At 40.8% G+C, this 60,709-nt stretch overlaps 5 long non-coding RNA genes across 5 annotated transcripts; 3 read left to right on the top strand and 2 right to left on the bottom strand.

Moving 5' to 3' along the window:
* Positions 1-30,715: 30,715 nt before the first annotated feature.
* LOC102077562 (uncharacterized) lies at positions 30,716-31,556 on the bottom strand. Its single transcript, XR_002062587.2, has 4 exons — positions 31,434-31,556; positions 31,249-31,322; positions 31,046-31,093; positions 30,716-30,909 (listed from the first exon to the last, which is right to left on the bottom strand). It is a non-coding gene; the product is annotated as an uncharacterized LOC102077562 (long non-coding RNA).
* A 4,160-nt stretch (positions 31,557-35,716) lies between these two features.
* On the top strand, positions 35,717-36,444 carry LOC109202653 (uncharacterized). The gene is made up of 3 exons (XR_002062602.2): positions 35,717-36,182; positions 36,268-36,318; positions 36,404-36,444. It is a non-coding gene; the product is annotated as an uncharacterized LOC109202653 (long non-coding RNA).
* Positions 36,445-37,354: 910 nt separating this feature from the next.
* On the top strand, positions 37,355-38,130 carry LOC102079877 (uncharacterized). The gene is made up of 4 exons (XR_267003.4): positions 37,355-37,440; positions 37,552-37,625; positions 37,753-37,800; positions 37,937-38,130. It is a non-coding gene; the product is annotated as an uncharacterized LOC102079877 (long non-coding RNA).
* Positions 38,131-45,057: 6,927 nt separating this feature from the next.
* Positions 45,058-45,885, top strand: LOC109202604 (uncharacterized). Its single transcript, XR_002062546.2, has 2 exons — positions 45,058-45,345; positions 45,531-45,885. It is a non-coding gene; the product is annotated as an uncharacterized LOC109202604 (long non-coding RNA).
* Positions 45,886-59,658: 13,773 nt separating this feature from the next.
* Positions 59,659-60,451, bottom strand: LOC102079099 (uncharacterized). The gene is made up of 4 exons (XR_001225225.3): positions 60,371-60,451; positions 60,186-60,259; positions 59,983-60,030; positions 59,659-59,846 (listed from the first exon to the last, which is right to left on the bottom strand). It is a non-coding gene; the product is annotated as an uncharacterized LOC102079099 (long non-coding RNA).
* Between the last annotated feature and the right edge of the window lie 258 nt (positions 60,452-60,709).

Here is a 60,709-nt window from a genome sequence, read left to right as displayed (position 1 = left end):
AAATATGTGTGTCTGAGTCTCTATCAGAAGTTACAGCTATATTTATGACGTTGTAGCAAAACGCTTTATTTCGCCAAGACAGTGCATTTCTCGCTGTTACATGCATTAGAATGGAGTTCTCAAACACATTATGGGTTTTCATTTTGTGAATAACTTGAAAATCTTAGCTCAAACAGCTGCAAAACCTATTTCCCCAGCATGGAAATGCTGAATTCTATAAGCCAAGCCTGAAATATGTGTGTCCGAGTCTTCCTATCAAAAGTTACAGCTGTCTTTATGGACTTGGTGAAAATCGCTTTATTTCGCGAGACAGTGCGTTTCTCGCTATTACAACATTATGGGTTTTCTAGGTTTTCATTTTGTGAATAACTTGAAAATCTTAGCTCAAACAGCTGCAAAACCTATTTCCCCAGCATGGAAATGCTGAATTCTATAAGGCCAAGCCTGAAATATGTGTGTCCGAGTCTCTATCAAAAGTTACAGCTGTCTTTATGGACTTGGTGAAAATCGCCTTATTTCGGCGAGACAGTGCGTTTCTCGCCTGAATTATCGCCTGAAACACATTATGGGTTTTCATTTTGTGAATAACTTGAAAATCTTAGCTCAAACAGCTGCAAAACCTATTTCCCCAGCATGGAAATGCTGAATTCTATAAGGCCAAGCCTGAAATATGTGTGTCCGAGTCTCTATCAAAAGTTACAGCTGTCTTTATGGACTTGGTGAAATCGCCTTATTTCGGCGAGACAGTGCGTTTCTCGCCTGAAACACATTATGGGTTTTCATTTTGTAATAACTTGAAAATCTTAGCTCAAACAGCTGCAAAACCTATTTCCCCAGCATGGAAATGCTGAATTCTATAAGGCCAAGCCTGAAATATGTGTGTCCGAGTCTCCTATCAAAAGTTACAGCTGTCTTTATGGACTTGGTGAAAATCGCCTTATTTCGGCGAGACAGTGCGTTTCTCGCCTAAACACATTATGGGTTTTCATTTTGTGAATAACTTGAAAATCTTAGCTCAAACAGCTGCAAAACCTATTTCCCCAGCATGGAAATGCTGAATTCTATAAGGCCAAGCCTGAAATATGTGTGTCCGAGTCTCCTATCAAAAGTTACAGCTGTCTTTATGGACTTGGTGAAAATCGCCTTATTTCGGCGAGACAGTGCGTTCTCGACATGCTGAATGGAGTTCTCGCCTGAAACACATTATGGGTTTTCATTTTGTGAATAACTTGAAAATCTTAGCTCAAACAGCTGCAAAACCTATTTCCCCAGCATGGAAATGCTGAATTCTATAAGGCCAAGCCTGAAATATGTGTGTCCGAGTCTCCTATCAAAGTTACAGCTGTCTTTATGGACTTGGTGAAAATCGCCTTATTTCGGCGAGACAGTGCGTTTCTCGCCTGAAACACATTATGGGTTTTCATTTTGTGAATAACTTGAAAATCTTAGCTCAAACAGCTGCAAAACCTATTTCCCAGCATGGAAATGCTGAATTCTATAAGGCCAAGCCTGAAATATGTGTGTCCGAGTCTCCTATCAAAAGTTACAGCTGTCTTTATGGACTTGGTGAAAATCGCCTTATTTCGGCGAGACATGCGTGGAGTTCTCGCCTGAAACACATTATGGGTTTTCATTTTGTGAATAACTTGAAAATCTTAGCTCAAACAGCTGCAAAACCTATTTCCCAGCATGGAAATGCTGAATTCTATAAGGCCAAGCCTGAAATATGTGTGTCCGAGTCTCCTATCAAAAGTTACAGCTGTCTTTATGGACTTGGTGAAAATCGCCTTATTTCGGCGAGACAGTGCGTTTCTCGCCTGAAACACATTATGGGTTTTCATTTTGTGAATAACTTGAAAATCTTAGCTCAAACAGCTGCAAAACCTATTTCCCCAGCATGGAAATGCTGAATTCTATAAGGCCAAGCCTGAAATATGTGTGTCCGAGTCTCCTATCAAAAGTTACAGCTGTCTTTATGGACTTGGTGAAAATCGCCTTATTTCGGCGAGACAGTGCGTTTCTCGCCTGAAACACATTATGGGTTTTCATTTTGTGAATAACTTGAAAATCTTAGCTCAAACAGCTGCAAAACCTATTTCCCCAGCATGGAAATGCTGAATTCTATAAGGCCAAGCCTGAAATATGTGTGTCCGAGTCTCCTATCAAAAGTTACAGCTGTCTTTATGGACTTGGTGAAAATCGCCTTATTTCGGCGAGACAGTGCGTTTCTCGCCTGAAACACATTATGGGTTTTCATTTTGTGAATAACTTGAAAATCTTAGCTCAAACAGCTGCAAAACCTATTTCCCCAGCATGGAAATGCTGAATTCTATAAGGCCAAGCCTGAAATATGTGTGTCCGAGTCTCCTATCAAAAGTTACAGCTGTCTTTATGGACTTGGTGAAAATCGCCTTATTTCGGCGAGACAGTGCGTTTCTCGCATCACTGAACACATTATGGGTTTTCATTTTGTGAATAACTTGAAAATCTTAGCTCAAACAGCTGCAAAACCTATTTCCCCAGCATGGAAATGCTGATTCTATAAGGCCAAGCCTGAAATATGTGTGTCCGAGTCTCCTATCAAAGTTACAGCTGTCTTATGGACTTGGTGAAAATCGCTTATGTTCCGGCAGGACCAATGCGTTTCTCGCCTGAAACACATTATGGGTTTTCATTTTGTGAATAACTTGAAAACTTAGCTCAAACAGCTCAAAAACCTATTTCCCAGCATGGAAATGCTGAATTCTATAAGGCCAAGCCTGAAATATGTGTGTCCGAGTCTCCTATCAAAAGTTACAGCTGTCTTTATGGACTTGGTGAAAATCGCCTTATTTCGGCGAGACAGTGCGTTTCTCGCCTGAAACACATTATGGGTTTTCATTTTGTGAATAACTTGAAAATCTTAGCTCAAACAGCTGCAAACCTATTTCCCCAGCATGGAAATGCTGAATTCTATAAGGCCAAGCCTGAAATATGTGTGTCCGAGTTCCTATCAAAAGTTACAGCTGTCTTTATGGACTTGGTGAAAATCGCCTTATTTCGGCGAGACAGTGCGTTTCTCGCCTGAAACACATTTGGGTTTCATTTTGTGAATAACTTGAATATCTTAGCTCAAAACAGCTGCAAAACCTATTTCCCCAGCATGGAAATGCTGAATTCTATAAGGGCCAAGCCTGAAATATGTGTGTCCGAGTCTCCTATCAAAAGTTACAGCTGTCTTTATGGACTTGGTGAAAATCGCCTTATTTCGGCGAGACAGTGCGTTTCTCGCCTGAAACACATTATGGGTTTCATTTTGTGAATAACTTGAAAATCTTAGCTCAAACAGCTGCAAAACCTATTTCCCCAGCATGGAAATGCTGAATTCTATAAGGCCAAGCCTGAAATATGTGTGTCCGAGTCTCCTATTTTATGGACTTGGTGAAAATCGCCTTATTTCGGCGAGACAGTGCGTTTCTCGCCTGAAACACATTATGGGTTTCATATTGTGAATACTTGAATATGTTAGCTCAAACAGCTGCAAAACCTATTTCCCCAGCATGGAAATGCTGAATTCTACAAGGCCAAGCCTGAAATATGTGTGTCCGAGTCTCCTATCAAAAGTTACAGCTGTCTTTATGGACTTGGTGAAAATCGCCTTATTCGGCGAGACAGTGCGTTTCTCGCTATTACATGCATTTGAATGGAGTTCTCGCCTGAAACACATTATGGGTTTCATTTTGTGAATAACTGAAAATCTTAGCTCAAACAGCTGCAAAACCTATTTCCCCAGCATGGAAATGCTGAATTCTATAAGGCCAAGCCTGAAATATGTGTGCCGAGTCTCCTATCAAAGTTACAGCTGTCTTTATGGACTTGGTGAAAATCGCCTTATTTCGGCGAGACAGTGCGTTTTTCGCCTGAAACACATTATGGGTTTTCATTTTGTGAATAACTTGAATATCTTAGCTCAAACAGCTGCAAAACCTATTTCCCCAGCATGGAAATGCTGATTCTACAAGGCCAAGCCTGAAATATGTGTGTCCGAGTCTCCTATCAAAAGTTACAGCTGTCTTTATGGACTTGGTGAAAATCGCCTTATTCGGCGAACAGTGCGTTTCTCGCTATTACATGCATTTGAATGGAGTTCTCGCCTGAAACACATTATGGGTTTTCATTTTGTGAATAACTTGAAAATCTTAGCTCAAACAGCTGCAAAACCTATTTCCCAGCATGGAAATGCTGAATTCTATAAGGCCAAGCCTGAAATATGTGTGTCCGAGTCTCCTATCAAAAGTTACAGCTGTCTTTATGGACTTGGTGAAAATCGCTTTATGTCAGCGAGACAGTGAGTTTCTCGCTATTACATGCATTTGAATGGAGTTCTCGCCTGAAACACATTATGGGTTTTCATTTTGTGAATAACTTGAAAATCCTAGCTCAAACAGCTACAAAACCTATTTCCCCAGCATGGAAATGCTGAATTCTATAAGGCCAAGCCTGAAATATGTGTGTCCGAGTCTCCTATCAAAAGTTACAGCTGTCTTTATGGACTTGGTGAAAATCGCCTTATTTCGGCGAGACAGTGCGTTTCTCGCCTGAAACACATTATGGTTTTCATTTTGTGAATAACTTGAAAATCTTAGCTCAAACAGCTGCAAAACCTATTTCCCCAGCATGGAAATGCTGAATTCTATAAGGCCAGCCTGAAATATGTGTGTCCGAGTCTCCTATCAAAAGTTACAGCTGTCTTTATGGACTTGGTGAAAATCGCCTTATTTCGCGAGACAGTGCGTTTCTCGCCTGAAACACATTATGGGTTTCATTTGTGAATAACTTGAAAATCTTAGCTCAAACAGCTGCAAAACCTATTTCCCCAGTATGGAAATGCTGAATTCTATAAGGCCAAGCCTGAAATATGTGTGTCCGAGTCTCCTATCAAAAGTTACAGCTGTCTTTATGGACTTGGTGAAAATCGCCTTATTCGGCGAGACAGTGCGTTTCTCGCTACATGCATTTGAATGAGTTTCGCCTGAAACACATTATGGGTTTCATTTGTGAATAACTTGAAAATCTTAGCTCAAACAGCTGCAAAACCTATTTCCCCAGCATGGAAATGGTGAATTCTATAAGGCCAAGCCTGAAATATGTGTGTCCGAGTCTCCTATCAAAGTTACAGCTGTTTTATGGACTTGGTGAAAATCGCCTATTTCGGCGAGACAGTGGCGTTTCTCGCCTGAAACACATTATGGGTTTTCATTTTGTGAATAACTTGAAAATCTTAGCTCAAACAGCTACAAAAACCTATTTCCCCAGCATGGAAATGCTGAATTCTATAAGGCCAAGCCTGAAATATGTGTGTCCGAGTCTCCTATCAAAAGTTACAGCTGTCTTTATGGACTTGGTGAAAATCGCCTTATTTCGGCGAGACAGTGCGTTTCTCGCCTGAAACACATTATGGGTTTTCATTTTGTGAATAACTTGAAAATCTTAGCTCAAACAGCTGCAAAACCTATTTCCCCAGCATGGAAATGCTGAATTCTATAAGGCCAAGCCTGAAATATGTGTGTCCGAGTCTCCTATCAAAAGTTACAGCTGTCTTTATGGACTTGGTGAAAATCGCCTTATTTCGGCGAGACAGTGCGTTTCTCGCCTGAAACACATTATGGGTTTTCATTTTGTGAATAACTTGAATATCTTAGCTCAAACAGCTGCAAAACCTATTTCCCCAGCATGGAAATGCTGAATTCTATAAGGCCAAGCCTGAAATATGTGTCCGAGTTTCCTATCAAAAGTTACAGCTGTCTTTATGGACTTGGTGAAAATCGCCTTATTTCGGCGAGACAGTGCGTTTCTCGCCTGAAACACATTATGGGTTTTCATTTTGTGAATAACTTGAAAATCTTAGCTCAAACAGCTGCAAAACCTATTTCCCCAGCATGGAAATGCTGAATTCTATAAGGCCAAGCCTGAAATATGTGTGTCCGAGTCTCCTATCAACAGTTACAGCTGTGTTTATGGACTTGGTGAAAATCGCCTTATTTCGGCGAGACAGTGCGTTTCTCGCCTGAAACACATTATGGGTTTTCATTTTGTGAATAACTTGAAAATCTTAGCTCAAACAGCTGCAAAACCTATTTCCCCAGCATGGAAATGCTGAATTCTACAAGGCCAAGCCTGAAATATGTGTGTCCGAGTCTCCTATCAAAAGTTACAGCTGTCTTTATGGACTTGGTGAAAATCGCCTTATTTCGGCGAGACAGTGCGTTTCTCGTATTTCTGCATTTGAATGAGTTCTCGCCTGAAACACATTATGGGTTTTCATTTTGTGAATAACTTGAAATCTTAGCTCAAACAGCTGCAAAACCTATTTCCCCAGCATGGAAATGCTGAATTCTATAAGGCCAAGCCTGAAATATGTGTGCCCGAGTCTCCTATCAAAAGTTACAGCTGTCTTTATGGACTTGGTGAAAATCGCCTTATTTCGGCGAGACAGTGCGTTTTTCGCCTGAAACACATTATGGGTTTTCATTTTGTGAATAACTTGAATATCTTAGCTCAAACAGCTGCAAAACCTATTTCCCCAGCATGGAAATGCTGAATTCTACAAGGCCAAGCCTGAAATATGTGTGTCCGAGTCTCCTATCAAAAGTTACAGCTGTCTTTATGGACTTGGTGAAAATCGCCTTATTTCGGCGAAACAGTGCGTTTCTCGCTATTACATGCATTTGAATGGAGTTCTCGCCTGAAACACATTATGGGTTTTCATTTTGTGAATAACTTGAAAATCTTAGCTCAAACAGCTGCAAAACCTATTTCCCCAGCATGGAAATGCTGAATTCTATAAGGCCAAGCCTGAAATATGTGTGTCCGAGTCTCCTATCAAAAGTTACAGCTGTCTTTATGGACTTGGTGAAAATCGCCTTATTTCGGCGAGACAGTGCGTTTCTCGCCTGAAACACATTATGGGTTTTCATTTTGTGAATAACTTGAAATCTTAGCTCAAACAGCTGCAAAACCTATTTCCCCAGCATGGAAATGCTGAATTCTATAAGGCCAAGCCTGAAATATGTGTGTCCGAGTCTCCTATCAAAAGTTACAGCTGTCTTTATGGACTTGGTGAAAATCGCCTTATTTCGGCGAGACAGTGCATTTCTCGCCTGAAACACATTATGAGTTTTCATTTTGTGAACAACTTGAATATCTTAGCTCAAACAGCTGCAAAACCTATTTCCCCAGCATGGAAATGCTGAATTCTATAAGGCCAAGCCTGAAATATGTGTGTCCGAGTCTCCTATCAAAAGTTACAGCTGTCTTTATGGACTTGGTGAAAATCGCCTTATTTCGGCGAGACAGTGCGTTTCTCGCTATTACATGCATTGATGAGTTCTCGCCTGAAACACATTATGGGTTTCATTTGTGAATAACTTGAATATCTTAGCTCAAACAGCTGCAAAACCTATTTCCCCAGCATGGAAATGCTGAATTCTATAAGGCCAAGCCTGAAATATGTGTGTCCGAGTCTACTATCAAAAGTTACAGCTGTCTTTATGGACTTGGTGAAAATCGCCTTATTTCGGCGAGACCATGCGTTTCTCGCCTGAAACACATTATGGGTTTTCATTTTGTGAATAACTTGAAAATCTTAGCTCAAACAGCTGCAAAACCTATTTCCCCAGCATGGAAATGCTGAATTCTCTAAGGCCAAACCTGAAATATGTGTGTCCGAGTCTCCTATCAAAAGTTACAGCTGTCTTTATGGACTTGGTGAAAATCGCCTTATTTCGGCGAGACAGTGCGTTTCTCGCCTGAAACACATTATGGGTTTTCATTTTGTGAATAACTTGAAATTCTTAGCTCAAACAGCTGCAAAACCTATTTCCCCAGCATGGAAATGCTGAATTCTATAAGGCCAAGCCTGAAATATGTGTGTCGAGTCTCCTATCAAAAGTTACAGCTGTCTTTATGGACTTGGTGAAAATCGCCTTATTTCGGCGAGACCATGCGTTTCTCGCCTGAAACACATTATGGGTTTTCATTTTGTGAATAACTTGAAATCTTAGCTCAAACAGCTGCAAAACCTATTTCCCCAGCATGGAAATGCTGAATTCTCTAAGGCCAAGCCTGAAATATGTGTGTCCGAGTCTCTATCAAAAGTTACAGCTGTCTTTATGGACTTGGTGAAAATCGCCTTATTTCGGCGAGACAGTGCGTTTCTCGCCTGAAACACATTATGGGTTTTCATTTGTGAATAACTTGAAATTCTTAGCTCAAACAGCTGCAAAACCTATTTCCCCAGCATGGAAATGCTGAATTCTATAAGGCCAAGCCTGAAATATGTGTGTCCGAGTCTCCTATCAAAAGTTACAGCTGTCTTTATGGACTTGGTGAAAATCGCCTTATTTCGGGAGACAGTGCGTTTCTGGCCTGAAACACATTATGGGTTTTCATTTGTGAATAACTTGAAAATCTTAGCTCAAACAGCTGCAAAACCTATTTCCCCAGCATGGAAATGCTGAATTCTATAAGGCCAAGCCTGAAATATGTGTGTCCGAGTCTCCTATCAAAAGTTACAGCTGTCTTTATGGACTTGGTGAAAATCGCCTTATTTCGGCGAGACAGTGCGTTTCTGGCCTGAAACACATTATGGGTTTTCATTTTGTGAATAACTTGAAAATCTTAGCTCAAACAGCTGCAAAACCTATTTCCCCAGCATGGAAATGCTGAATTCTATAAGGCCAAGCCTGAAATATGTGTGTCCGAGTCTCCTATCAAAAGTTACAGCTGTCTTTATGGACTTGGTGAAAATCGCCTTATTTCCGCGAGACAGTGCGTTTCTCGCTATTACATGCATTTGAATGGAGTTCTCGCCTGAAACACATTATGGGTTTTCATTTTGTGAACAACTTGAATATCTTAGCTCAAACAGCTGCAAAACCTATTTCCCCAGCATGGAAATGCTGAATTCTATAAGGCCAAGCCTGAAATATGTGTGTCCGAGTCTCCTATCAAAGTTACAGCTGTCTTTATGGACTTGGTGAAAATCGCCTTATTTCGGCGAGACAGTGCGTTTCTCGCCTGAAACACATTATGGGTTTTCATTTTGTGAATAACTTGAAAATCTTAGCTCAAACAGCTGCAAAACCGATTTCCCCAGCATGGAAATGCTGAATTCTATAAGGCCAAGCCTGAAATATGTGTGTCCGAGTCTCCTATCAAAAGTTACAGCTGTCTTTATGGACTTGGTGAAAATCGCCTTATTTCGGCGAGACAGTGCGTTTCTCGCCTGAAACACATTATGGGTTTTCATTTTGTGAATAACTTGAAAATCTTAGCTCAAACAGCTGCAAAACCTATTTCCCCAGCATGGAAATGCTGAATTCTATAAGGCCAAGCCTGAAATATGTGTGTCCGAGTCTCCTATCAACAGTTACAGCTGTGTTTATGGACTTGGTGAAAATCGCCTTATTTCGGCGAGACAGTGCGTTTCTCGCCTGAAACACATTATGGGTTTTCATTTTGTGAATAACTGAATATCTTAGCTCAAACAGCTGCAAAACCTATTTCCCCAGCATGGAAATGCTGAATTCTACAAGCCAAGCCTGAAATATGTGTGTCCGAGTCTCCTATCAAAAGTTACAGCTGTCTTTATGGACTTGGTGAAAATCGCCTTATTTCGGCGAGACAGTGCGTTTTTCGGCGAAACATTATGGTTTTCATTTTGTGAATAACTGAATATCTTAGCTCAAACAGCTGCAAAACCTATTTCCCCAGCATGAAATGCTGAATTCTACAAGGCCAAGCCTGAAATATGTGTGTCCGAGTCTCCTATCAAAAGTTACAGCTGTCTTTATGGACTTGGTGAAAATCGCCTTATTTCGGCGAAACAGTGCGTTTCTCGCTATTACATGCATTTGAATGGAGTTCTCGCCTGAAACACATTATGGGTTTTCATTTTGTGAATAACTTGAAAATCTTAGCTCAAACAGCTGCAAAACTATTTCCCCAGCATGGAAATGCTGAATTCTATAAGGCCAAGCCTGAAATATGTGTGTCCGAGTCTCCTATCAAAAGTTACAGCTGTCTTTATGGACTTGGTGAAAATCGCTTTATGTCAGCGAGACAGTGAGTTTCTCGCTATTACATGCATTTGAATGGAGTTCTCGCCTGAAACACATTATGGGTTTTCATTTTGTGAATAACTTGAAAATCTTAGCTCAAACAGCTACAAAACCTATTTCCCCAGCATGGAAATGCTGAATTCTATAAGGCCAAGCCTGAAATATGTGTGTCCGAGTCTCCTATCAAAAGTTACAGCTGTCTTTATGGACTTGGTGAAAATCGCCTTATTTCGGCGAGACAGTGCGTTTCTCGCCTGAAACACATTATGGGTTTTCATTTTGTGAATAACTTTAAAATCTTAGCTCAAACAGCTGCAAAACCTATTTCCCCAGCATGGAAATGCTGAATTCTATAAGGCCAAGCCTGAAATATGTGTGTCCGAGTCTCCTATCAAAAGTTACAGCTGTCTTTATGGACTTGGTGAAAATCGCCTTATTTCGGCGAGACAGTGCGTTTCTCGCCTGAAACACATTATGGGTTTTCATTTTGTGAATAACTTGAATATCTTAGCTCAAACAGCTGCAAAACCTATTTCCCCAGCATGGAAATGCTGAATTCTATAAGGCCAAGCCTGAAATATGTGTGTCCGAGTCTCCTATCAAAAGTTACAGCTGTCTTTATGGACTTGGTGAAAATCGCCTTATTTCGGCGAGACAGTGCGTTTCTCGCCTGAAACACATTATGGGTTTTCATTTTGTGAATAACTTGAATATCTTAGCTCAAACAGCTGCAAAACCTATTTCCCCAGCATGGAAATGCTGAATTCTATAAGGCCAAGCCTGAAATATGTGTGTCTGAGTCTCCTATCAAAAGTTACAGCTGTCTTTATGGACTTGGTGAAAATCGCCTTATTTCGGCGAGACAGTGCGTTTCTCGCCTGAAACACATTATGGGTTTTCATTTTGTGAATAACTTGAAAATCTTAGCTCAAACAGCTGCAAAACCTATTTCCCCAGCATGGAAATGCTGAATTCTATAAGGCCAAGCCTGAAATATGTGTGTCCGAGTCTCCTATCAAAAGTTACAGCTGTCTTTATGGACTTGGTGAAAATCGCCTTATTTCGGCGAGACAGTGCGTTTCTCGCCTGAAACACATTATGGGTTTTCATTTTGTGAATAACTTGAAAATCTTAGCTCAAACAGCTGCAAAACCTATTTCCCCAGCATGGAAATGCTGAATTCTATAAGGCCAAGCCTGAAATATGTGTGTCCGAGTCTCCTATCAAAAGTTACAGCTGTCTTTATGGACTTGGTGAAAATCGCCTTATTTCGGCGAGACAGTGCATTTCTCGCCTGAAACACATTATGAGTTTTCATTTTGTGAACAACTTGAATATCTTAGCTCAAACAGCTGCAAAACCTATTTCCCCAGCATGGAAATGCTGAATTCTATAAGGCCAAGCCTGAAATATGTGTGTCCGAGTCTCCTATCAAAAGTTACAGCTGTCTTTATGGACTTGGTGAAAATCGCCTTATTTCGGCGAGACAGTGCGTTTCTCGCCTGAAACACATTATGGGTTTTCATTTTGTGAATAACTTGAAAATCTTAGCTCAAACAGCTGCAAAACCTATTTCCCCAGCATGGAAATGCTGAATTCTATCAGGCCAAGCCTGAAATATGTGTGTCCGAGTCTCCTATCAAAATTGTTAAGAGATTTCCCACTTCTATTCATATGTTATTGAAAGTTTATCTTTAATTTTAGTGTTAATAGTTGTTTACCCATTTATTCTTTCCATTTAATCGTATTTTACTGCTTCATTAGAAGTGAAGCTGAAGTAAAGACAAAAGCATAGTGTTCTCAGATATGATTTACCCAGTATATTTCCTCTGCACCTGGTTCTCTACGAGCCGTTTCACTCCCAGGAAGGGGAGAGCAGGACGTTCTTATCTATACACTCCCAAATACCAAGAGGGGCCCATTCTTCAGAATCACACTCACACACTCTGAGATCATACAGCCACACACACACACACTCTGAGATCATACACACACACACACACATACTCTGAAACGCTATAAATAAAGAACTGCCGCATACGCTGGTGGTGAGCCTGAGACAGCAGCGCTCACCCAGCGTGCGCACGTTGTTACCATCTAAACTGTCTTGAGTGTCTTTATTTCGCCTGAAGAATATCTTGTTTAAGTATTTACTCTTTACATTTATTTGGTCCTCCGAGCCGGATTCTGGACATTGAATTTTAACTAATCTTGTGCTCCAACGGAGTGACCTCGTCGTTTCCTGGATTCGTGAACCCACGCTGCAAAGTCTGTCGCGACAGCCTGTTTCTAGTGAAACAGTAAAGACCAACTATGTGAATTCGGGGTTGGCCAGCGTTCTTAGCAAGAGGTCCACGATCCCAGGGAGCGAGGAGGATTCTCTCTGACCGGCATTTTCGTCCGAACCAGGTGAATATAAACACTCAAGAACACATTGCGGCTACAATCGGTTTTTAGGTTGACACGGTTCTTAAAAGACTCGTCCTTTAGGGACTGGAAGTCGGGAAAAGACTCGTCCTTTAAGGACTGGAAGTCGGGAAGAGACTCGTCCTTTAAGGACTGGAAGTCGGGAAAAGACTCGTCCTTTAAGGACTGGAAGTCGGGTATTAAGACTCGTCCTTTAAGGACTGGAAGTCGGGTATTAAGACTCGCCTGTAAGACGGAACTGGCAGTCCCCTGGGAGACTCGTTCCGCAATTAAAAGGCTGGAAGTCAGCGATCTCACTCTAAGAGTGAATGGTAAATAAAGAACGTGTCAATTAAAATAGGATTATAGTACCGCGTGTGAAGTTTATGTGTTGTTGAAGAGTGAGTGACCTTTTGAATAGAAACAACAGGTTTCTGCACCACTCTTACTGTTTCCTGTGTTGACCGATGTACTGGTGAGAAGGGGTCAAAGGTTGCGCATCAACGCATAAAATTAAGGCCGCCCTGGGTCTAGACCGGGGTAGAAGGCTGCCTTAATAACCTCCCCCGACTCTAATATCAGCGAAGGTCACACAGAGTGTATGTTGGCAGTATTAATAAATAAAAGCAAAACAAGGTGTTTCCAAATACAATAAATCAAAATAAAATATAGGAAAAATAAAATTATAAGCAATTTACAATAAAATATTATTGATAACTCTAAGCCCAAAAATAGGCAAATATTTTAACTAATGACGTGCATAGAGGCACTTGACCTGTTTGAAAACTGTCATCTTATTATGAGCCATTGTTGAGATATAGAGTACGCCTATGAAAACAACTATTATGCTGAACCCTGTGTGAAACAGCTGAAAACTACATGATGGAGAAGCTGAGTTTAATATGAAAATGTAAGTCTTTGCCACTGTGGGCAAAGCACGCAACCACTGTGTGAGGTTGTGTTGCGGTCTCTTCTGAGCTGATGAGCAAGCTACACATTATCAGATCAGGAGCTGGCTGAGAACTCATCAAAGAAAGGGGAAGAGAACTATGATAACTCGAGTATGTAGCGTATCCGTGAGTTCAGCTTCTTCTTTCAGATGCGCAGCAGTTTTCCTGGATCTTGATTCATGTGTGTAGAGTGTTCATAGCATCAGCATCATGTTTTTGTTTATTTGCTTTGTTGGGTTGAAAAATAATTAAATAAAACTTGTGATCATACTTATGGGTCACCATGGCACATATCATCAGCCATATGTTTTATTTATGCAGATGAAAAAAGTGAGTGTGAATGTGTCTGACGTCGCAGTGTGTGTGTGTGTTGTGTAAATGTAATTGCCTCCAATTGTGAGAGCGGTGATTCTGCAGGTCACCAGCTAGTGTAAAGAGAAAAAAGAGTAGAAAAGAGACAAAATCTACATTGTAGATGAAAAATCATAGGAAAAAGGTTTTGTGTTTATTAGCCAAGAACAGCTACAATCTCATTTTCTGCTTTCAAGAAAGGAGAGCACAAAAAACAGAGAGAGAGTTCTGTGTGTCGGTTAAGTAATGGGAATAATAATGGAAATGTCTTAGTTTTGTCACTTTCAGATGAAACGCAGACCTGGATCAATTTCCCATATGCAGCAGTCGGAAGAAAGTTATAGTTTAACACTATTGGAAACATTCAGGCCAATTTCTGCAATTTTTGGCTAACTTATTTACAGCTCCATGTGTCCCTCATCCTCACAAGTGAGCTCTCACTCCTCCCTGAAGACAAGGAATGCAGTTCCAAAGAGCAATAACATGGCAGATAAAGAGACAGCAGCGAAGTCCTGAGCAAAGAGACCCAGCAAGCAGCAGCAGTGTGGACAAACAGCATCGGAGAAGAAGAGCAAACCATCATCCTGACTGATTGGATGAATGACACTGTGTTTCCAACAAGCTGCAAAGTCACTGTGCTTGTGAAAAGAACGTTTGAGGAAAACTGAGGAGACTGTTGGAGGTTGATATTTGCCACTTTCGGAGTAAAATGGCAAGAAGAGACAGTGGAACACAGGACAAAGCTGAAGAAGAACTGCCGGCTGTTGGACTGTTGAAGTGGGAGAGGACAACAGAGTGGGAGCAGTAGGTGAGAACACAGAGGAGATTGCTGTTGTTTAATGTGGGAAATCAAAATTTGGGTTAGCAAACCTGGGGAAAGGAAAACTGACTGCTTAAGTGGAAAATTGTGAAGGAATCTGAAACACTGCAAAAAGAAACATATACAAAATCACACACACAAGCAGAACATGCATTAACCCTACTAACACAAACAAAAGAGAGCTCATGAAGATTAGACAGGATCTTAAGCATGTGAGTCTGTTTATCATTTTGTCCAAGTCACTTAGTGTGATGCAAAGATCAGTGGACTCATAGCACATTAGTTGAAAATGATGATCAAATAATAGCAGAAAAGTGTGTAGGAAAGGCAGCTTTAAGAACATGCCCTGCTGGAGATGCAGCTCCAGACACATTGATTAAACCTGCCTAATAACACAAACACACATGCAATGAAAATCAGCTTGTTATCTCTCATCAGTGTTAAAATAGTGTAAATTTAACAGACACTTGTTATCAAATGCTGAATTTATCCAATGCTGACAGTTAACTAACTATGTTGCAGGACAACAGTTTAACTTTTGTGAGAAAAAACAAAGATTCTGGTTTGACCAACCAGTGATCGGACAATAAATTTAGTTGTTAATATAGTAAATTGGGAGATGCTTTCTGCCTGACTGATGCAGCACAAGTAATTTACTGTATGAGGGAAATGCTATTTTTGTGATAATATTTTGAACATGCATTTCTGTTGTCCTGTCAGCTTAGTGGGTTAATAGCTGATATGCAAATTGGTTGATGGTTCTTAGATTAATGAAAGGTGACTGAATTCTAGTACGAGTGAATGGGATGTGTTGGAGTTTGTTAGAGTGGAGACTCTAAAACACTGAGGTTCCTGTTGTGATGTGCGAGTGAATCCTGCACCCAGATACCAAACTCTGAATACATAACAAACGTCTTTTGTGAAATGCATGACAACATGTCACATGTTTTATGATGACGGGGAAAAAGGAAAAACTAAATAAAATCTGTGGCCTAAATGAGTAAAAAGTACAGTCCTGGGGATTAAAATTCATAGCTAATGAGACATGAGACTTATGTTGTGTGTTGTGCGGCTGATGGTTGGTTTTGAATTAATCTAGCTGATGATTTTTCTTTTGTTGTGAAGTCGAGCTTGCCAATTAGTATAGTGGCTAATGGTATGATTTACCCTCCTGAGATGAGGAGCCTGTGTCATGACTGAACAAGGCCTTTTTATTTTGATACTTTCACAGTGCACTGAAAGTTTTATTGATAATCTCTGTTTGAGCAGATCTGCACGATTAGAATGGAAGCGCTATACGACGCGTCGTTGAGAAAATTGTTGCAAGTGAGTTTCTCCAAAAGATTACAATGGGCTCGGGGAAAGCCACTTATATGGACAATTAGAAAATAGGTCCTACCCAAAAGGATTCAACGAGAAATCCAGTCTAAATTCTTTTCCTTTTGAAATGACGTCATTTTGCTGAGAAGTGGAAATGAAAATGCGACAATAATTCCCACTGTCAGCAAAGAACGAATGAATGCATGAATGAATGAGGGAGAGAAAATAAAACTGACTGACTGGTAAAAGCGGACAGAAGCTGACAGACTGACTGACATCACTGTGTGAAGTTAACCCCCACCTGACAAAGGTGCAGATGAATCTATGTGTTTCTTTTTATTGGAGCAGAAAGATGACAGCAACATTCGAGGTTGCGTGACGATTTAGCCTTTTAAATGCCACTCTCTGTGTCTGTGCATCTACCAGGGGTGTTATTCACTACCTTGTGTTGTTCACAGAGGTAACTGTGAGAAAGTGTGTGTACACCTGCGCAGCGCTAACATTTCTACAGCATTACAGTTCTTCATGTGATTTGATCATGTGATTTATACCAGGATAGCTGGTTGATGTTTTCTACTACAGGATTTCTGGGTTTTGTGTGAAGAAAACTGCGTTTGCAGGTTATGAGTTAGTGATGCTGTTACACTGTGTTGTTGGAGAAATGTGAAGGTTACTTTGATGATGTGAATAACATGTAAAACATTCCCTGTGTTGAAACTAGTGCCACTTCTGTCCACAGCTATGGTCTTTATGGTCGTTTTATAGCACCTCTGGACCCTGTCAATTTGTGCCTGACCTCCAGGATTGTCCATGTGTGTTGCTAATGTTTGTTTGTCTAAGAGTGCATGTAGAGGATTCAGCAGAGACGGACAAGTAACATGAGAAAGCAACTAAGAGATGCAGTGTTTGTGGAATAGTTTGATATGGGGCTCATTAGCTGGCCACTATTGAGCTCCTAGTGTTAAATACATGGAGTGTCTTTGCTTCAGGGAAGTCACCAATTACATTATGTTAACTGAGTACATGGATGATCCATGTCTGAGGCAAATTATGGCAATAATTGTAGTTTACTGATTTGAGAAAACCTGCACATGATTCTTGTCCTGTTGATGCTGAGTGCTTTATTACTCTAATGATACAATTGTTTATAAGTGTGAAGTTTGATTTTACTTCCAGATCTTGTTTTCCAGGCCATGATGGTGTGTATGCAGGCTCCAGGCGGAGCCAGATGTGAAGCAAACTTATTATGCAAAACACACTAACATCTTTTATTGCAGGGTTATAGGTCCGGGGTGGTGCTGCTCCAGAGGGGGAGATGCCCTGATGTTGCCTGGGACATGATCTAGCTAACCTTTTTCTTTTAGACAGAAATCTAGGTTTGATGAGTTGACTCATGGGAGTGTCCATGCGTCAAGAGGAGGGGTCCAGAATTACAGAGTTACATGAAACTATGTTTTCTATGTTTTCTGAACTATGTTTTTATGATTTTTGTGGATCTTTGTGATTAACAGTTCAGACGGGTATTAAACCTATGCAAGTGGTGCATCCATGTTCAGATGAGGCTTTGATGGTCCATAAATGAAGCTCACTGAACTAAAGAATGTGGTTTGATGATGGTTTACATGCTTTCCAAGTAGAGGTTTTTCCTCCTAGCAAGGAAATACAGGTGCAGCAGTCAGAGTATTGCTGAAAGGAATCTCCTGAGAAATCTTCTGAGGCCCAGTGAGAAGCAACCCATTCCAGGCATAATCGCGTCCAGGCAGTGGTTGAGGTCAAAGGTCGAGCTGTTTGGGGCCCATCATGAGATCAGACGTCGGAGCCACAGCAAGGACCACGAAGCTGCGAAGGATGAGAGCTGTGCCAAGGGGGCTTTCCAGAGGCCAACAGAGGAGATTGTGGACAACAGACGGGCACCTGAAGGATGAGGGGAGCGTGCCAAGCTCCACCGACAGCGCAGGGGGAGTCCAAGGATGGCATCATGATTCTGTGAAAAGCACAGGAGCCAGAAGCTATGGTGGTGATGACAGCAGTTTCCTATGAACATCACCTAATGCTGTGTCACTGTACTGTGCATACGATGACACTCTGAAGACTGCTGGGATCATAACAGCAGTAAGATAACTGGATCCAGCACCCTTTCCACAGAGGGTTTTCCTGCAGAGGATGGACAATGGAGGAGTCATATGTATCCCCCACAGTACAGAGGCCTGAAGTGAGGTGATGGGGTTTGGCAGAGGCCATAAAACTAGAGTGCTGAAGAGGTCTGCAGCTCTCACAATAGCTGAGACCCATGTTGACAAACGGCAAACTCAACTGGTATGTCTGAATGTCTATTCTACATACATTTGGACTCTGGTTCTATGAACAGTGATGGAAACAACTGGAAGAGACCTTTATGACGCCCTGCAGAACTTAAACCACTCTGCAGAGAGACGTGTGATTTACATGTCTTGCAGAGGAGCACCACCAAGCTGGAGTGTTCTTGAAAATGTTAATTTCTCTTATGACCATTAACAATTCATTTGTTTGCTTGTAGGATGCAGTTTACCATTGAATGAGATCAATGAGAACTTGGATAACTGCTAATATATTTGTCAAACTGTGTACGTTTACATATGCTGAGTATAAAACTGTTTGCATTGACACTGTCAGACATGACGGGATCATAACTGGGTACTTTTCTAGCATAATTGCCAAAAGGGGGGAAATGTTAGATTTGTATTGTGATTGTCATTTATGCTTAGAAATATTTACTTATATATGCTTAGAAGTATATAATCATTTGTAGATTGAAAGAATGTCTCATCCTAGGAGGTCTGTAACAACTCTGTGTAGCATGAAGAGGGGAGTGCGTTCACTCCTCTTCAGAGTGTTCTGGCATAGATCACACACCTCCTAGGAGAGGTCATATCTTCTCCTGCTGATATATGGTATAGCAAACACACGTATATCTGTTTGAGTCTAAGAGCCTTTTGTTCAGATGTACCGCTAGACTCCTGGCACCAGCTATGGGGAGTCTTCCTGGGGTTACATCTTGACCCCATACACACATAGATACACACACTCAGGATATTCTTTGTTCACATGCATACCTATATAAGATGTCATATGTTAATGAACCAATCCGAGAACCACAAACTCCCGAGCAGAAAAGTGAGCAATAAAGTCTAGACTGCAGACCGCTCTAACCTCTGGTGTTCACTCGGTGGGGAGAAGGGCTATCAGTGGCAACACTGAGACACTCGCTCCTCTTGCTGGGTGTCTACTCATTGGAGGCCAAGGGTGTGTCCACGGTCGAGAAGAGGAGAAACGCTCACAGAGGGAGACCTGATGGAGATGGAAATACTAAATGCAAACCAGGATGCCCCTGAGGGTGAGAAACCGCACAGACGACGTCGATGCTGGACAAGAGGATGCCAACTGACCACTGTCACAACGATGTGTTCCATGCTCGTGTTCACAGTATTCTTATCACTGGCCCTGGTAGGCATGAACACGGCCTGCACCAGCAACCCATGTGACCCACACTGCCCGAGGATTTACCGGCAGGCTCCAAATGTGACGTGTCCTGAAAGGGGAACCATTTTTAAGCTGCAGCCTATGCCCAGAAGAACGCGCAGCGCAACGAGAAACAAAGAAGTGGAGAACAATGCTGCACCTTCATACCTAACAACACTGCAGCTGACGGCAGTCTGACCAGAGCCCTGGAAAGACTGAAGACCCTGAATGAGAGAATGAAAGAACATTCTGGAGTGGACACTTCCATGTGGGACAGCTGGATGGATATGTTTGGAAAGTACCGCAGCCTAGTGTCATCAATCCTAGTGTCAATAGCTGTTTTTGCAGCCATATTGACCCTATGTGGCTGTTGTTGTATTCCCTGCATAAGATCCATGATCAACAGACTGATAGCCACAGCTATTACACCGGACCCTGTCGGCCAAAAAGAAATTATGACACTGCTGGAGCACGCCGACACTGACTCAAACACCGACGACGAAGATGAAGAAACAACCTGTAACTAAAAGAAAAAAGACACTCCTGTTAATAATGAAGCAACAGTTAAAAATGCACTGTCAAGAGACTGTATGCTGATAAAAGTTAAAATGTGTAAAACAAATTAACAACAGGAGGGATATGTTAAGAGATTTCTCACTTCTATTCATATGTTATTGAAAGTTTATCTTTAATTCAGTGTTAATAGTTGTTTACCCATTTATTCTTTCCATTTAATCGTATTTTATGATTTTACTGTTTCACTAGAAGTGAAGCTGAAGTAAAGACAAAAGCATAGTGTTCTCAGATATGATGTACCCAGTACATCTCCTCTGTACCTGGCTCTCTACGAGCCGTTTCACTCCCAGGAAGGGGAGAGCAGGACGTTCTTATCTATACACTCCCAAATAACAAGAGGGGCCCATTCTTCAGAATCACACACACACACTCTGAGATCATACACACACACACACACATACTCTGAAACGCTATAAATAAAGAACTGCCACATACGCTGGGTGTGAGCCTGAGACAGCAGCGCTCACCCAGCGTGCGCACGTTGTTACCATCTAAACTGTCTTGAGTGTCTTTATTTCGCCTGAAGAATGTCTTGTTCAAATATTTACTCCTTACACTTGGGTTAATTAATACTTACATAGTCTGAAATCAGACTTAAAATCACTCCCTCTGTTCATTTTCCCCACATCATATCTCAGTGGTTGGCCTCAGATTCCACAGCGTCCTGAGAGTCCGAGGTCAACTGACATAATTTCACCTGCTAAATACACAGAAAATCTTGTTAAAAGCCACACAGTTTGCACACAGTAATGTTCCCCTTTAAACACTTTAACATACTTAGACTTAGCATAACATATAAACCCGTTATAACAATGTGTCATCACTAAATTATAAATTTCTTGTCCAAATCTGCACTTCTGAACAGACCTGACCACCTTATTTAATTATCCTGTATTTTACCTTTATATATTTCACCAAGTAATTCTTCTCAGAGACTGCTATGTTTCCTCCATTGAAAGCCTCTGACACACAGTCACACTGGAAGCTTCTTTGTCACCACTCATTTCAGCTAATTTGCATACTGAGTCATATCTCAAGAAGTCACCGTGACAAGAGAAAGGCATATTTAAATCTTACCACATTATTAAATTATTTTATTTTCTTCCTAGAGTAATCACTTGTTTTGCTCAATCGACACAAGAGCACTTCCAATTCACTACTACTTTAAGCTTTTAATCACTTTTCATTTTCACCAACGTCACTCTATTGTCATGGAACTTCCCTGAGTTATTCCTCAACTTCAGGGTTTAAGTGTGTTAAATTCACACTATTTTAACACTAATTAACAGCCTCACGTGCTCAAGATGCTGTCTAATCCTCATCAGCTCTCTCGTATTTGTAAGGTTAATGCATTTTCTGTTTGTGTGTGTGATTTTGTATATGTTTCTTTTTGCAGTGTTTCAGACTCCTTCACAATTTTCCCACTTAAGCAGTCAGTTTTCTCTTTCCCAAGTTTGCTAACCCAAATTTTGATTTCCCACCTTAAATAACAGCATTCCTTGTCTTCAGCCAGGAGTTAGAGCTCGCTTGTCAGGTTTAGTGACGCATGGCGCTGTAAACAATTCAACCAGAAACTTGGCCTGAACGTTTCCAGTTATGTTAACCTATAACTTTCTTCCGACTGCTGCATGTGGAAAATTGATCCAGGTCTGCTTTGCACCTAAAAATGACAAACTTAAACGACAAAAGTGTAAGCGTGTCTTTGTTGCGTTTATGTTATGTGTTCATATTAATTGAGTGTAAGCTGCTTCTTCATTGCATATGTATTTTATAATCAGGTTTAACTCATGCCTCTTTGCACTGAGCTGTGGATTCAAACTGTCTCACTTCTGCTTCTCTCCAAAATTAATTTCACATGTATCAATTTGTGTATGTGTGTTTTCTATTCATTCATGTAATTGTTAGTTAATTTCTCTCTTTATCTCTTTTTCTTTTCATCTTTATTTTTAACCTTTTTTTTAACCTCTTTGATGTGATGTGGTGAACATTTCTAAACCTTCATGAGTTCAGTCTCAACCTTCAATCCAATTTTCCCATATACTCTCATTATATCAGGTCCAGGTTCACCTCTCACTGTTCTCACAGCTTCCTGTGGGGCCTCGCAGATCAACACAGGCCCAAATCAGCTGTTTCTCTCCATTGCTTCTCTCTTGATCTTTTCAGTCTTTTCTCCCAGCATGGCAAATATGAAACTCAGTGTCCGGTGCTGTCCAGTACTTTCACATCATCATCTCACTGTTCAACTGCCCAGCTTGTAATTCACAGTGCATGTTGCATCAAGTGCTTTCTTACATGCTGCTGCTGGAGTCGTCAGTGTTATAGTTCAGTTGCACTGTCTTTTTGCCTGCTGTTAATTCTTCAAGTACACGGTGTTCTGTCTGTCTTCTGTCTTCATCAGGAGACCGACTGTCCTTTAAGCTTCTTCTCAGGATAAGAAGAGAATGAGAGGTGAAGCTGTCAAATTTTAAGCCAAAGCCTGGCCTGTTTTCATCCCAATTCTGTTAATCTATGCTTTTGCCGCTGTACTCATGTTTTCAGCTTGAGAAGAGTCCACCTGTATTAACACACTAAAACATTTAATTAATATAATTTTTTATCACTTTTTCTTAAGACATTCCTTCCTAAGTCTCTCTCTCTCTCTGGTCCCACACTACACACATCAGCCAGTGTCCTTTTATGGGCATGCAAAGTTGTCTACTTCCTGCCACACACACACAGCCACACAGACTCATATTTTTCTGTTTCTCTCTTTCCCGTTTCTACAGGCTAATTCGAACTCTTTTTTTTCTATATATATATTTACAGTCTATAAACCCTCTGTAATTAAGCTAAGTCTTGATCTAAAAAGAATGCACCCTTATTACACGCACACACACTTAAATATACTAAGCTCTTTGCATTTGCCAGCATTCACATCAAAATCTTCAGCGTGCTTAGCAGAACTCTTTTGGCACAATTAACAGTTTTCCACACATCACCATTCTTTCAGCTCCGTTTTGTAGCATCATTCACGCAATACTTTCATCATCGTCTCACACACACCGCCTTTTCTCTCAAAACAATGTGCATCTTTAATCTTTCATCCAAATAACAATTTTACACTTCATTTATACATTCACACATTTATATATATAACAAAAGACTGCCACTAACTGCCAAGATAAATTTTTCCATTACCATATCACAACTTCCCTTCATCTTCCTCTAGTACTAGTCATCCTACCATTTCGACTAATTTAAAAGCATCTAAGCCCAGGTTCGCCCACCTTGCTGGTCAATTGTAGCCGTTATCTGTCCGGGACAGCGGCCCGATTAATAAGTCCTATCTTAATCTATAAGTGCTTCCCACAGCTTGACAAGAAGCTCCACCTCATAAACGCCCAGCATCCGGCTGGCGCCTGAAGCTTTACGTAAAGCTTACATGTGAGCCACGTTTGGAATGGTCACGCCCGGGGCCCCGCCCCTGTCGGTCAATTGGTGCAAGTAAAGTGGTACTTGACCACTAGCTATTAACGACTGTCCCCAGTTGTCACAGCAGCCAGCTGAATTAACCCTCTCGCCCGAGGACAATGTTCCGCGTCCGGAACAGAGTGGAGGCATAACCCTCAGAACATTTTGCACCCCTAGAGAAATGCCGTCTCCGTCCTACAATTTAAATAATTCTAGAAGCATCACTGTGGATTCTAACCGCCAGTTTGTTATCTGATGCTCGGGTCCCACCCTATAATCAATGTGGGAATAAAATTCCCTGACCAAATGTCCTAATCTAATCTCTTTTCTTGGCTGATGTAAAACACACACATAACACACCAACTTCAAACATACGTCACAACAACTTTTAACTTCACCCTAAAATTAACCACAATAAATTTTGTCAAATATCCCCAAACTTTACTTTTATTTATTTCTAATTACTCAAAATTATCATGGACATGTCACCTGAAATCTACTTAAGAGATTTTATAATCTAGTTTAATTTCCACTGCTGAGCCAATTTAACGGTAACAATCATCAATTCGGCGGACAACTAATTTAGAATTCATCCAATGTGCACAATTTTTAACAGGCTTGTGCTTACCTTTAAATCTTTTAGACCGGTCTGTTGTCCGCCTCATATCAGATCGTACCTTAAGGTCCAAATTAGTCCCCTCAGCCACAAAAGAATCCGGGTCACTGGCACCAAGTATTAAATCCCAGTTCTTTTGGATTCTTTACGGCCAAAAAAGACATGGCTCATAGTGGTCTTTCACTTTAAAAATGGTCTTTAATTTTACATATCCCGGGACATGGAGACCTGAACACACGAACACATAAGCTCAGGTCTGCAGCACAAAAAGGAAGCCTAGTTATTTATATACTTCCTCTCGACGTCACACCACACTTTAAGTTTCGATCAAACACTCTGCTTAGTTTCACTTTCTGCCTCTGCAAAAGCCTGCAGTTTCCTGTCAGCCTGCAACCTAGTTTTACAATGAAGTCTGGGCCTCTCATAAAACACACTAATCAGCATTTAGATTATATATTTATTTCTTAACACACCCAAAGAGATTGTTTCTGCTGAGCATAGTAATTCAAACTCAGTGACTGTTTACTCAGATTCTGTAATCTCAGGAATTGTTAACCCTGAGCCTGCCTTTCCAGTGTTTGAAAACTCTGCGTTTGCTATCTCAGGCTATGTAAATTTAGACATAGTAGAAACAGAGACTGTTTTCCCAGAGGCCACTTTTTCCGGCCCTATGAATTTAAATGATTCATTTCATTCTCCCTCTGAGCCTGGGGATATCACAACAAATTCAATGAGTGCTAGCTCTGAGACTGGACATTCAGAAACAGCGTACATGGCATCTACAGTAACTGAAACTCTCTCTAGTGCTTCCCCAGAGACTAAGCTTCTGTTTTCAGCTACCTCTGGATCCCTGGAAGCTATGGAGATTTCCCAACCCACACAGCCTGCGTCAGCTGGGCGCTCCTTCAACTTCCTCCAATTTTTGACCAAACCCTTAGTATCCTGTTTATCACACATAATAAAAAGTGTTTATGGCCTGTGTGCAGCAGACTTTTGTCTCTGAGTAAGAGGATGTCCATGGCGTCATGTAAAACTAACTTGAAATTCTAACCATTTTGATGATAAATTATGCAAACTTATAACTGGAGCATATTTGTCTTGTCTCTCTCATAAAAAACCCTGCAAGAACTGTACATGCATCACAGTTTGCATATCACCTTTAACTTTATCTGTTCAAAGTAGTGTAGTAGAAGGAAATACTACAAATCCTAATGTGTATCCCACAACCTACTGAGTATGCAAACAAATAATGAATATTGACTGATCATATATATATATATATATATATATATATATGTATATATATATATATATATTGTGAGTACAAGAAAATAATTATTAGAATGTAATGTGTTAAATTTGTTTAGATCACAGTAATAAGGAAGGATTGGTCTGTGTTTTAGTTTGGCTTAGCTGTAGGCCTGAGTGTGTGTAATTGTTTAGAGGGAAAGGAATTTATTGACACTGAGGGTCTGCTGTCATAAAAGGAGACAGGAAGCTACAGTTGGGGGTTGCTGATGCTGATGCTTGTACCTTTAATAAAAACTCATAATTGCCATAACTTAGAAGTAGGCTTGCAGGAGACTCTCCACCTTATCTGTAAATGTAAGACAACAAGAGGCCAATGGCCCAGTGGATGCAGAGTGGGGGTCTCAGTGTTTGTAATATGTTAACTCTGTTTTCTATGTTGTGTAGAGGAATTTGGTTTAACCTGGGTGAGGAGATTACTTTTATGACCCCCAGGAAGTCACGTATACAGAGACACACACAAACAGTGCTTTGACTGTTATGACGCACCCACACTGACATGCACATTCACTCACACTGACATGCACATTCACTCACGTGCACAGACATATACACAGGTACGCGTACACAGTCATTCACGTGCACTCACATAGACATACGGGTATGCGCACACACAGGCACTCACGTGCTCGTGCACATAGACACAGACACAGAGTTTGCAGCACATTGTGGGGGGTTTTATGATGGGGTCGCTCCTACAAAGCTGCCTGGAACTAACAAAGGGGGGAAGATCTTTACAGAGGGACACCGGCCTCGTCTTCCCTTCTGGAAGTGCATGCTTAAATGAGGATGAATAAAGATGAATAAAGTTTTTGTAACAATGACTACTGGGTCCGGTGCCATCTCTGGGAGCCCGAGGAATAAAAAAAGAACCGGGGTAAAACTGATTTCCCAACAATATACACAGTGGCTTGCAAAAGTATTTGGCCCCCTTGAACTTTTCCAGATTTTGTCACATTACAGCCACAAACACAAATCAATTTGATTGGAATTCCACGTGAAAGACCAATACAAAGTGGTGTACACGTGAGAAGTGGAACGAAAATCATACATGATTGCAAACATTTTTTACAAATAAATAACTGAAAAGTGGGGTGTGCGTAATTATTCAGCCCCTTTTGGTCTGAGTGCAGTCAGTTGCCCATAGACATTGCCTGATGAGTGCTAATGACTAAATAGAGTGCACCTGTGTGTAATCTAATGTCAGTACAAATACAGCTGCTCTGTGACAGCCTCAGAGGTTGTCTAAGAGAATATTGGGAGCAACAACACCATGAAGTCCAAAGAACACACCAGACAGGTCAGGGATAAAGTTATTGAGAAATTTAAAGCAGGCTTAGGCTACAAAAAGATTTCCCAAGCCTTGAACATCCCACGGAGCACTGTTCAAGCGATCATTCAGAAATGGAAGGAGTATGGCACAACTGTAAACCTACCAAGACAAGGCCGTCCACCTAAACTCACAGGCCGAACAAGGAGAGCGCTGATCAGAAATGCAGCCAAGAGGCCCATGGTGACTCTGGACGAGCTGCAGAGATCTACAGCTCAGGTGGGGGAATCTGTCCATAAGACAACTATTAGTCGTGCACTGCACAAAGTTGGCCTTTATGGAAGAGTAGCAAGAAGAAAGCCATTGTGAACAGAAAACCATAAGAAGTCCCGTTTGCAGTTTGCCACAAGCCATGTGGGGGACACAGCAAACACGTGGAAGAAGGTGCTCTGGTCAGATGAGACCAAAATGGAACTTTTTGGCCAAAATGCAAAATGCTATGTGTGGCGGAAAACTAACACTGCACATCACTCTGAACACACCATCCCCACTGTCAAATATGGTGGTGGCAGCATCATGCTCTGGGGGTGCTTCTCTTCAGCAGGGACATGGAAGCTGGTCAGAATTGATGGAAGATGGATGGAGCCAAATACAGGGCAATCTTGGAAGAAAACCTCTTGGAGTCTGCAAAAGACTTGAGACTGGGGCGGAGGTTCACCTTCCAGCAGGACAACGACCCTAAACATAAAGCCAGGGCAACAATGGAATGGTTTAAAACAAAACATATCCATGTGTTAGAATGGCCCAGTCAAAGTCCAGATCTAAATCCAATCAAGAATCTGTGGCAAGATCTGAAAACTGCTGTTCACAAACGCTGTCCATCTGATCTGACTGAGCTGGAGCTGTTTTGGAAAGAAGAATGGGCAAGGATTTCAGTCTCTAGATATGCAAAGCTGGTAGAGACATACCCTAAAAGACTGGCAGCTGTAATTGCAGCAAAAGGTGGTTCTACAAAGTATTGACTCAGTGGGCTGAATAATTACGCACACCCCACTTTTCAGTTATTTATTTGTAAAAAATGTTTGGAATCATGTATGATTTTGGTTCCACTTCTCACGTGTACACCACTTTGTATTGGTCTTTCACGTGGAATTCCAATAAAATTGATTCATGTTTGAGGCTGTAATGTGACAAAATGTGGAAAAGTTCAAGGGAGCCGAATACTTTTGCAAGCCACCGTATATATATATATATATATATATATATATATATATATATATATACATATATATATATATATATATATATATATATATATGCATGGAAGGACAGGCCCCTGCACGGTATGTACCACCGGCAGATAGAGGAGGTGGCTGATATCCAGAAATCCAACCAGTGGCTGGACAAAGCTGGACTGAAAGACAGCACAGAGGCACTAATCATGGCAGCACAAGAACAAGCTCTGAGTACAAGATCCATAGAGGCTGGGGTCTATCACACCAGGCAAGACCCCAGGTGCAGGTTGTGTAAAGATGCCCCAGAGACAATCCAGCACATAACAGCAGGATGCAAGATGCTAGCAGGCAAGGCATACATGGAACGCCATAACCAAGTGGCCGGCATAGTGTACAGGAACATCTGTGCCGAGTATAACCTGGAAGTCCCAAGGTCAAAATGGGAGATGCCCCCAAGGGTGGTGGAGAATGACCGAGCTAAGATCCTGTGGGACTTCCAGATACAGACGGACAAAATGGTGGTGGCTAACCAACTGGACATAGTGGTGGTAGACAAACAGAAGAAGACGGCCGTAGTGATTGATGTAGCGGTTCCGAATGACAGCAATATCAGGAAGTTGGAACACGAGAAGCTGGAGAAATACCAAGGGCTCAGAGAAGAGCTCGAGAGGATGTGGAGGGTGAAGGTAACAGTGGTCCCCGTGGTAATCGGAGCACTAGGTGCGGTGACTCCCAAGCTAGGCGAGTGGCTCGAGCAGATCCCGGGAACAACATCGGACATCTCTGTCCAGAAGAGCGCAGTCCTGGGAACAGCTAAGATACTGCGCAGGACCCTCAAGCTCCCAGGCCTCTGGTAGAGGACCCGAGCTTGAAGGATAAACCGCCCGTAGGGGCGTGCTGGGTGTTTGTTTTTTGTTTTTTTATATATATATGTTGGGGAAGGTACTGGAGGATCAGCTACCAGTCAAGAATCTGTATGAGTAGAGCCGCGAAAGGAATTGGAAGACTAACAACAGGAGCCTTTGACTCGATGCCTTACATAGGTCCTGGAATGCCTAGAACTGTGTACGAGCCTAAGAGGCTTTCCAACACCTTGTTCTCCCCTGAAAGGAAGGAGTATGTAATCGCCTGTGTTTGTTTGTCTGTCTGTAATTTAGCAGTTTAGCGTCCACAGTTTTAAAGATATCATTTTCAAATTTTGTGTGATGGGAGATACAAATAACATATAAACCTGATTCAATTTGGCTAAAAAATCATGTCAAGGTAACACCAGATGTGAAAATCACTATAATATCGGATAGGATAGGACTCAACTTTGTTGTCATTGCAAATGTATAAATACAGGGTAATGAAATACAGTTTGCATGGACGAATGTACAGATGTACAGATGTATACACATAAGGGTAGTATAAAAGGTGGGAATAGTTAAAAACTGATTATGTACAAATATGTATACAAATGTTCATAGTACATCTGTATATCTGCCCGTCTGTATAGCAATTTAGAACAAATATGCAGATGTGCTACATATATACAGATGTATTTATGTGTGGTAACCACTGATTTATATGTGCGTATATATGCAATAGACTTATGGCTTCCATCTACCATCCCACCAATTAATATATTTATTGCTTTTCCTTTTTATTTCTATCTATATATTCTGTATTTATATAAGTGTATACATGTACATATGCCATATTTATGCATATGTTCATTATGTCTCATTCCCCTTAATTTTATATTAACTCTGTAATATGCAACTTCTGTCAGTGTTTTGCTACTGCAAACTGAATTTCCCAGAGGAACGCACCCAAGGGATTAATAAAGTTCTATCTAATCTAAGCTAAAACAAATCTACAGTGTGCTATGAATATATCTACAGTTGTGGAAGCATAGTGTTCTGAACAGACTATATTGGGGAACAGTGTAAGTAGTATAACTGAGACTACGCTATGTCTGTGTCCTAATATATAGTATATATAATATAGGGAAGCAGTATAGTATTAGCATACTACCTTAATGCATTCCTGTTGGGAAAATATAACTAGTAGCAAATCTACTACTGAGTGCAAGGTAATCAGTGGTATACCGGACAACTGTAGTTTTAGTAAAAGTCTTTATTTTCAATATTTCACAATTAATGTTTTTTTTTTTTTTTAAGAAAATAGCATAGCCTTGAAATCCAAAGCAAGCTGTTTGTGTTGCCTCTTTCGTCAGGACTGGAGGAACGATGAATGATCCTGCAAAACATCTATGTCCTGTCCAGGCAAGCCTTAATCTAATCTCTACAGTATGATTTTTAACAAACATGGGTATCTATAAATATGCTACTGTGAAGAACAGACCCAACACGCAGTCTTTCTGTGCTCAAGTGAGGCTTTATTTAACACTCAGCAGCTGATTCTGTTGTTTTGGTACTGGGTACTCAGGAAACAGGCACCCATTAGCTGCTGCAACAACAGCCTCTCACTCCTCTGACTCTGGCGTCACTAAATACACAGACAGGGGAAATGATCATTAGCCTGAGCACATGCACCTGCCTTCCAGCATACCTCGCCACCACCCTGACAGCTCACTTTGCTCCCCCTCCCCTTCAGCAGGCCAGAGACAACACCCCTGCCACAGCTACATATTCTATGATAATGCATACTCGGGTGAATGATCTGGTTGATTTGGGAGAAACTGCAATGAACGAGGAGATTTCGTTTATATTGTCTAGAGTAATCTTTTTGCTAACTCTTTGTAAGACTGAGTCACTCAAAATTAAGCGGGGATTTTCAATAATCCTGTAAATAAATAAAAAAATCCCAGTGCAATTTAACAAAAGTTTTTATTCATTGTTTGTTCGTTTTCAATTCATCCTTTGTGGCAGTTGTAGCTGTTGGTTAAGGAGCAGCTTATCGTAGAGCGGCAAGAAGCAAAGCAAGGAGCGTTGAATTCTGCAGAAGTGTTGGATTCTGTAGAAGAGGTAGTAGCAGGGTAAGACGATTTAGGGTCCCAAAACTCTGCAAGAAAATCAGTAATATATATTATTACATGTGGTAATGCATTCTCTGGTGAATAACTTCTTAGAGATATGTAAATATTAGAGAGTCAAGTGTGTCTAATGTTCAAACCTAGAAAGACAAACATGAGACTCACCCCCTCCCCAGATGAAGAACGTGCATCGCGCTCGTGTGCTGAGTCATTCTGTTTAAAAGCAAACATGCAAATGTGTTGTTTGGATATGACAGGATAGGAGCACTGATACAGTCTCTGGTTACACAGTTACACACACAGTGCAAGATATATTCATATATTACAGATGACATCACTAGTACAGTCTACAGTCATATTACACTTACAGGATTTGCCAGAGCAAGGCTCAGCAGGCATCCAAGCAGAAACACAACCTTGATCATGGTTTCAGTAATTTCACCTGTTAACAATATTTCAGATGAGATGTGGTCCAAACCATCTGCAAAATCACCATTTTGCCAACATTATACAGAAAACAGAGAAGCAATAAGAGATTGATAAGAAATGTTACCGTCAGGTCTTCACAACTTCAGCAGACTGTCTCAGAGATGTGGATAATTGTGGTAATGCAGTACTGACAGCAGAGCTTTTTATACACAGTTGCAAGTGATGATTTAATCTCATTTGCGTAACTGTTGGGCAATTGTAGTTCTCAGAAAACATTCTCATCTTGACAAGGGTAAACACAATTAGGCAATAATCAGGGACGCACCTGATTAATCTTTTTGCTGCAACACAGTGATGTGAGATTGACCAGGTATGAGTCATTAAAAACAAATGCTTTTTGTGTATGTTCCTTTAAGTATAATTGTCTACCCTTTAAAATGTAGCGGTAATGGTCACCAGGTTGTATCTATCTATATATCTATCTTCTGGCTTTTTAAAAAATGTAAAGAAAGTAGAAAATAATCAGGTGTTGTATATTACCACCGTTCAGGGGTGGGTCTGTGACCCAGCATTTTGTGTTATTATGTATTGTTGATTTCTTTTATTAATAATATGTTAAATTCATGTGCTATTCTTTAGTAATGGTATAGTTTTTTTGAATTCTGTTAAGTTGTATTATTATTAGATTATTATTATCATTTAAAATGGTTAAAATCACACACAGGTGTATCACGCCAGGTGCACAGGATCAGTACATCGTTACCCAGCATTATAAAGGAGACTTGTCCTATTGAAACCTCAGATTTAGTTTGGTATGCTCCTCACTTTTGAAGTGTTGAGGTGAGCGCCATAGTGAGATCTAATAGCTGTCTGATGCCCTAAGAAAGAAGACTGTGGCCACTTATGAGTGTGGTAAGGGATTTAAAAAGATCTCAAAAGAATTTGACATCAGCCATTCCACCATCTGGAAAAGTATTTACAAGTGGAGCACATTCAAAACAATTGCCACCATGCCCAGGTCTGGCCCTCCAAGCAAATTCACCCCCAGAGCAGACCGCAAGGTCCTCAAAGAAGTCATCAAAAAGCCTAGAATGTCATCACTGGAACTACAGGAGGCTCTGGCTGCTGTCGATGTGAAAGCGCATGACTCTACTATCAGAAAGAGACTACACAAGTTTGACTTTCATGGGAGGTGTGCAAGGAGGAAACCTTTGCTCTCTAAGAGAAACATTGAGACCAGACTGAAGTTTGTCAGGACGAACGTAGACGAACACCATGACTTCTGGAATAATGTTCTTTGGAAAGATGAATCTAAAATGAAATTATTTGGACACCAGAACAGTAGACATGTTTGGCATAAACCAAATACAGCCTTGGAAGAAAAGAATCTCATACCAACTGTGAAGCATGGAGGTGTTAGGATGCCTGGGTCGTTGACCCAGGGTTTTGAGTTTATTATATTAATTATCATTTCTAGTCTTTGGTTTCTTAGAGTTCTGTCTTATGGTTTACGTCTCTGTTCCCTCTGTGGCAGTGCCTGCCTGTAAGTCTGTGTCTTTAAGTTCAGTCTGTGTAAAGTTTACCTTGGAGTCTCAGTTTTGTTACTTTTTTGGAGTTCAGCATTAAAGCTGTATTTGAGTTCACGTTTCGTTTCTGTGAGTCTGCATTTTGGGTCCTTCATATCACCACTCCTGTCTGCACACAGCCTTGACATAACAGAAGATCGCGACCAGAGTATGGACCCAGCAGACTCCGTGTGGTATCGGCGACCCGCAGTATCTGCCTTCCTCAAGGAGAGGGTGAGGCAGGAGGCTAAGCATGCCCGGGAGCTCGAGTCACCCTTCTATGGGTCACGTTTGGCTTGGGGAGGGCCCCGCAGCCTCCAAACTGCCATGGCTACGGCTGAGCCGGCACCTATGCCTCGGTCTATCAGATTGAGCACATGCTCATTATCTCAGTCACTACACCTTCGTTTCCACCCCCGGTTTTCCAGTCCGACAAGAGGGTTAAGCGGCGGAGGAAGAAGGATTACGTGACGCCAGACGTTAGACTCACTCCGCTGCAGTCCTTCGCTCTGTTTTTGGGTCTGCCACGTTCTGAACTTCACAAACTCTCTGCTTCCTCATCGCAGCCCAGTCCTTTGGAGGATTCGCAGCCCAGCTTGCCACCTCCCACTTCCCAGAGAAAGTGACACTCAAACCGTCGCCACTCTGTCTCTGCTGAGCCTGCTCTTCTGCCTTCCCGTGCTCCTGCTCCCAGGGCAGCTGCTGTCCAGCCATCCCCTGCACCTGTATCAGTTCCTCGGGTGAGGGGGGCTAGGGCCCAGTTGATCCCTGCTCCAATTTCCAGGCCAGCTGAGGCTCTGCTAGTCCCTGCACCCGTACCTGTTGCTCGGGTGGGGACAGCAGCTGCCCAGCCGTCGTCTGTGCCTGTTCCGGTTCCCAGGATGAGGCTTGCCAGGACACAGCCTACCTCTGCACCCATACCTACTCCTTGGGTGGGAGCGGCTAGTGCCCAGCAGGCTCGTGCACCCATTCCTGAACTTGCTGGAGGCTCTGGTGAGCCCGTCCAGCCGTTTTTCTCATGTTCTCGAGGCTCAGGAGAATTAGCTCAGCTACCTGCTAATCCACCACCTAACCCACCATTACTACCATCTTTACAACAGTCAATACATCTGAAACTTCTGTCCATAGCTCACACATTAGCTCACTTATCAGTTCAGCCACCTGTTCCTGCTGGAGGGTCCGAGGGGCCCGTCCAGCCTTCGTCTGTTCTCGCTGGGGGTTCTGGAGAACCGCACCAGCCTTTGTGTGTCTCTGCTGGAGGGACCCAGGGGCCTGTCCAACCGTCTGTTCCCGCTGGGGGTTCTGGAGAACCGCTCCAGCTGTCTTCCGTCTCCGCTGCAGGGTCTGAGGGGCCCGTTCAGCCACTGCCTCTGCTGGAGGGTCCAAGGGGCCCGTCCAGCCTTCGTCTGCCTCCGCTGGAGGGTCCGAGGGGCCCGTCCAGCAACCTGCCTCCGCTGGAGGGTCCGAGGGGCCCCTCCAATCTTCATCGCCTGCAGCACCACCATCTGCGGCTGCCACGCCGTTGCCTGCAGCGCCACTTCCTGCAGTTTACACACTGCCGCCTGCAGTGCCACCACCTGTTCCGTCGCCTGCGGTTGCCATGCTGCCATCTGGTCCTGCTTCGTGTCTGCCTGAGGCCTTCGCACGGGCTGGTTCCGCTTTGTCTACGCCGGAGGTCTCTGCACCGTCTGGCCCTGCCTCACCTCGTCCTGTCCGGCCTGCTCATCCTCGTCCTGTCCGGCCACTTTCCAGGCCGATGGCTGGACGTCATCGCCGTCATGGACGGCCCCCTGAACTACGTCTCCGCCGGTGCCTCCCGCACTGCTGGCCTCCCGAACTGTTTCCTGGGCTCTTGGGCTGTCAACCTCCGGGCCGGCCCCCTGAACTGCCCGGGTTTGGACTGTTGTGCCGTCAGCCTCTGGGCCGGACCCCTGAGCTTTTTTTGGGGGTGTTTTCCTGGCCACCTGCGCCTTTTTTTTTGTGCCTTTTTTTGTCTGGTTATTTTCTGGGCTCCTGTGTTTCATGTTTTGGTCTCCGGCTCCTTGTGTTTAGTTTGTTTGTTATTTTTCCTGTTTTACTTTGGAGGTGCATGTCTTATGTTAATGTATCTGGTTTTGCTTCCCCTGTTTCGTTAGCCCTGATTTGCCCGAGCTGTGTTTCCCTCCTGTTACCCATTCCCTGATTGCTCCCTCTGTGTATTTAAGCCCTGTGTTTTTCTGTGTCCGTGTCATGATCTACCCTTATCCACCCTCTTCTTGCTGTGTGTTCTGTCTGCGTAAGTTTATTTGCAAGTTTGTTACCTTTTGAGTTTAGCAATAAATCTGAGTTTCAGTTACTTTCCACCTCCGAGTGTCTGCACCTTGGGTCCTTTTCCTGCCTGCACACAGCCGTTACATAACAGGAGGCGGCAGTATCATAATTTGGGGATGCTTATCTGAGGCACCACCTGGCCAGCTCACCATCATAGAATCCATCATGAAGTCTACTATGTGTCAGAGGGTGGGTGAAGAACATATGAGGAGTGTGGCAAACTTCTGATCTTCTGATCGATGTCAGAAACTGGTAAAAGGCTACAAAAGGTGTCTTACTGAAGTTATATCAGCCAAAGGTGGCAACACTAGTTATTAGGGGGGGTAGAGTGGCCTAACTTTTTCCTCCATTAAAATACACATTTTTGTTCTTTTTTTTGAGTGTGTGTGTAAATTTTTTTTTAAAAAAATTTTTTTGTTTAATTGCAATTAAGTCACTTACTTTTCCAGTAATACATGAAAACATGATTGGACAGTGATATATGGACATTTCTTAATAAAGAGCTGATTATTTAATTATTTTTTAATTTTCTCACATGACTGTTGTAAAAGTACCAGACACACACGATCATTGTGCTCACTATTATTGCGTTTTCTTGACAGTTGTGAACTCAAGGAAAACAGTCTGTTCCAGTCCAGCTCTCTCTCTCCCCGCTTGACTCTGGCTTCACTATATAGAGAAATAGAAAGAGACTCCATCATCAGTCAATCACCACCACCTGTGCTCACCTGCTTCCCGGTACTGATCCCTTGAGCTCACTGCACCACTCCTCCCCTGCAGCTGCACCAGGGACCACACCTCAGCCACAACTGTATTTCTTGTGTAACAATTGTAAAAGATCATTTTTTTTATTTGCTTGGATGAATCTGTCATTTCAGTACATCTTTATTGTCTTCATTATCTTTTTTTTTTCATCACTTATTGGTTCCACAATAAGTGGAACCATGCTGAAGGTATTTCTGCTTGGATGCTTCCTATGCCTCACTCCAGTTCAACCAGTAAGTATTATTATATAAGTGATTATATATGCTACTACTTGAAAATGCAAATACAAGTAATACAATACTTGGGAATTTTCTACAGATTGTCAATGTGTATGAAAAGTATGGTGGCTCTCACCACGGCTGATATGAGGTGAGTGCTTTCTTTATCCTCCACATTTAAATCACACATGAACATCACTTTCTGTAAAACATTTGGATTTTTTTTCTCTCTACAGATCACCACGAACAACAATATTTCCCTGCAGCAACTTCTCTCTGTCCTCCTACAAGCACCTGCTAAAACCACTACAACAGCTGCACCCACTACAACTCCCTGAAATCTGAAAGAAAACCAAAAATCGAGCCAGCATTGCGTTTTTAGCGACAGCACAATAAATGCAATGCTGGCTCGATTTTGGTTACCTTTCAGATTTCAAGGAGTTGTAGTGGGTGCAGCTGTTGTAGCTGTTGATTCTGCGAAGAAGATTGGGCCATCCCGCAGCGATGTTAAAGACTCATTGCCTGCTATCACAAATGCTTGATTGAATTTCTTGGAGTCAAAAGTGACACAACCAGTTATTAGGTTTAGGGTGTAATTACCTTTTCACACAGGACCAGGTAGATTTGAATACATTTCTTCATTCTACTGTTTCTATGTCACCAAATACACCTTTTAAGATCTTGGTTTTTTTTTTCTTTTTTTAGCTCAGAACGTAGTAGCATAATTTTCAAACAATAAGTCAACTATACCATTACTTAAGTATAGCACATGACTTTAACAAAATAATAACATAAGAAATCAACAATATAAAGTAACACAAAATGCTGGGTCACAGACCCACCCCTGAACGGTGGTAATATACAACACCTGATTATTTTCTAGTTTCTTTACATTTTCTAAAAAGCCAGAAGATAGATATATAGATAGATAGGACCTGGTGATCATTACCCCTACATTTTAAAGGGTAGACAATTATACTCAAAGGAACATACACAAACAACATTTCTTTTGTATGTGACTCATACCTGGGCAATCTCACATCACTGTGTTGCAGCAAAAAGGATTAATCAGGTGTGTCCCTGATTATTGCCTAATTGTGTTTACCCTTGTTAAGATGAGAAGTTTTTCTAAGAATTACAATTTCCCAACAATTACGCAAATGAGGTTAAATCATCTCTTGCAACTGTGTATAAAAAGCTCTGCTGTCAGTACAACATTACCACAATCATCTACATCTCTGAGACAGTCTGCTGAAGTTGTGAAGACCTGACGGTAACATTTCTTATCAATTTTTTATCGCTTCTCTGTTTTCTGTATAATGTTGGTGGAATGGTGATTTTGCAGATGGTTTGGACCACATCTCATCAGAATTATTGTTAACAGGTGAAATCACTGAAACCATGATCAAGATTGTGTTTCTGCTTGGATGCCTGCTGAGCCTTGCTCTGGCAAATCCTGTAAGTGTAATATGACTGTAGAATGATATATCTTGCACTGTGTGTGTAACTGTGTAACCAGAGACTGTATCAGTGCTCCTATCCTGTCATATCCAAACAACACATTTGCATGTTTGTTTTTAAACAGAATGACTCAGCACACGAGCGCGATGCACGTTCTTCATCTGGGGAGGGGGTGAGTCTCATGTTTGTCTTTCTAGGTTTGAACATTAGACACACTGGACTCTCTGATATTTACATATCTCAAAGATGTTATTCACCAGAGAATGCATTACCACATGTAATAATATATATTACTGATTTTCTTGCAGAGTTTTGGGACCCTAAATCGTCTTACCCTGCTACTACCTCTTCTACAGAATCCAACACTTCTGCAGAATTCAACGCTCCTTGCTTTGCTTCTTGCCGCTCTACGATAAGCTGCTCCTTAACCAACAGCTACAACTGCCACAAAGGATGAATTGAAAACGAACAAACAATGAATAAAAACTTTTGTTAAATTGCACTGGGATTTTTTTATTTATTTACAGGATTATTGAAAATCCCCGCTTATTTCTGAGTGACTGGGTGTTACAAAGAGTTTAAAAAACCCAGATTATTCTAGTCAATATAAACAACATCTCCTTGTTCATGCAGTTTCTCCCAAATCAACCAAATAATTCAGTATGCATTATCACAGAATATGTAGCATATTTATAGATACCTATGTTTGTCAAAAACCATATAAGTGGAGATTATATTAAGGCTTGCCTGGAGAGGTCACAGATGTTTTGCAGGATCATTCATCATCCCTCCAGTCCAGAAAAAAGAGAATACAGAAACAGCTTGTTTTGGATGGCAGGGCTAAGATATTTTCTTTAAAAAAAAAAAAACATTAATTGTGAGGAAATATTTAAAATATAGAGTTTTACTAAAACTACAGTTGTCCGGTATGTCACTGATTACCTTGCGCGAAATAGTAGATTTGCTACTAATTGTGTTTTCGCAACAGAAATGCATTATGTTAACTGGTTTACAGTTTAAGAAAAGCTCAGCACAACACCACAATATTATTATTATAATTATTTTTTTTATGTTTTTTTATTAGTTTTTTCTGTTTTCACAAATAGTACATAATTGCATAACATAATAAAGTATACAATTCCGAACCAAAAATAAATAAATAAAAAACATAAACAAACAAATAAACAAAACAGAACAAAAACAAACAAATAAACAGACTGATAACTAAGCACAAAACACCAGCTCAGGTCCAGATTGTATTTTATTTTATTCTCTATAGTATTTACAACATAGTTTTTAAGTATTTATTTTTGTGAATGTTGCACTGATCAGAGACATCTCTCAATTTCATTGTACTTGTGACAATGACAATAAAGAATATTCTATTCTATTCTATTCTATTCTATTCTATTCTATTCTATCCAAAAATAAATAAATAAATAAAAAGAGACTACAATACAGTGCAATACCTGTAGTCCCAGTAGTACGTTGAAATTTGAACACTCAAGAGAATCCTTGTAACATAATATTAGAAACATCAGGTTCCACATAATTCAAGTATGGTTCCCACACCTTAAAGAATTGATCTGTTTTTGAATGCAGTACACATGTAAGATATTCCAATGGCACTAGATCCAACACTACTCTTTGCCAACCTTTAATAGTTGGTGCTTTTTCATTAATCCATTGGAGTAGTATATTCTTCCTCGCCGCATAGGTGAGAACACAGTACAATCTCCTATTATTCTTGGATATTAACCGCCGGCTGGGGAGGCCCAGTATGAGAGACATAGGGTCCATATCCAATTCATAACAGAAAATCTTCTCCATTTCAGATAACACATTAGACCAATATTCTTGCAATTTCAAACATGACCAGAAGCTGTGAGTTAAGATACCAATTTCTGTCTTGCATTTAAGGCACATGGGTGAAAAGGTAGGATTATACTGATGTCTGCGAAATATGGATATATGCATTCTATGTATAATTTTTAACTGTATTGCTTTGGTAAGATTACAAACTGAGATTGATTTGGCATAACTCCAGACATCTTTCCACTCTTCATCATCAATTGCTATACCTAACTCCTTTTCCCATGTGCCTTTAAGCCTCTGTGACATCACTGAAGGTACAGAATATAAAGCCTTATAAAATATCTTCACAGGTACCTCTTTATCTGTTAAAAATAATAATTTTCAACAGGAGAGACTTCATGACTCTCACTAAAGTCAGTACTATGCAAGATATAATGCCTTATCTGTAAGTAACGGAAAAAGTCATGTTTGGAGAGAGAGTATTTCTCAACCATTTGGTCAAATGACATAACTACATAGTCAGAGAATAAGTCCCTCAGTCTGTGAATTCCTTAGTTCTTCCATTCCTTAAAACCTATATCTAACATCCCCGGTTGAAAGTCAGGATTATTCACAATAGGGGTAAACACAGATGTTAACTTCAACCTTCCCTCAATTCGACATACTGACCGCCAGGCCTTAAGTGTATTAAATGTGACTGGATTATCACAGCTCAATCTAATATCTTTAAAGTTCTTAAAGAACAGTAAGTCCCTTAATGGATACTTTGAAAGAGAGGTTTCAATCCCCAACCAGATAGAGTGTAAATTATTTATGACCCAGTCATGAATATAGCACATGTGAGTACTCAATTGATATGTTCTAATATTTGGTAAATCTAAACCCCCTACTGAACTCGGGAGCTGCAATGTAGCCATCTTAAGTTTTGGTCTGCGTTTGCTCCATATAAAAGAGCTTAGCCAGCCATTCAGATCCTTCATCACCCTATTTGAAAATATAACTGGAATCATTTGAACAGGATATAACAGTCAAGGCAAAATATTCATCTTAATCAAAGCTATATGTCCTAGCCAGGAAATGGGTAGGGAATTCCATCTCTCCAAATCCTGCTTTACCTTCTCGAACAGAGGGACAAAATTTGCTTTATACATTTGTTTAAATTTTGGAGTTATAAATATCCCTAAGTATACAAAACCTGTGGGGGACCATTTGAAGGGGAAGGAAGACAGTCCAGTTGGCACTGAATTAAGGCTCCCAATTGGCATAGCCTCTGACTTAGTCAAATTTACTTTATAACCAGAAAATTGACTAAATGTATCAATAATGTTAAGTAAAGCCGGTATTGATGTCTCTGGATCAGAAATAAATATTAAAACATCATCCGCATATAAACTGATCTTATGCTCATAATCGATTTGCAAGCCCCGTACATCAGGTGCCGTCCTTATAGCCTCGGCTAACGGTTCGATGGCAATAGCAAACAAAAGAGGTGACAGTGGGCAGCCTTGCCTCGTTCCTCTATACAATGGGAAACTATCTGATTTCAGTCCATTGGACAAGATGGACGCCTGAGGATTATCATACAAAATCTTTATCCACTTAATGAAATTATCACCAAGACTAAATTTATTTAAAGTATAAAATAAGTAAGTCCATTCTATCCGGTCAAAAGCTTTTTCAGCATCCAGAGAAAGCACCAAACCGCCCATGTTCCTTTGCTGAGCAGCCTGAATTAGATTGAGAAGGCGCCTGACATTATTACGAGAATTACGGCCTTTTATAAAGCCTGTTTGATCTTCTTTAATAATTCCAGGCAGGAGAATTTCAAGTCGAGTAGCTAATATTTTAGAAAGTATCTTCCGGTCCACATTTAGAAGAGCTATCGGTCTATAAGAGGAACAAGACTCTGCGCACTTCCCCTTCTTCAAAATAAGAGAAATATTAGCTTCCCTTAGAGTCTGAGGTAATCTATTATGTAAGAACGAATAATAAAACATATTAAGTAATGGGTCTATTAACAGCTCACTAAATTCTTTATAAAATTCACTACTAAAGCCATCAGGTCCTGGGGCTTTTCCGTTCTTTAAAGTTTTTATAGCGTTTAGTACTTCCTCTCTAGAAATGGGAGCATTAAGGGTAGTCTGTTGTTTATTTGTTATGGTAGGCAGATTGAGCCTGGAGAAGAAATCCTCCATTAATTCCAGTGCGTCAACTGATTGTTCAGATGTATATAGTCTACAATAAAATTCTTTGAAGATGCTATTTATAGTTTTACTATCATATATGCACTCATTCTGAGCATCACAAATAACTGTAATAAATTGTGTTTCAGATCTTTTCTTAGTAAGATATGCCAAGTATTTTCCGGGTTTGTTTCCATGTTCATAAAATCTTTGTCTAGTAAACTTAAGGTTAAGCTCTTCATCTTGCGTAAAAAGGCTATCTAAAGTTGACTGCAGATATCTCTTGCAGTAAAGCCGGAGTTGGGGAGTCAGCATAAGTCCTTTCTTTTGTTTTAAGTTCTGTCATTAACTGATTCTGCTTCCTCAATTTCCACTGCCGCTTACTGATTGAGTAAGAAATAAGAATCCCTCTAGTGTACGCTTTAATAGTTTCCCACAGTAGGGCGGAGTCATTTGTTGACTGCAAATTGATGGACAAAAAATATCTAAACTCAGTGTTGAAGTAAGATATAAATGTATGGTCCTTTAAAATAGTTGTATTTAATCTCCAGTATTTTGCTCTGTTTACCATATTTTTGAGAGAAAGATCCAGCATATGGTCTGAAATTATAATACTACCAATCTCACACGATAAGACTAAGTGCAATAACAGCCCTGGTAAGAAAAAATAATCAATCCTAGTATGGCATTTGTGTGGTGCAGAGAAAAAAGTGTATTCTTTATCTAAAGGGTGTTTATTCTCCATACATCTACAAATCTCAAATCTTCACAGATAGAATTAAGTGCCTTAGCTTGTGGTGAGAGAGGCAAGGCCTTGTGGGGGAGCCTGTCAATAATAGGATTCAGTATACAATTGAAATCTCCCCCCACTATAGAAATGTCAGAATTAATCTCAGCAAAGTCTGTAAATACTGTAGTCATAAAACCAGATGGGTGAACAGGAGGGTAGTAAACATTCAATAGAGAAATAACCATACCCGATAATATTCCCTTGACTATAACATACCTTCCATACCTGTCCTTAACACACTCTGTATTTGAAAAGGGGAGGCTCTTCCTCACAAGGATTGCCACCCCTCTACCACAATATTATTACAGTCCCCTTGATTCTTTAACGTAGTTTGCCAATACTATACTATATAAACTATATACTATACTATACTATACCAGTGGTTCTCAACCTTTCAAAAGGAGTACCACCACATAAAATATATGGCTCTTGAAGTACCACCCTTATGACCGATATTAAAGTACAGTTTAAGTATTTAACACCGTATACATTTTCCATGAGACAATTTTGTTTCTTATATGAATGTTATTTATTTTAACTGTCAAAAACAGCATGTGACAAGTGAGAATGATAACAACTGCACTGCATTAAAACAGTCACAGCAGGTGGGATAGCCAGTCTTTAAGAGATGACCTGATGAAACCGTCTTCCGGGTCCGAACTACTCTGAGTTTAATAAGGCTGTTGTGTTTTTAACATGTTTTAATGCTTTGTATCTTGTTCTATTTAATCTGAACAAGCCCCTAAAAAAAAGTCAGTGATCTCTGTGGACCTGTCTCGGATTTTTTCATCACTATTCATTTTGGTATATAGTACCAATGGTATATTATTTAATCTTAAAAAAAATTGGAGCTTTCCTGCGTACCACCAGAGAGAGCTCAAGTACCACTAGTGGTAAGCGTAGCACAGTTTGAGAACCAGAGTACTATACAATACTATATATACTATATACTATTGGCCAGAGGGGCCGATGGCGCAATATGGCAGCCTCGCTTCTGTCAGTCTGCCCCAGGGCAGCTGTGGCTACAACTGTGGTTTGCCTGCACCAGTGTGTGAATGTGACAGTGAATGAATAGCGGAATTATAAAGCGCTTTGGGTGCCTAGAAAAGCGCTATATAAATGCAATCCCTTATTATTATTCTTATTATATTAGGACAGAGTTTAGGACACTGACATAGCATAGTCTCTGTTATAGTACGTACACTGTTCACTATTAGTCTGTTCAGACCACTATGCTTCCACTACTGTACATATATTCATAGCACTCCGTAGATTGGTTTACCACACATCGATACATCAGTATATATGTAGCACATCTCTATATTTTTTCATAGTACATCTGTATATCTGCCTGTCTGTATAGCAATTTAGAACATCTGTATGCTATACAGATCATCTGTATATCTTTATATATACTTACATCAGTAAATATGCTTACTTAGCCTTCCATCCTAGCTGGAAAAGACAAAAACCTGTTTTTTTTGGTCTTATCTATCATCCACCTGGCCCTTACTCAAAGTTTCTGTTTGAATTCTTAGACTTTTTATCTGATTTAGTGCTCAGCTCAGATAAAGTAATTATTATTGTGCGGGATTTGACTATCTATGTAGATACTGAAAATGACAGCCTTAACACGGGATTTAATGGCTCAACTGGCTTTTCTCAAAATGTAAAAGAACCGACACACCACTTTAATCCCACTCTAGACCTTGTTCAAACATATGTCATAGGAACATAACATTTAACAGTATTTCCTAAAAAAAACCCCCACTTTTGTCTGATCATTGCCCAATAACATTTAAATATACAATAATGGATTACACAGCAGTGGGGAATATATTTCATCATAGTAGATGTCTTTCACAAAATGTTGTAACTACATTTAAAGATATAATTATTCCAGTGTTATCTTCTTTTATGCCTTATGCCAACAGTGCAGAGTAGCTAGCTGAACGCTACTCCCACAGAGGTCTGTTATCATGTCAATGATTTTACTTCTTCAATATGTACCATTCTGGATACTGTAGCTCTTCTGAAAAAGATTTCAGTCAGTACCTGATTCCCAGGTATACCTCACAGACGTGCACCTTAAAGCTGATACAGTGGTCCCTCATTTATCGTGGGAGTTACGTTCTAAAAATAACCTGCTATAGGTGAAATCCCTGAAGTAGCCAACTGTATTTTTTTTTTACAAGTATTATAGATGTTTTAAGGCTGTAAAACCCTTCACTACACACTTTACACACTTTTCTCAGACAAGCATGAACATCTTCACACTTTTCTCTCTTGTTTAAACACTCTCAAAGTTCAAACCTTTGTAGAAAAACAAGTCCAGTATTCCAGAATGAAATCAAGGCTCAAAAGCTGTTTTCAGGTCTAGAACATGGAAATAGAGCAGCTGCAAGAGAATTCAACATTAATGCATCAATGGCATGGAAGTAAAGGAAGCAAGAAGAATGAGTTGAGTAAAGTTTGACTTTTCTGTTTTGTTTTGCTTAATGCGCCTCTGCCTTTTGGGTGCTACCGCAGGTGCCTTTGATGGTGCAAAACGTTTCGTCAACATTGTTGTGTTTGTTGGGGAGAAAACTTACAAACATATAGTACAGCACTTCAGAGTCACACTGCTAGCGATCGAAGATTTTTGTAAATTTGACAAGCTGAACGCATTCTGTACTGTACAGGAAACCCAGCACAAGATTGGACGCAGAACATAATGCGCTGTGCAAACAAAAACAAAAACAAACTATGCAAAATTGCACCAAAAAACATTTGCGAAACAGTGAACCACATTAGGTGAACCACATTATAGCAAGGGGCCGCTGTAACTCATACGCTGCAGAAGAAATTGTGCGTTACTAATTTAGGAGGTAAGGGTGGCTTGGGGAGGTAAGGTGCAATGAGGAGGGAAGTGACGGAAGTGACGGACAAGGTAAGCGACTCATGTTGTAACTGACGTCAGACGCCGGAGATTTTGGCAGAAAATTAAAGCGAATTGTAGCTTAGAATAAAACAAATTCCTTTAAGCTTCAGTATTACCAAATACACTTATCAATTGTCTTACAACTAACAACATTTGTCTAAATACTCTCCAACACCCCTGGGAACAACGGGGAGAGTTTAGAGGCTCTCCAAGATTACATCGATCAGTGCTTCCAGGATCTCGTAATGAAGAAGGCTCAGAGTGCCTCTTCCCCGGCCAAATCTGAGACGCCGTTATCAAAAAGATGTCGCCCGGCAGATTCCCCCGGCACAACATCGCCAGCCGGCAAAGATATTGCAGACATCCTTGAACGATTGTCTAGTTTCGATACAAGGCTGTCCTTGGTGGAGATTCTACACTGGGAATTTAAATCCTTGCAAGAATCCCTGGAGTTCAGCCAGCAGCAGGTGGAAACGCTCGCTGCTGAAAATGCCATGTTAACGGAGTCGGTGAAATGTCTCACTGAAAATGTTACCCAGCTAAATAGAACTGTCTGGGTCTTGAGAAATAATGGTTTAAAATAAAATCCAGCAAGACCTGAAAGAGGTCTTTAACAGACATTGTCCAGTAACAGATAGCCCTGACACTTACTCTCTCTGATAAGCATTAGAGACCATTCATGTTATGCATTCACTTAAATCCCAGGAAAACATCTATACTGATTGCTAGTTAGGTGCTTAAGGATAGACAGTACTAGATCTAGCATGCTAGCCAGGTAATGTCATAGAATTCACCTTCATAGCTGTTGATACAACTGGTCATATATATATCTCAAACCTTTTGCCCTTTTGGAGCTGATCTAGGAACTTGTACTAGACTATGTACATCGCTAGTCAGGTCAAGTGGCTTTTATTGTCATTTCAACCATGTAAAGTGGTACAGTACAGAGTGAAATGAGACAACGTTCCGCCGAGACCCTGGTGCTACATATGAAATATTATGGACAAACACAGGACTACGTAAAGTGCAATGTGCAAAAATTGCAAAAAAAAAAAAAAAAAAAAAAAGACAAGACAGTGCAACACTTGACAGATCAGGGTGGTATTGACAAAAGACAGTGCAATGGAAAAAAATGAGTATTGTTCAAAAGTAACTTGGTGTCTGTAGGTGTGTGTGTGTGAGTGTGAGATACTGCAGATAAGTGCTTGGTAGTGACATGTATGAAGGTGTGTGTCTGTGTGTCATTCCACTCACTGAGTGTTCAAGAGTCTGACGGCTTAGGGGAAGAAACTGTTCCGTAATCTGGCAGTGAGGGCTCAGATGCTCTGGTACCTCTTTCCAGAAGGCAGCAGGGTGAAGTGTGTGTGAGGCGTCTGTGTGGTACTCCACAATGCTGGAGCAGGTGCTAATATAACTGGAAATATCTGGTATCTGGTAGTGGTGCAACGGATCAAAAATCTCACGGTTTGGATCGGATCACGGTTTTAAGTCACGGATTGAATCAATTTTCGGATCAGCAAAAAAAGAAAAAAATTTAACATTTACTTATTTACTTATTGAAGTATTGTTTGCCTGTTAAAAACATTCAACTGAAGACTCATTAACGCAATTATATAAAAACAAATTATGGTACAATATAGGGCTTTGTATCTACCACTCAATTCAATTCAATTTTATTTATAAAGCATCAAATCACAACAACAATCGTCTCAAGGCGCTTTATATTGTAAGGTAGTGTTAGGGTTCAAATATTAAGGAGGGATACAGGAGGAATTCCAAATAACAACACTGATCCGGCCGGGTGGAGTCAAACGATGATTTTAATGAACACGCGTGGGGAGATGTACACTGCACAACATCAGCTGTAGATCTCCGCCCCAAAACTACACAGGAATGGTTTTATAACATCAGGGTAGGTTTTCTGACGCCCCCTCATACGTCATCACATGCATCAGTTTCAAAACCACAAATGTTCTGTTGACAACTTGTGACACAGTTAAAAAAGAACATCGCCTCGTCTCCACGGCAGGTGCTTCCTGTCGCTGCTGGACGCTCGCTTATCGTCTAGAACAGTAGCAGCAGTTCTGCAACAAACTGTCACTCATGCAGGCACAATTTTGCAGTCACAAGCAAAATATGATTAAACTTTCACCTATAAATGAGTCTACCTACAGTGTGTGTGTGTGTCTCGACCTTAAATGCTCTCTCATCTCACCCGTTGCACTTCTGACCTTTCACCAGAACAGAGGCTCATCCTTATATGTGTAATAACCTAACTGAAACTATATATATGTAATATGTTGAATAAACGTTTTTGTCACGGCTCGGACCAGCGGCCGTGTGAGGTGTGGAAGGAGGACTCAAATGCAGCACTTATTAAGACGTGAGGGTGATTTATTGAGAATACTGAACACAAAGTGGGGATGGCAAAACAGAACCAAGGATGAACTAAACTGGGAGAATCTAAACCAAAGAGCAGCAAACCTGAACATGGAGGGAGGACAGCAGGGTGACACAGAGGATGAACACAGACGACGCGACGAGGAACTGAGGGAAACACACACTATAAATACACAGAGGGACACTGGGCAATCACATACAGGTGGGAGACACAGCTGGACCTGATTAACCTGACGAGACAGGGGAACACTAACACCAGGGACCAACAGAGGGAGCACAAACCCAGAAACCCAGTATCTAAAATCCCAAAACACAAACCATCCCAAAACAACCCACAAATAATAACAATAAACACACCAAACACAAAATCCCTGAGTCATGGACTCGGGATCATGACAGTTTTAATCAAGAACCACTACTAAAAGCTTAATCAAAAGATATAAATGAATAACCTGGTTATTCAAATAGCATCATCCAAACAGCTCCTCAAAATAACTTACACTTAGACTCTGCTTCTAGTTTCACTTCCACAAGCACGCTCTGCAAGAGCATGCGTTTCCTGTCAGGACTTTGGCATGAGCTATACACAGAGGTGAGCCTTTCATATAATGCAATGTAATCTGCATATAAACATTTAAGATTATAAAAAGCATTCAAAAGCATTTAAGATTATAAAAAGCATTCAAAAGCATTTAAGATTATAGATTCAACTCAACAGTTTAAAGTGGTTATAACTGCACCTGTAATAAAGGCTAATTGGGTGCCAATATCCCTAAACATTTGAATGCAACATCAACACTGCAGACCATGTCATCAATGCAATGGCAATGATGATGATCACAAACAACAGCCCCACATTCCCTCTCTCGACCTCTGGCAAACCAGAGGTCGCCATACATTGTGTTGTGTCACTCCTCGGCCCACTCAGCTGCTTCCATGTCCATCAATGACATCATGGACATCTGGGTCACCGTTCTGGGGTCTTAGTAAGACGCCAGTCTCCACCTGAAAACACTCCATGCTTAAGTGGTCTGTGCTCCTTTTCTGGGTCCCTCTCTTGTGGAAATCTTCTCCTGTAAAGGATCGAAAGCACCTTCTCCCTACTACGCTTCCCCAACTTATGTTCATCAATTTTCTCTTTATTCAAACTCGGTCAAGCTATCATGTTTAGGACTCTCTACTCAAAAGCATAAACCTAATTATGTTTTGACTTATTGACTTTTATTCATATATATTCTTCAACGTTACTCATCTCAGTCCACAACATTTTAACACCTTCAACACTCTTAAAACGCTACTTTCAGGTCCCTCAAGATCAAAAAGAAAACAACCATTCTAATCAAGTAAGTTTAAGTTTAAGTCTAACCTTACATTACAAGAAAAGAAGGCCGTCGCTTCCCTGAGCAAAGACCACAACATCACTATATTACCAGCGGATAAGGGAAGGTGCACCGTGGTCCTAAACACAACAGATTACCACACAAAGATCACTACTCTCCTCAGTGACAACAACACCTACGAAGCTTTAAAGCGAGACCCCACAAGCAGCTACAAGAAGAAAGTTATAGCTTGCCTTCAAAACCTTGAAAAGGACAAAACCATTGACCGCATTACATATCACCGCCTTTATCCAGGGGATGCCATACCCTGCATTTATGGACTTCCTAAAATCCACAAGGAAGGGGTCCCACTCAGACCCATAGTCAGTAGCATAAACTCAGCTACTTACAACATTGCGAAACACCTTGCTACCATCCTTGCACCTCTCGTGGGGAACACCCCACACCACATCAAGAACTCCACCGACTTCACCGACAAGGTCCAGAAACTTACCCTGGATCCAGATGAAACCATGGTGTCCTTTGATGTAGTCTCTCTCTTCACTTGCATACCCACCACGGAGGCAGTGGAGACTGTCAGAAAACGACTACAAGAAGACAGCTCCTTGGAAGACAGGACCAACTTCACACCCGATCAGATCTGCACACTGTTAGACCTCTGCCTTACCACAACATACTTCAAATACAACGAAGGCTTCTACAGACAAAAACATGGCTGCGCCATGGGCTCCCCCGTGTCACCTATTGCAGCCAACCTTTACATGGAGGAAGTGGAAAGGAAGGCTCTTGGCTCTTTCAAAGGAAGAGCACCCAGCTACTGGTACAGATATGTAGATGACACCTGGGTCAAAATCAAGACACAAGAAGTGGAATCCTTCACTGCGCACATTAACGCTGTGGATAAAAACATCAAGTTCACCAGGGAAGACACAAAGGATAACTGTTTGCCTTTCCTGGACTGCGCCGTGCACATTGAAGAGAATGGCAACCTCAACATCGAAGTTTACCGGAAGCCCACACACACGGACCAGTACCTCCTCTTTGACTCCCATCACCCTCTGGAACACAAACTTGGAGTAATTAGGACCCTACACCACCGGGCAGAACTTGTTCCCTCTAAGCCTGAGGGAAAAAAGAAGGAACACACACACATAAAGGAAGCCCTCAAAACATGTGGTTATCCTAACTGGGCGTTCATAAAGTCAGCAAAGAGGCACAGAAAAGAAGATCAGACACCAGCGAGGGAGGATAAGAAAGACAGACGCAACAACGTTGTCATCCCCTATGTAGCCGGTGTATCAGAGAAACTCAGGAGAGTTTTCTCCAAGCACAACATCCCAGTGTACTTCAGACCCAGCAACACACTCAGACAGAAACTGGTTCACCCGAAAGACAAAACTCCAAAACACAGACTTAACAACGTGGTGTATGCTGTACAGTGCAGCGAGGAATGCCCAGACCTCTACATTGGAGAGACCAAACAGCCACTTCACAAGCACATGGCACAACATAGAAGAGCCACCTCCACAGGACAAGACTCAGCAGTCCATCTGCATCTTAAGGATAAAGGACACTCTTTCGAGGATGCCAATGTTCACATTTTGGACAGAGAGGACAGATGGTTTGAAAGAGGAGTGAAAGAGGCCATCTATGTCCACTGTGAGCGACCATCTTTGAACAGAGGCGATGGTTTACGACACCAACTGTCTGCCATCTATAATCCAGTTTTGAGTTCCCTCCCCAGACGCCTTAACGCCCACTCACATCCTGGGCCATCTGACCTCAGGAATTCACATGACAAGGTGGGGCCAGGTTTCACAATGAGCTCACCCGAAACCCTGGCTGATTAGGTACCACACCCGCTTTCACACCTTGGCTCATGTGATTAGAGGATCACCAGGGGGTCCTTTGTCCCTCTTTGGGGGGATACTCCCACTGGGTTTAAATCTGGGACTCTCGGCCATTTGACCTTAGAACTGAAGAAGCTTCTCGGATGAGAGGTGAAACGTCTGTCTTCAAGCAACTCAAAGAAGTCCAGACGCTTTTCTTTGCAAATTCCTTTGACAAGTAAGTTTAAGCATATAAGCAATTACTCATGAATAAATTTTATCATAGCTAAAAGCTGCCTAGAAACAACTCCTGTGTGTTAACACTAACTTCATTTTAAAACTCACATTTCCTGTGTTATAACCTGCTCTTGGTATAGCATTTTTATTTCATTTTGCTCCTCTATAAACTTTAGTTGACTCCTATAGTGGCCTCTTTTGTTAATGGCACGAATTATATCAACAAGTTTCTCCCCTCTAGCATTACCCCAGATAAGACAAATGTGGAGCTGCATGTGTTATTTCGGTACTTTACATGTCACACAGTTTCATTACAAGCGAAACTCCTATTCAGTTCCTCTTTTCTGTCACTTGTTCCTAGGCAAGCTCAAATTCAGTTACAAGTTAAATGAACTTCAGGCCCTTGGCCTTACATGAGTATTGAGTCTCTGTGTTTGTAAGCGTGTGCGGCCTTCTATGCTCTAAGTCAAAACCACAATAGATTGACGGGACATATCGCCAGCCGAAGCTTTTGACCTTCAATTAATGGACTGAGCCACAACTCTTTTATAAGCACAAAATGCGATGTGTGTAAAAAATCATTTCTACATATATAATCTTCAATGTTATTCAAATTAACCCTTAAATCCCCCCCCTTTTTTTTTGACACATCTTATGGCTACGTCCACACTGCAGGGGAAAGCGCATCAAATCCAATTTTTTTCGCCCCTATGCGACCCGTATCCGATCTTGGTATGACAGTGTGAACGGCACAAATCCGATATTTTCAAATCCGATGTGGGTCACTTTTGTATGTGGTACTGAATCCGATACGTATCCGATGTTTTAGAAAGCGACTGCTGTGTGAACGGTCAAGTCGCATTAAATCCATCTTTTACGTCACTGACACAAGACAGACGCCAATTATCAGTGCCGGAGAAGCGCCCGATAGGACATCGCGAACGATTTCTTGCCATCCGGTGAAACTGTTAGGAAGACCATGTTGGAGAAATGTGAACATTTTATTTTTACTGTATTTTCTGCAGATTCTGACAGAAATCTGCAACTATCCTTTGAAGCACCGCTCCTCTAAAACAGCAAAAAGGATCATTATTAGGTTATTTGCATTATTATGTAAATAACAAAATAACTTAAAGCAAAAATCTGGAAACATAAAGTCCGAAGTCTTTATATTAAGGGCAATCAGTCAAACAATATTGTTTGCTCTGGGTCTAAACAGAGCGAGTTGTGTGTGACATCTTCTTTTGCGCATGCGGGCCGCTTTGAGCGTTCACACTAGAGCGCGTTTGATGTCGCATTTTATGTGTAGTGTGAACAAGCAGACAAAAAAATCGGATTTGATCAAAAAATCGGAATTGAGCATTAAGACCTGCAGTGTGAACGTAGCAAAAGTGTCAAAACTCAAAATGCTTCACCCGGGCTTAGGAAATTAAAAGAAAAAGGTTAGTCATATCATCTCTCCAAACACCTCAGCCATCCTCCTCTCAGGTATATCTGCTCCGGGCCTGCAAACCTGTGTTTAAGGAATGAAATCAATTTAATCATCATGTCAAATCTTTTCGAACTCCTGGCTCCATCCAGAGCCTGCATCCTTGGAACTTCCTGAAAACGAAACCTGAACTTTACATTTCTGTTTTCCCCACTTATGATCCAATCTGTGTTATAAGAAAGAAAACTTAAAACAGAACAGTTATCAGTCATGTGTTTCTTCAGTTAATAGTAACATGAGTTATACCAAAAATGTTTCCCTTTTAGCATTTGGCATTCTCCCAACAATATAATGTAATACCATAATCTGACCCCAGTCAATAAAACATAAATTTTCTCAAAGCAAACATCAGCAACCCAAAATCAGCATCCCCAGAATTAAGTCTTCCACCCCTCCTGCTTATGGCAAAAGCAAAGCAAAGCAAAGTATACCCTTTCTCTTGCTGGCATGGCAAATTGTTTGTCCACATTTATTCATCCCAACTTTGGTCCAGTCACACAAACTCACTCACATGCGTTCACACCAGGTATTGCTGATAGTGGAGACTCCCGCGCAAATAATCAGATTCTCCACCCTCAGCAACATGAGCTCATTCATTTTTTTTATTTTGTGTTGTTTTTAGGAAAAGAGTTCTTTATGCTTTTGGACTGGATTGGCTCGCGGTCCAACCTTTTAGACATGGACTTTCAACCTAATGAGGTCCCCACAGGTAGCCTTCTCCTCAGCCAGTTGTAATCTGGAAAAGGTCACCTTATATTTGTTTCCCGGAAATTTTGTCAGCACTGTTAGTTCACTCTCTTCCAGGCCTGCTTCAAAACAAAAATGAGAAAAAGAGAGCTGATTATTAGCTCATCAAAACACAAAACAAAATCACCTGACAGGTTTTTTCTAGTGCACTGTTACAATTTTAAAGGGCCCAATTCTAGACATGTCCATGTTTAATAAAACTCCCTCTATTAAAATAAGAAAACAACCCAAACCTAACTGACAGAATCAACCCATCACTACAACAACAACCTCAAAAATCTTAAATAATCTTAAACTTCACCCGTTCAATACACCGAAAACCTTGTCAAAAACTGCACAGTTTGCACACAATAATGTCCCCCTTTAAGCACTTTAATGTACTTAGATTCAGCATAAGATATAAACCCATTACAACAACGTATCATCACTAAATTATAAATTTCCTATCCAAATCTGCACCTCTGAACAGACCTGACCACCGTAATAAATTATCCTGTTACTTTACCATTATATATTTCACCAAGTTACCCTCCTCAGTCACTGCTCTGTTTCCTCAATTAAAAGCCTGAGTCACACAGACACACAGGAAGCTTCTTCGTCACCACTCACTCCAGCTAATTTGCATACTGAGTCATATCTCAACTTCAAGCTTTAAGTGTATTTTATTAAACATTCACACCATTCTATCACTCATAAAAGTAGCAAGCTGATTTTCATTGCATATGTTTGCGTTCTTAGCCAGGTTTAATCAATGTCTATGCATTAATCTTCATGAGCTTGTCTTTGTAAGGTTAATGCATTTTCTGTTTGTGTGTGATTTTGTATATGTTTTTTTTTTTTTTTGCAGTGTTTCAGACTCCTTCACAATTTTCCACTTAAACAGTCAGTTTTCTCTTTCCCAAATTTGCTAACCCAAATTTTGATTTCCCACATTAAATAACAGCATTCCTTGTCCTCAGCCAGGAGTCAGGGCTTGCTTTTCAGGTTCAGGAACACATGGCGCTGTGAACAATTCAACCAGAAACTTGCCTGAACATTTCCAGTGATGTTAACCTATAACTTTCTTCCGACCGCTGCATGTGGAAAATTGATCCAGGTCTGCTTTGCCCCTGGAAAAACACAACTGAGACATTTTCATTATTATCATAAGTGCTTAAACGACCCGTTTCTCTCTCTCTGGTCAGAAATACCAACTTATGTCATGTATGTAAGCGTGTTCTTCCTTGCGTTTATGTTAATGGAGTGTAAGCTGCTTTCTTCGTTGCATGGGTATGTTATAATCAGGTTTAATTCATGCATCTTTTCACTGAGCTCTGGATTCAAACTATCTCACTTCTGATTCTTTCCAAAAATAATTTCATATGTAACAATTTGTGTATGTGTGTTTGCTGTTCATTAATGTAATTGTCAGTTATTTTCTCTCTTTATTTTTACCTTCTTTTTTTGTTTGTGACGTGGTGGACATCTCTAAACCATCATGAGTTCAGGCTTCAATTTCAATCCAATTATATCCCGTATTCTCGCACTCGAACACGTCCAGGCTTGACCTCCAACTGGTCCCTGTCCCTTTTTTACAGTGTCCTGTATGGCCTTAAAATCTCCTGCAAACACAGTCAGCTGTGTCTTCTTCTCTGTTGATCTTTTCAGTCTTCTTCTTTCAAGATTACTCCAAGCCTGGCAAATATGAAACTCAGTGTCCAGTGCTTTTCCGCAGTTCTTTATCCCACTGTTCAACTGCCCAGCCTGTAATTCACAGTACATGTTGCATCATGTGCTTTCTTACATGCTGCTGCTGGAGTCGTCAGTCGTCGTCAGTGTTAATGGTTCAGTTGCACTGTCTTTTGCCTGCTGTTAATTCTTCAACTCCACGATGTTCTGTCGGTCTTCATCATGAGATCAACTGTCCTTTGAGCTTCTTCTCAGGGTCGGGACAAAGTGAGAGGTCAAGCTGTAAAATTTTAGCCAAAACCTGGCCTGTTTTCCTCCGAATTCTGTTAATCTATCCTTTTGCTGCTGTACTCAAGTTTCCAGGTTGAGGGAAGTCCACCTGTATTAACACACTAAAGCATTCAATTAATATCATTTTTTATTACTTTTTCTTAAAACCTCCATTGGCTTCATCTGCCTAGATTTTAACTCATCTCTCTCTTCTCTGGGTGAACAGTCAGTTTCCTTTTATGGGCATGCAGTTCCTGTCACACACACCACTTCCTGTCACACACACAGCTACTCAGAGCCATATTTTCTGCTTGTCTCTCTTTCCTGTTTCTTCAGGCTAATCAAACTCTTGTTTTTCTTTGTATTTACAGTCTACAAACCCTCTTTAGTTCTACTAAGTCTTGATCTAAAAACAATACACCCTTATTTCTCTTTCAGACATCAGGAATCGTCTCACACACACTGCCTTTTCTCTCAAACTTCCACTTTTTCACTCACTCTACTATGAACCTTCGTAGTGTTATTATTACTTATTTATTATTTTTGTACAAATCACACCGAATCACTCAAAACCTACTACTCACAGAATTCACACAATTAAAATCACTCAAAATACGCTTTCCTAAGAGTATTTTGTCAGACATGCCTTTCATAATCAGAAAGAGCAAGTCAAAGAAAAACAATTGACAGTCAAAGATGAGTCAAAGATTATAAAAAATAAGATGCATGTGTGTGTAAAATAAAGACTCAAGCCTCACAAGTAGCTCATAGTATATGTGAAATATTTATGTGTTAAAATTGAGGTTAATTAACTCTTTTTATGTTGTAATGTAGAATGTTGGGATTTATCTTTATTAACTTTATCTTTAAGGCTAATGTCTTTTAATTAGCATCACATGTTTTTGTTTTGCCTTTTACTGCAAAGTGTCGTGGTCCTGAGCCTGTTGACTCAGTGTTTTGTGTTTCTTTATGCTTTTGTTATTCTGATTAGGTATTTCATTATTATTCGCCATTGTTGTTAGGGTTCTGTTCTGTGCCTGTCCTGGTCCCTCCTTCCATGTCCCCCCTGTCTGTCCATGATGTCATTATGCCTGCTTATGAGTCTGCGTCTGTGTCTCTGTCTGTCGTGTGCTTCCTGTTTTATTTTGTAGGTCTGTGTCCTATGTCAGTGCCTTCAGCTTTGTGCTCTCCCTGTCTCGTCAGTGTAATCAGCGTCAGCCGTGTCTCCCAGCTGTTTCCTCTTCGCTCCGTTCACCTCTTGTATTTAGTGTCTGTCTTCCCCTACTCGGTGTCGCGTCGTTAACGTCTGTTCACCCTCGCTTCCTCTGTGTGTTCCGTTTGCCAGCCTGCCAACCTGTCTAGTTATTCTGTTCTCCCAGTTTAGTTAGTGTTTTGCCCTGTTCTGCTTCATCCCAGCAATAAAGCTGTGTATTTTGAGTTTCTTCCGACTCCGTGAGTCCTGCATTTTGGGCCCTCTCTTCCTGCCTGCCTACACACAGACATGACACAAACAGTGTATTGTAGAATAGTTCTGGATTCACTCTGATACTAACAGACATAACACTTCTTCACAACCTCTTCACAGGAGTGTGGCCTCAATAATAAATCTGCTTTTATTGTATGCACTCGAGCCCCTTCTTTAACTCTACAGGCCTAACCAGAGGACAACAGATGGTTGCCTTGGTAATGGGAGGTTGCAAGCAGAAGGCTCATCTCCAAATAAGGAGATGCCCAGAAAGGTGCAGAAGAAGAAACGTGAGCCAAAGTGCTGGATGTCAGCAAAATAAGGAGAACTGTGGCTTTCCTCCAACTTTTGATTTGAAATTCTAATGTTTTGATAATAAATTGTGTAAATTTATAATTGGAGTGTATTTGTCTTATCACCTGTACCTTTAACTGTTCAAAGTGGTGTACTACTCCAACGAAATACTATAAATCCTAATGTGTATCCCATACATAAATGAGGATGCAAACAAATCATGTCTCCAAAAGTTGAATCTGTTCATTTGGACGTAGCGTCCAAAACAAATCATGAATACTGAATGAATATATAAAAATATTTATACATGATATAAATATATATTCTGGGGAAGGGACTGAGGGATCTGATAGGTTTGTAGCTTAAACCTATTTGCTGGAACGTTCAAGACAATTTAACTACACAGCAAAGCAAAACACGAGTAGGCAAAGTTCTTTATCAAGCGTCGTTCCTTCGCTTGACCCCAGTCGCTCTCATCCGCTCCCCCGTAACACTGCTCATTAACATATGACGTATACATACACAGGCATACACGTGAACAAAGATACCAGTCTGTATGCTGTGTGCGTGTGCGTGCGTGTGCGTGTGTGTGTGTGTGTGTGTGTGTGGTCAAGATGTGAACCTGTGAAGGCTCCCCAAAGCTGGTGCCAGGAGTCTAGTGGTCCATCTAAACAAAAGGCTCTTATACTTAACCAGATACAGAGTAGGTGTTCTCCTATACCATAAATCAGTAAGAGCAGATATAACCTCTCTCCTGACCTTAAGTTGTGTGTGCATGCCAGAGTGCTCTGGGAGGCACACAGAGTCTCCACAGACTACTAAGGATCAAACCTCTACCAACATGACATTGATTATAAAACTCTAAGCATATATGAGTAGATATTTCTAAGCATAAATGACAATCAACAATACAAATCTAACAGGATCAGCTACCAGTTACTAATCTGTATGAGTAGAGCCCAGAAAGGAATTGAAAGAAACACAAAAGGAGTCTTTGACTCAATGCCTTACATGGATCCTGGAATGCCTAGAACTATGCACAAGCCTAAGACGCTTTCCAACACCTTGTTCTCCCCCAAAAAGGAAGGAGTATCACTATAATCACTATAATATAGGGTAGGATAGGATAGGATTCAAACTTTATTGTCACTGAATATGTGTAAATACAGGGTAACGAAATACAATTTGCATGGACAAATGTACAGATATATACATATAAGGGTAGTATAAAAGGTGGGAATAGTTATGAACAGATTATGTACAAATAAGTATACAGATGTTTATATTGCTATACAGAGAACAAATATACTGATGTACTGATATAAGCATATGTACAGATATACAGATGATCTGTGTAACATACAGATGTTCTAAATTGCTATACAGATGGGAAGATATATTAATAATAATAATAATGATAATAATAATACATTTTATTTCTAGGCGCCTTTAAGACCCTCATGGTCACCTTACAATAGCACGAGAACAATAGCAAACAATACAATATAATAAAACATGGCAAAATAAAATTTAGACATAAGGTAAATAAGAGAGAGAAAAACCATGAAAGTATAAAAGCAAGTATAAAAGCTGAGCAACGTAAAAATGGACTAAGACAGAATCAGGTGTATGCAATTTTAAATGGATAGGTTTTGAGACGTGACTTAAAAGTGGTGAAAGACTTTGTGGTCTGGAGATCTGGTGGAAGTGCATTTCAAAGTCTTGGGGCAGAACAACTAAAGAATCTGAGTCCTATGGTAGTCAGGCAAGCACAGATGTACAGATGTACTATGAAAAAATATACAAATGTGCTACATGTATACAGATATATCGAGGTGTGGTAAACAGATCGACAGAGTACTATTAATATATTTACAGCAGTGGAAGCGTAGTGCTCTGAATATACTATAACAGTGAACAGTGTGCGTACTATAACAGAGACTATGCTACGTCAGTGTCCTAAACTGTGTCCTAATATATAGTATAGTATATAATATATATAGTATAGAAAAGCAGTGTAGTATCAGCATACTGCATACTATCTTACAGAATGAAGTGGACTGTAGCAATATTGTGGTGTTGTGCAGTCCCCCCTCGCCAGCTGGAAGCCAAGACCAAGGCCGAAGCAGGAACAACGCTATCCTCCTACTTCCTCAAGGTCACCTGTGTCGGCTAGGGGATTGTTGACTTTTGCTTAAACTGGGTGAAAGGACACTCTCTCTCGAGTTGGAGTGTCCACCCTCCCCCCCAATGCTTAAACCCACCCGATGCAGTCTGTGGTCAGCGCCTCATTGCCTACCTGTCCAGGCAAGCCTTAATCTTTTCTCTACAGTTTGGTTTATAAGAAACATAGGTATCTATTAATATGCTACATATTCTGTGATAATGCATACTCTGTTGATTGATCTGGTTGATTCGGGAGAAACTGCAATGAACAAGGAGGTTTTATTCATATTAACAAGAATAATCTTTTTTTTAAACTCTTTGTAAGACCGAGTCACTCAATAATCCTGTAAATATTTTTTTTTTTAAATCCCAGTGCAATTCAATCTGCGTGAATAAATTATGAAATTCACAATGGTATTCAACATAGGTTTTTATTCATTGTTTGTTCATTTTCAATTCATCCTTTGTGGTGTAATAGCTGTTGGTTAAGAAGCAGCTTATCGTATAGCAGCAAGAATAGCTGCAAGGAGTGTTGAATTCTGCAGAAGTGTTGGATTCTGTAGAAGAGGTAAAAGCAGGGTAAGACGATTTAGGGTCCCAATAGTCTGCAAGAGAATCAGTAATATATATTATTACATGTGATAATGCATTCTCTGGTGAATAACTTCTTAGAGATATGTAAATATTAGAGGGCAAAGTGTGTCTAATGTTCAAACGTAGAAAGACAAACATGAGACTCACCCCCTCCCCAGATGAAGAACGTGCATCGCGCTCGTGTGCTGAGTCATTCTGTTTAAAAACAAACATGCAAATGTGTTGTTTGGATATGACAAGATAGGAGCACTGATACAGCCTCTGGTTACACAGTTACACACACAGTGCAAGATATATTCATATATTACAGATGACATCACTAGTACAGTCTACAGTCATATTACACTTACAGGATTTGCCAGAGCAAGGCTCAGCAGGCATCCAAGCAGAAACACAACCTTGATCATGGTTTCAGTTATTTCACCTGTTAACAATAATTCTGATGAGATGTGGTCAAAACCATCTGCAAAATCACCATTCCACCAACATTACACTGAAAACACAGAAGCAATAAGAGATTGATGAGAAATGTTACCGTCAGGTCTTCACAACTTCAGCAGACTGTCTCAGAGATGTGGATGATTGTGGTAATGCAGTACTGACAGCGGAGCTTTTTATACACAGTTGCAAGTGATGATTTAACCTCATTTGCGTAACTGCTGGGAAATTGTAATTCTTAGAAAACATTCAGATCTTAATATAAGAGGAAACACTAATAGGCAATATTTAAGGACACACCTGATTAAATCCTTTTGCTACAGCACACTTAAATAGCAACAAGCTGTAGCAATGCTGAGTCTCCATTTCAATTCCGTTGTTGTTGAAAGTTCCGATTTCAAACTATGTGCCAGCTTTTAAATTTTACTGATAGGCC

The sequence above is a fragment of the Oreochromis niloticus genome, linkage group LG6 (assembly GCF_001858045.2).
Source record: "Oreochromis niloticus isolate F11D_XX linkage group LG6, O_niloticus_UMD_NMBU, whole genome shotgun sequence".
Lineage (NCBI taxonomy): Eukaryota > Metazoa > Chordata > Actinopteri > Cichliformes > Cichlidae > Oreochromis > Oreochromis niloticus.
Note: the sequence above shows the minus strand (reverse complement) of the source record. Positions and strands in the feature narration are given on the sequence as shown.